This window comes from Miscanthus floridulus, chromosome 9 (genome assembly GCF_019320115.1).
Source record: "Miscanthus floridulus cultivar M001 chromosome 9, ASM1932011v1, whole genome shotgun sequence".
Taxonomy (NCBI): domain Eukaryota; kingdom Viridiplantae; phylum Streptophyta; class Magnoliopsida; order Poales; family Poaceae; genus Miscanthus; species Miscanthus floridulus.
The window spans coordinates 40,427,003-40,499,091 of record NC_089588.1 but is presented as its reverse complement, the minus strand read 5'-3'; the positions used below and the strand labels follow the sequence as shown (position 1 = coordinate 40,499,091).

Sequence of the window (72,089 nt, the reverse complement as noted above, 5' to 3'; positions counted from 1 at the left end):
CAAGCATCTCATTAAGCGAAACAAAACTTCCTTTAATAGATCTATCAACTCTGACTTGCACTTAGGATTCAACTTAGCGCTCACATACGTCGGCCTAAGCCTAAGACCAATGCTTATTTTCTTTAATCCAACGGCCGACGCGAAGCCATGACTATTCACTAAAATAAACTCTTAGAGCCGATTGTTTGGATCGACTGTTGGCCTTCATTACTGATCTTAATGAAGCCTCCTTCCCACAGCTTGCTAGAAAAACACTCGATTTCTTCTAGTTCCCAATACACGGGATCAGCTGTTGCAATACTCACGGACTCATCAGCGTGAACCAGCTCGACATCATCTCCATGCCATTGAATCAAACACTGATGCATGGTTGATGGCAAACAATAGTTTGTATGAATCCAGTCATGACCAAGGAGTAAACTATATGACCCTTTTCCATCGATGACGAAGAACGTGGTGAGCAGAGTCTTACTCCCGATTGTTAGTTCGACGTTTATTGCCCCCAGGTCTTAGATGCATTACCCCAAAGTCCTTAAGCATCATGTCAGTCTCAATCAGATCTCCTGGTCCCTTGCTAAGTTTACGAAAAGTGGTGTAAGACATAAGATTGATAGAAGCACCTCCATCCACCAACAAATTGTTCATCGGCTTCCCATCAACAAAACCTTTTACATATAAAGCCTTTAAGTACCGATGCTTGACTGGTTTATCAAATATAGCCTGCTGTATAACTATCAACTTGGAAACTATCTCCTCATACTCCGATTCATCAAAATCTGAGTAAACTTCTTAATCTGTTGGAGCTCTGAACTGTGATGGCAACAGAAAAGCCATTTGAATATTAGCCGATGGTTGCCTTCTATCGGTTGTTTGCTTAGCACACCACACTAGAGGTCTACCAGATGCTTGAGCCTGTTCCAACTCTCTGTTCCTTAGGTGTTGCACCCTTCTTTTCTAGCTTCTTGTATGACCTCCTGGACACCATTGGCCTTCCTGCTAAACATATTCTTCCTCATTACTTTCTTCTTCATAATCAGCCCAGTTTTGATCAACAACTTATTTTCCAAACCAGTCATGAACACTTCTATTTTTAAGCACCGATCCATGTTATTATGATGATACGCATCTTGAGTATGGATAGATCGGCGGTTGGCTTGAGATTGCCTAAACTCTAAATATTGTTCGCTGCACTCTGGGTAGTTATTTCTGATAGGCAATTTCAAACCTTCATTCCAGCAATGTTTGAAGAAAGGACAATTCTAATGTGATTCAACTTGCTTTCTTTCATACCTCTCTTTTTCCAATTGACGCTGGTATTCTTGCTCTTCTAACCAACACTGATAATCCTTTTCCTTCTGCCACTGCCATTTATTCAACAAAATTTGAGATGTAACACGCGACGTTGTCACCCCCATCTTTTGATGTTTCTCCCTGCTCATATCAGCTTTTTTGGTTGTTGCGATGTCTTCTAATTTCTCTATATTCATCAGCCGATATTTGTATCTCGGGATCAACCATTTCAGTTTTTCTTGATCTGGTTGATGTCAGGACCTTAGTCTTTCCTTTGAGTAGCCTAGCATCGACCGTGTTTTGATCTCCTAGGAAAGGATTATCATCAACTTTTATTTTTCGAGGTGTATCGAATTTGAGCCTTCCTTGTTGAATAACCCTTTATATATGCTGCCAGGAAACTCTACACTCATTAGTAGAATGAGATGTAGCTAAACTTGTAGAACTTCTTATTCTTCAACTGATCTGGAGGCAACATAACATAATTATTGGGCAACTTGATCTGGCCCTTCTCAAGCAAGAAATCGAAGAGCTTATCCGATTTCATGATGTCAAAGGCATATCTCTCCTCGACTCCTCTTCCCCAAGGATTTGGCACCATTACTGTCTTCTTACCCTAATTCCATTTAGCCATAGCAACCTCTTCTTCTTCATCGTCTTTATAGCTGTCATCGACTGAATATGGATTATAGGCTTTGGCCATTGTGGTGCTTTTCTAGAATCGGGTATCTCTGCGCATACTCAGGAATTGGCTATTGAGCGCTACCACTCATTGAGCCAATTGACCTAAGTTATCAAACTCTTGTCCCAACTGCTTCTCTCTCTATGTTGGCAACATTCCTTGAATGGCCAAAGCAGTGAGCTGATCATCAGCCAAGTTTAATGAAAAGCACAAATTTCTAGTCTCTTAAAACCTCTTAAGAAACTCGGTGCCCGATTCATTAGTTCTCTGCCTTATAGTTGTTAAATCGGTAATCTTGTTTTCTCTTGTCCTAGTGTAAAAATATGTATGAAACTTCTTCTCTAGGTCAGCCCAATTGGCAATGGAGTTAACTGGTAGTGATGAGAACCAGGTGAAGGCTTGCCCTGACAGGGATAAGAAGAAGAAACAAACTCGATGGGCTTCTTCAATGGATGCTTCACCCAACTGTGTAAGATACCGACTGACATGTTCTATTGTGCTTGTGCTATCTTGGCCAGTGAACTTAGCAAACTCTAGGAGCATGTAATTTATAGGAAGAGTGACAAAATCATACCATTCTGGATATGGGCATTTGTATGAGAAAGTCTACCCTTTTGGCTTCAAACCCAACTGATTCTTCATTATCTCAGTCACTCTCAGCAACAACTCATCAGCATTTGAATTTGGATTTCTCCACATCTGCTGACCCATCTATGGATTGAAATCCCGTGTACCTTGATACCCTAGATTTAGAATAATATGAAGGGTGTTGTAATCTGTGCCATAATGATATTCCTGTGGAATCTCTATCTGCTGGGTCCTTTACTGGTTTGCTGCTTGAAGTCTCTGGTTTTAGGCTTTAGGATCTATATCTCTACGGATCCTTTGAATTGATGGTGCTATTGTTTGAGCCGATGATGGTATGTGGCCTGATGTGCCAAAATTAATCATCTATTTCTGACTTTGCCCCACTGGCTATTGCACATGCTGCACTAACGATCTAGGATTATATTGTATCTAATTCAAAGTAGCACCTTGAACTTGCTCAGATGAACTCTGAACTACCTAGACATCATCATTACTGGCTAGTGCTGCTTCTTGATGGCTAGTACCAGCTTGATTAGTTCCCTGAATCGATGGATGCAGAATGTTGTAATAAGCTGGTCCAACCTGATCAACTGGAAACGCATGAAACACCTCTTTCATGGTGTTATGGAATGTGTTCAAGAAAACTTCATTATGGTTCGATATGGCATCATGAACAGATTTGTTTACAGCTTCCACAAAGAAACATCTGTCTTCAGCTTTATCTGCATTTGTCTGCCCATGCAATATAACTCTTGGTAGTGGATATTTCTGAACAATTGTATTGTCACGTGTCTTGGTGTAGGACAACAAACACTTGTTCTGAAATTCTTCTATAGCTTTGCTGATGACATCTTTATCTCCATCAGGTAGGATGTCGTTGTTGTTGTAAGCCGCCATGACGATTGTGGTGTCCCACCGTGCATGCAAGAACGTGTGTCGGCATGAAAAAGTGTCGGGCACATGAGCAAGCCGGAAGGGTCTGCTCGATGGAGCTAGAGATCCACCTGGCTTCAACATAGGGATGATTGATCCTGCGTACTCCTCCCGAGACGTGCCAGTCAATTTGACCCTACAATTGACAAGGAGAGAAAGTTTATCAGTAATTTAAGGTGGAACATGCCGGTCTGTGCCCAAACAATTCCAAGTGTGCCGCTTTAGAAGCAGCCATACGGGAAGAGCGACTGAATAGCCGATCCACACATAAATCGGCTATTACGGACTATAAAGCTCGTGGGTAGCAATTAATTTCATATCGACAGGTACAATACTTGTAGATGTAAATAAGATCATTAGCTAGATAGATATTGCTAGTGTAAAGCATTGAGCCGATGAATCTAATCAGGAAAATATATAGCACATGAACAAATTGACTATCTGATATGAACGGATTTACAAACGCTCTGAATCTAATCTGTTACCACCAACAGTGAGGTTCGACTGGATCAATGGCAGCTATGATGACGGTAACAAACTAAAACCGAAGAATCCATAAAAACATTCGTACTTCGACAGGCTTTCCGAAAGACATGCTATACATGAAGGCTCGGTTGAATCGGCTAAAATAGCCGATTCAGGTAAAAAGGACTACAGCGTGTGAACAATCGACTATTTCACATGAATAAACCTATGGACTCCTCAGACTCAACCTGCTATCTCTAACAGTGGGGTTCGACCAGATCGATGTAGCCATGAAGAAGACAACGAATCAAACCCTTAAAGTATATAGATCTATTTATGATTAACAAAATCATGGACGCACACCATAGGCGTTAACACACAGGCGACCGACTATTTAGCCGATGCAAGCATAGCAAACAGCTATGGTCATGGCTAACGAGGAGCAAATCTACTAACTAGCATTCTTCAATATACAGTGTCATCAGTGGGGATCGACCAGATCGTTACAGCCATAATGGTGAACTATAAACCAGATTCAACTAGCCAGCAAACCTCTTCAAGATTATTTATGCCTTAACCACGTACTATGCACGATCAAGATCGAAGTAAAAATAGCTGATGAAGCATAATCCGTCACTTAGAGTAAGAAACATCGTGTTATAGTAAAGCGAACGATGGACTAAAATGATATAAGGCCGATCTAATTCGATCTCGATTAGGCAGATTGATGTTGCAGTACACTAATAATAATGAAAAAACATCAGCAAGATCGGTAACTTAATGAATCTACCCGAAGGACACCACCCTTAGATAGAGCTGATAACTCGACCTTAATCTAGTTCGAGCAATGGAGGTCGATCGGATCGATGCAGCCATACTTGAACTAGACAAGAGTCAATAACTAGCTTATACTAGAGTCACAGTGGAGGTCGACTGGATCGGTGCAGCCATACGAATAGAAGTATAAGCCATGACGGTACTTACAGACAAGCTGGAGGTCGGCCAGACTGATGCAAACCTGCTCATTGAGGAACTCACCGAGATCTACTCTACTCCTACTCCTAAGGGTTGGCCGGAGCTGGAAAAGTAAATGACTTGTATTTGATTGATTGTGTGTCCTTTACAATGCCGGGGTCAAATATTTATACCCGGAGCCTAAACATGAATCCTATTTAAGTATGACTCATTACCATCTTTGGTATAAAAGAAAATATTCCTATCTTAAGATAACTTAGACCCTATTCTTTCCTCTTTTGTAGAGTCTGATATGTAGTTTCCCGACGCCAACTGTAGCTCACCATCGTTATCTGCTGATGTCATTCAAAAGAGAGCTGATTCTAGTGTCACATCTGAATCAGCTGATATCGATCCTCAAGCAATCGATTCCTCAATTGACATAATCTTGGAAGCCTTCGAGTTCCCGCGTTCTTCTCCCAAATTTTGGTGTAAACACCACTTAACCGAAGTACGAAAAGCGACAACGGAACACGCTAGTAGAAAAGCCCTGTGGTTCCATGGAATGAACTACACAAATTGGATGATTCACATGTCCACTTTCCTTCAAAGTCTTGGTTCTCATGTTTTGGATATTTGCTTAAACGAGGACTATGTTGTTCTTGCTGCTCGAGTTGGTCAAGACCAGATTGACCAACACGAGACTAACATCAAGGCTCATAATAGTTGTTTGCTTCTCTTTGCATGATTGAGTTTGATTGTGTTTTCAGTCTTGACACTTCTCATGGGGTTTGGTCTACTCTTGATAGTACCATGAGGGGTTTTCTCATGTCAAGTCCTGACTCTTTGAGACCCATCGGCATAAATATAAAACTTCTTGCACTGGTGAGAGTGTTGATTTGATGTTCACAGGCTTTGAGTCGATTGTGAATAAAATAAGAGCCAATAAGCCCTAGCTATCCTATGATGACCATGAGAGAGATCTAAAACTCCTCCATGTTTTAGATTGTAGGGTGTGTGAGGTCAAGGTAGCGGCTATAACCGAGTCACCCACTATGAGACCCTTACTTTCGATGAGCTTTTCAACAAGCTTAAGTCCACCAAGATCAACATCCAATCCAAAGCCTCAACTTGAGCGATGATAACTCCACCTCCTTTAGCGATGACAAGGGTGAGAGAAGATTGATGACATGTTCAATGGGCTTTGTTTCCTTGCTAGCATCGCCAAGTCTAAGGATGGCTACTACATGATGGCTAATGATGGCGAGAAGATGGACGACAACAATGATGAGGACGTCTCTGACTCTGAGGTACACCGCTCTGCCTATGAACTTGCAGTAGAGCTAGATACCCTAAATGACACTTTACTTATTTAGGACCACTTATTGAAATGTGTTGTACGTGAGTGTAATAATTTTAATGCGAGACTTGAGGTTGCCAGTAAAGAACTTGAGATTGCTAGGGATACTCCTGTTGTGCCTGATGAGACCAAGGTTTTAAATCACGAGCCATGATGTTTATCCGTAGCCTCCTCCAAAAGCTATAAAATGCTATAGTGGGACATAACAGGAAGCTATTTCATTTAGCAGTTTTATAGAAAAACATAAAAATTCTTAATTAACTATGTAGGAGAACATGATGCTTTGGAAAATTGTTGACACAGATACTCAAATAGATACACCATGTTTTGGGGAATATGTCTCCAAGTCAATTAGTTAACACTCATTAAAACAATCAACATAATGATGACTATAATCAACATACATATTCATTCAACTTTGAAATTCAATAGTTCATTACATCATTTATAAACTAAAGAACACAACAAAGATGCAAAGATTATAGTCTTCTAGAGTAAGAAATGAATATTTGCTTTGTTCAATATCAGCGGTAATAAACATATTTGGCGGCTAAGGCAAATGGTTGGGTTTAGTGGAGCTATAGCGTCAATAGAGACAATAGCGAAACAATTGGCAATAATGGTAATATCGCATATGAACTCCGATTTTGACGATCTACAAGTCCACGGAAAGCTAAGAAGATAAGCTTTCCACGGCCAACATTCCCACATCAAAATTCCTTCAGGATCAATGGTAATCATCAAAACAAGTGAGCGTCCAAAATTTGTATGGGTGCAATGTCACCATATTTTGGTCCGTTAGGCCATGTATCATGTTGGAGTCCCTTAGGGACACGACCGGGAATCCTTGGCCATCCTTTAGACCATATATTCAATATATGTCTCCTAAGTTAGGGTTTAGTTTTACTTAAGATTAATGTGTCTTTGAACTATCGCCATTCATCAGTTTGTGAGACCCCAACTCATGAACTTAATCATACATCAACAATTATTTTTAGATTGCATTCTTTCTTTGTTCTTGCTCGTGTTCTTTGATGTGCAACCAAGGATTAGCCTTTGTGGAATGCTCAACCAGACAATGCAGTTGATAACCAGAGGATACATGGTGCTAATGGTGTAGGGTTCAAGTTTTTGCTTGATTGATAGCTAGATCGGTGGGTCAAGCCTCCACCAAATCCATATTTATCTCAATATGACAGAAGATCGAGCACTCCCATTCCATCAAGGTTTGACCTGGTTTTCTATGTGGATACAGTTGTACTCCTCTATAGAGCTTTTCGAATTTCATGATCATTCTTAGGATGACCACTTGTTCCTACCGATTCAGTGTAGTGAGAGAAACATGCTTATGATCACTTTGGTTGTTTAACTCTCGTATGCTTACTTAGATGTTCATCACTAATTAATTAGCGACTTAAGCATAGCATGTAATGTTTAACCTACACCATGCTTTTGTACACTGTAACAAAATACCTATTAAGTTCTTTTGCATCCACCAAATATTTGTGTTAGATTAAGTCCTCTGAGTACCTTTGTACTGATGGTACTGCCATTAAACTGTATTCAGGTAGTCAAAAACCATGGTGGCCACTTCAACAAAGTCAAAATACGATCAGATGCATAGAAAGTGGATAAGGTAGGCACCCTTCTATGCTGCATGTAAACATTAGAACAGCAGGCATCAACTCAAGCTACCCATCGAGTTTAGATGTGTAGTTTGAGTAGGGTTGGGGGAACGTAGTTAGTAATCTACCTATTATGTAATTTGCGAATTAACCATGATGTAGACCTCATGTATGTTGATTCACTGGCGCGGTTACCATGAGTACTCTTGCAACGAGATCCTACGATTTTTGTGCTAGTGGAGTTCTCGGATGGCAACTCCAGGGGCTCCAACGGCTGGTAGGCTTAAACCATGCTGGTTGAGAGGACGATACATGGTCCAGGGGCTCCAACGAGATCCTTGCAGCGTGCTTCTTCATCTCATTCATTTTACTTTGTTTGGACACTTTCCTAACATCGTTCCTAGGGTTAGTGCATTCATTCTGACTATGTGATCTTGACGATAGCTAAAAGAGATCCTCATTGGCAAATACAGGATATAAAAGCCACATGGAAGTTTAACAACCATAGTAATATGTTAACCATGGTCAATCAGACATGTTCATTAGATGACTCCACATTTTGTTCGGTTGATATGCTTTGTGTCTATGATCGTTGAATGGAATCATCAATCAATAATTATGTTAACCATATACAATCAATAATTATGTTATCCATATACGGTCCTACAAAATGATCCAAGATTATACGTAATGTAGAGTCATTGCATAAACAATGAGCTCACGTGTCACGTGTAAGTCACATAATAGTTGCTTTTTTCTTCACCAATAAAGCGACACATAGAACGGACAGGAAGGAGTACTAGCTGCCAAAAAAACATATGACACTAGTCAAACAACATATTCTTCATAAGTACATAAATTACTAAGTGGTACAATTATTATATCCATGATTGCATCTAGAGCATATCACCATGGATGAACTAACTCTGCACCACAGTTTTCCATTGTACAGCTTGCACTATTCACCATTCAGTGAACACGCCTTCTGTTGAGCTTGTCAACAATTTCAACAATAGAAGGCCCCTTCTTCTGATCGATGTCCATGTAACACCCTAGGTGTTGAGCTTGCATAATTTGACTTGCATTGCATGAGCATGAGCATCAAGCATTCATATTTAAGCTCTTACATTTGAAACATGTGATTGAAACATATGAAACATGCTTGATATTGTATGTTTCTTTGTATATATGCATGTGATCATGAGTGAATACATGTAGATGGTGGATGCGAGTCACTAAAACATCATAGCTATACTTAGGATGACTAGTGGAACAATGTTCATGAAGATCACTTTGCATGATTCAACTCTTAAGTAATGCTATATATGTTGGCCTGGAAAGCTTTATGTGTAACCAATGTATGAAATGTTTGTGTGACCTTATAAATAGCTTAAACATGTTTAGAGTGTCATTATGAACAACTTTGGTATTCATGGTTAGGGCTAAATGGGTCAATAAGTCATAGTTCAAGTACAAGTCATCATTTGAATATAATAGGTTTGACCAAGTTTGAACTATGTCATAGAGACCTTGCATGGATGTGGTCACTATAGCAAAGTTGTAGTATTTGATAAGGGGAACAACTTTTATTTTTGGGTCATAGACTACTTTAGCTCCTAACATGCTTGAAATAGGCTCACAAGATTCAATGATTCACTGTTTTCAACACTTAGCAAATTTTTTTCTAAGTCAGTAAACTGACAGTGCCGACGCAGCCAGCTTTGAGATGATTTTACTCACTAACCATTTCGAATTGGGTCTTGATCGCTTAAGAAGAATTGTAGCTGGTACTTAGAGCTACAACTTTGATTTAGCTTGTGCGCGCTAATGCTCCACGGATTAGGAGATCGAGCTCCATCAAATCCCATTGTCAGGCTCGGGTTCAGACCCTGATGGAAGTCGTGCCGCGCTCTGTCATGGCCGACCATGGACAGAGCATGGCTGCTGCGTGGCCATTGTCGGCCGACGCCTCGCCTCGACACCGCGCACTGGCAGCCGCTATCTGCACTGCACCGCGCTCCATTTCCACTCACTCCCGCCTGCTCTCTCCCTCTCCAGCGCACTTCCTTGCTCTCGCCACGGAACCAAGCAACGCCGCCGAGCACAGCACCACCTCCGCCGTCGCCTCGCGTGCGCTCCACCACACCGCCATCGCCTCCATCTCGCCCATAGCTACGCCACATCCACCTCCACCGCCTCGACGTGTTTGCAGCGTCAGAAGAGCTTAGGTGAGGGCGTATTCGCCATATCCCTCTCGCCGGAGATCTCAGCCGCCATGGCCGCCTCCACGGCGAACTTGCCACCGCTTGGCTCACGCGCGCGTTGCTTCCGGTTAATTGCGTTAGGGATTGGTTAGGATGGGAGTTAGCTCGTGTTATGGTTTTACCGCTGTTAGTGGTCTCACCAGCGTGGAACACGGCGACCCGCACCGCCGCGCTCTCACCTCCGCGCCACCGCGCCATGGTCGGAGCTCGTCGGAGCCTTTTTGTCGGGCTTAGGAAGTAGAAATAGTGTCACTAGGTCACCACGGATCTCATGCGCTCCTTGGCTAGCTTCGCCATGGTCGGTGATGGCCGGCGCCCCACAGAGCAGCGCCGCCGTGCCACCATGGCCGGCGACGAGCACGCTCCGCCACACCTGCACTGCCACCACCTAGGTCATTAGACGCGCGTTGCTCTGTAGAACACGTCGGTCCACTTGTCTTCGCCGGAGGACTCACCGACGATGAACTCTGGCCACGCAGCGTCGAGCAGCACCGCCTGCCCTGTTTTGTCTCGCTGACACGTAGGGTCAACAGACCAGTGGGTCCCGTCTGTCAGTGACTGTAGAGTTGTAGGATAGCTCATTTATTTCCTGATTTCATGCTGTTTTGTAAAATTTATATCTGGAGTTTAGTAGATCCAAATTTGGTGATTCAAATTTTGTTAGGATCTTGGTGAAGTGTCGTATTTAGAAAAAATATAATATCAGCACTTGTAGTAGAGTTTCTGGAAGAATTAAAATGAAACTTAAAATATGTTTTTAAATGTATGCAAAATTGTTTAATTTATATCAAGAGTTCCTTTGCTCCAAAAATTATGAAATTTAAATGGTGAGATTTTCTTGATAAGTATAAGCTCTGGTAAAAATTTCAGGCTTAGTGCATGAATAGTTTTTGAGTTATAGATTTTCCTTTTATAACTAGGTAATCCTTGTGTGAATTTTTATAAATTATTTATGAATCCAATACTCATGAAATTTATTGGAGGTTGTCCTAGTACCATATGGATGATAAGAAAAATATAAAATCTGTTGCTTGACACTTTTCACTAGGGTTTCCTATTTATGTTATTTTAAGCCTTTATGCCTTTGTCATTTTTGCATAGAATGTTTTACTTGGTAGAATGGCATGAAACTTTTACAGTAGTCTACTGGTAGCACTAGTAAGCCACTGTAAATTTCTGAGAATTTATGATGCACATTTGGTATATGTTTATTATTTAACCTAAGTATCTTAGTAAATTGATAAAGGCATTTAAATAAATAGTTTGGCAAGGTCATTATGTTTTCTTGAGTGTATTTGATGTCCTTGTACTGTTTTTATGATTGGTGAGGTCAAATTTGGAATGGCTATATGCAATAGAAATATCGTTGCTTTATTATTCGGGTGAGAAGAGTTTTCGGACAGATTCTGTGGTTTGGTATGTTGCATAGTAAGAATGATGTTTGCTGTGAAAATGGTTAATAACAAAGTTGTAGGTAACTTCTTCATATATCGTGTGTCAAAATTTTAGGACAATAGGCCAAAGGGTTTAGAAGTTATAGCTGTTTAAAGTTAGCATTCCGAAATGCACGCTCTCTGGAAATTCTGGACAGCACTAGATTGATTGTATGTTTTGGTTAAGATAGATTGTGAATTAGCTTTTGGTGATTAAATAAGAGTTTTAGACAATTTTATAATCTTTCTAGAAAGTCCAAGATCACAGCATTTGGATAAGTAGAACTTCAGTTATGAGTAAAACAATTAGCTGCTATTTTGTGGTATAGTAAATGAATTGTTGAAGCGTTTGATTAAGTAATCAAGAAGAAATATGCACATACTCAGTAAAACGTGATGCACTTGTTATTACTTTAACACCATGCTGTTAAGAGCACTTACAAGAATGCATTTCTCATGTATCATCATACTATACTTGTCAGCATGTATGCATTCGCAATCTCTTATGCCATACTCATGCATCTAGGATCGACAGAGGAGATAACGTTGCTGGAGTTCAACGAAAGAGAGAAAGGGGACCAGCAGAAGATTCCTCAAGCCATAGTTCCTGAAGGTGAGGAGCAGACCCCAGAAGAGCTTCTGGAGTGCCCTGACCACCGCCCCCACTTCCTTTCTGAAAGGCAAGCCCTGGAGCATTCTAAGTCTCCTAGTATTTACAAAATGTTACTCGAGTCCTTTATGATTGATGCATTAGGTTATAAAAGTTGGTTGGAACCACTTGATGCATATGATTTCCTTATCTAGAAATACTACCTTTAATCGTATGTAGGTCCAGGATCAAATATATGCTTAGCCATGCTTAGGCCGGTAGAAGTCGGGTGATTTCCTGTCACCTACGAGATATTGGTGGATACCGAAGCATGGTTGGATATATTTGCTATCATGGAAAAGAACTATGAGGTTATGTAAATCAAGGCCAGATGGAGTCTATATGTAGGTTGATTCATGTGATTTCGTCTGTGCCGATTAAGGTCCGTACCGTTGTTGGCACTTCTGACAAGATTGAACGCATGCCTATCACTTAGCTGGCCGGATAACTCGTTCTGACCACGAAGCCGAGTAGCTCAACTCAGGCCAGGCCCCGCTCTGTAAGAGTGCGCACTCTAGATGGTAGTAAGGATGTGCGGGGAGCAAGACTGAGCCCAAGGGCAGGCTAGGCCTGAATGTCCTGGCATTTGGTGTCCCTGATTGTGCGGCGCTAGGTGAACCCACGAAATGTGTACTTGAGTTATACCAAAGGTGACCTATGGCTACCGTGGCTGGTAGACCTGGGTTTGTGTTAGGAATAAATTCCTAGCTGGTTGAAATCGATTCAAATCGCCGTCTCTCCCGGATAGTGAGAAACTTGGCTAGCCCCAACATCGTAGTAACTGTATTATGGAATATGATGGTTCGGATAAACATGGAATTGCAATACCTACTATGGTTACTATTGTATGCTCTTAAAATGATATACCACATGTTTGGCACAGGATAGTTGCTAATTTAGAGATGGATAGTCATAATTAACTTGATACAGAATTATAATTGTATAACTGAGTAATCGCTTTTTATGCAAAATGTTGTCAAGCTATCTCCATTTATACAGCCTTGCATGATCCTTGGAGTCATTTTATTTCTGGTTTATGATGGGTAAGTCTAGCTGAGTACCTTCTCATACTTAGGGTTTTATTTCCCATTATTGCAGATGGCACAGTATATCATGGTTATTGCAAGAGTTGCTTCTATCCCGCTGTGGATGAGGAGTAAACCTTGGGTTGGCTTCTTTATTAATCCCTCTACATGCTTTTGTGGACTGTGATCGTATGTTGGCACTATATTAAACTATGTTGGCAAATGCTACTTTTAAACTTAATTTTCTTCCGCTATTATCTCTCAAACTTGGTTTGTAATAACTTTGTTTCATACTCTAATGATGGAGATGTATCTGTGAATTTTATGTAATACGTGACATGTATGTTGAATCATGTACGATCTTGGTTGTTGTGAATCGTTTATCGAGACCCATCGTGGTACTCGGTAGACTATCGGGTTTATATGGGCTCAAGTATGACTATGCGACCGCTTGGCGGCTACCATTGTACTTGTGCTCTTATAAATTGGTCGGTTCTACGACAGCTAGCATCAGAGCAAGATTCAACATTAGTTGTCACATGTGTATTTAAAACAAAAGTTTTTGTTTTTCAAAACCTTTTTCTAGCAACTAATAGCTATATAAATAGGTAATTGAAATCTAAAGTGTGCTAATGATCACTTTCCTTATGTCCAAATTAAGGACTATTAGGTGGCTATTTAAGTACTAACATGGGGGTTTTAATTTTGTCATCCATATGGTGTGCTATTGTATGGATGCCATTCATTTGAATGGTAATGTATGGATCAAATGCCTCTACGCTAAGGTAAGTTGATGAGTGGCATGACTGCAAGATGTGAGCATGCGGTCGGGGAGAGTTGGCTTTGGTACGACTATGCATGCATGCTTGCATGTGTATGTGGTGCGTATTTAATTATGGGTATAAACTATTACCAGGTAGCTTTGATACAGAAGTATATGTATGGGTATACATATATGGAAGTATTTAGATTTATATTCTGCATATTTAATTATGGGATTGGACTGAAATGAAACTCTTATGCAGGTACACTAACAATAAAATGTGTAGCTCGACTAGTTATGGTATATGAGAGAACGTATGTATGCCACTATATATGTCGTTAGAAATAATTTTTCCTAAGTTTGTGAGGACATATGGAACATGCATGCATCATGATAATTAACATTCAAATAATTACATTGTTCCTCCCCTTATAAATTTCTTACTCGGTTATGTAACTCTTATCCATTATGGCCTTATCTCACAAAAAGTTGTACATGTTGATGGTACAGATGGCAGCACCGGTTGGATGTGAGAATTTCCTAATGGTTTTTGGGATGCCTACTCTACTGTGGAGAGTTTTGCACTTTGCGGGGTACCATGAACCGCCCTTTTATCATTGGAATGAAGAGTACTTGGAGGGACAGCCATGGTACGAAGTGCGGCTAACTATACCAGCCCTCACACAGGCACCCTTCTAGCAGGAGTAGAAGGCGGAATCAGAAGGGAAAACTCCTTGGGAGGCTGCCCAAGTAGTGGCCTTTGAGGTTTTGAGTCAAATTTGTCAGCGGCATGGGGATGCACTTACCGGTAGTGCCGCGGGTACGTTTCCTTGGGTGGATCCATCCACAACAATATGGGAACAACGCAACCACAATGCATTGATCCAAGATCAGGATGAGTGGGCAAATAGCTCTAGTCCCGCTATGAGTGCCATGTTTGTGGTGATGAAGATGTTTTGTACACGCCAGGACACCAGGGATTTTTGGCAGGAATCATACACCACTTGCATGGACAAGCTCATGAGAGCTGAAGCCGCACAACATAAACTCAAGAAGTGTGTGCGCAAGCATAAGAAAGCAGCAAGTAAATCCCGATGGGAATCTGACCAGGACTATGCAGCTTTGGGCAATCTCCATACCTAGATGGAGCAAGTGGATCAACATAGAGCAGCAGCCCAAGAAGCAAGGGCTGATGATCAAGCATTGCTTGTAGGACTACGGGAGCAGTTGGAGGCCGCCCGTGCCGAGGCATCCACAGCTATACGCTAGCAAGACACAACAAACAACTGTGCTGCAGCAGTAAGGATAGAATGAGATAGGCACCGCGACATGAGTAACACGCAGGACCATGCTGAAAGGGGCTTACGTCAGTAGCTTGCACAAGCTCAGCTTCGAGTAATGGACCTTCAGCATGAGGTGCATTATTTGAACAATCAGCTGAACCCAATCCTTGATGGGGAAGAAGATGGCCCAAATATGGAGGAAGATGAAGACGAGGATGAGGAAGAAGTGGAGCCAGAGGAGGGAGATGATCCTATCTCTGACCTCGATAGTGATCACGATGAGGATTAGATCGCTTAGTACTTAGTAGAAATGCTTGATGTATCATCGCTAGTATGTAATGGACCTGTAGTTTGAAATTGGTGTTGGTGATTGGACTATCATGTAATATTGGTAATTGCATGTTATCGCACATTTGGTCAAACGCTAATGCAAATTCCAGTTCATTTATCAGTGATCATGATTTGAATGTTAACGTGCTACGAGTTCGATAAGGGATCAAATTGGTGGTGCCATGTTGCGAGAATGAATTGTTATGCCTCTGTTTTTATTGTATGAATTTGAGATTGTCTCCAGTAATTTTAGTTTAGCTTGATTATAAATTCATCTACAATCTCTTGACATCAACCAATAATCGCTTATTGTTGCAACTTCACAGAAGACTCGCACCCGTGTAGGAGCTAGTAGCAGCCATGATGGAAACGACGGTGACTTACACCACCGCCACCGCTGTCTGCTCAGGAGTTCTTTGCCTAATTCTTAGGGAGCCAAATAATAATGGAGGAAGCTCTGCGCCTCATTGCATAAAACACAGCTTGTGCCCACCCACAACAATAAGGGCCTGAGCCTAATCAGCACAGTACCTTGGAATTTCTGGATACAAAGCCTTCTATCTTCAAGGTGGCAGAGGAACCACTATAGGCGGACGAGTGGCTCAACACCATTGAGTAGAAGTTTCGTCTGCTAAGGGTCACCGAGCACCTAAAGGCTGAGTATGCGTCCCATCAGTTGTAGGGACCGACAGGGATTTGGTGGACACATTTCTTGTCCTCTCTACCTGCTAATGCCCGAGTAACTTGGGAGTAGTTCAAGTTGGCCTTTCAAGGATATCACATTCCCCCAGGCCTAATGCACATGAAGGCGGCTAAATTTATGAGGCTCACACAAGGGACAAAGACCCTTATAGAATATATGCATGCGTTCAACAACCTGTCCAGGTATGCTCCAAGTTTTGTTGATACCGAAGAGAAGAAGATAGAGAGTTTCAAGTGGGGTCTGAGCACAAAACTAATGAAGACCATGGCCAATTCCAAGTGCACCACCTATAATGAGTTTATTAGTGATGCTTTAACCTAGGAAAACCATAATAACATGCATGCGACAGCTAAGGGTCGCAAGAGGGCAATTGAGGCAGGTGCCTCTGGATCTTCACAGTCCAGAGCTCCTATCATAGCTAGGCCACAGTTCCGCCCAATTGCACCTAAGTTCAGGCCTCCACCACCAAAAGCTCAGAACGGCAGGCCTCAAAAAGTGTTCCGTAAGACATTCACTATTGCCTTACCTAAAGGGAATGGTGGTCAAGGAATCTCCACAGGACCTAGGAGCAATCAACCTTGTTACAACTACAATCAAGTGGGTCATTGGGCCAAGGAATGCCCCCACCCTAAGAAGAATAGCAATCAAAATCAGAACAATCAGAGACAGGCGAACTCAAGGGCATGTCTGGGATACATGCACTATACCGCTGTTGAGGAAGTGCCCACAGGAGAAGTTGTTACGGCTAGTATGTTTCTTGTCAACAAGCATCCCGCTATTGTTTTTTTTATTCGGGAGCTTTTCATTCATTTATGAGTCAAGCATTTGCATCTAGACATGATCAAAAAATCATTGAAGTAAGCAAGGGTGGTTATAATATAAGTTCAGCTGGGGCTACTATTTCTACAAATAAGATAGTCAGAAACGTACTCATCTCTATATTAGAGAGGGAGTATACAACGGATTTGATAATATTGCCCGGGTTATCCATAAGTGTAATCTTAGGTATGAATTAGATGAAGGATCATGGTGTTCTCATTAACACTAGCACTCGTACTATTATGTTGAGAGAACTCAAGGGAGGAAATGTTTTTCTAGTACCACTCTCCCAAAATTTTGAACTCCAACACTTAGCTTGTGCTATCCAAACCACTACCCTTTGCAATATCCCAGTGGTTTGTGAGTTTCCTGATGTATTCCTAGAGGAGTTACCAGGTTTACCACCTGATAGGGATGTGGAATTTAAGATTGAGTTGGTGCCAGGTACGACACATATCTCAAGAAGGCCTTATAGGATGCCACCAAATGAGTTAGCAGAACTTATGATTCAGTTACAGGATCAGTTGGACAAAGGTCTCATTCAACCTAGTTCATCTCCATGGGGATGAACAGCATTGTTTGTGAAGAAGAAGGACAAGTCCTTGAGAATGTGTGTGGATTATAGGCCACTTAATGTTGTGACCATTAAAAACAAGTACCCGTTGCCTCGCATCGACATCTTGTTCGATCAGTTGGCGAAGGCAAAGGTATTCTCCAAGATTGACTTGAGATCAGGCTATCATCAAATAAAGATCAGACTGGAGGACATACCTAAAACTGCTTTCTCCACTAGGTATGACTTATATGAGTATTTGGTTATGTCTTTTGGACTAACGAATGCTCCTGCCTACTTCATGTACTTGATGAATTCGGTATTCATGCTCGAGCTCGACAAGTTCATGGTCGTGTTTATCGATGATATATTGATTTATTTGGAGAATAAGGTAGATCATATAGAGCATCTGAGGATTGTTCTATCCAGGTTGAGGGAGCATAAGCTATATGCAAAGTTTAGCAAGTGTGAATTTTGGTTGAGCAAGGTACCTTTCTTAGGTCATATCTTATCAAGAGATGGAATCTCTGTAGACCCATCGAAGGTACAAGAGGTCATGGATTAGAAGGCCCTAACTTTGGTTTATGAAGTTTATAGTTTTTTGGGGTTAGCAGGATATTATCGTCGTTTCATTCCAGATTTCTCCAAAATAGATAATCCCATGACTAGGCTACTTTAGAAAGATGAGAAGTACAATTGGACACTAGAATGTGAAGCAGCTTTTCACACCCTCAGGACTCTGTTAACTATAGCTCCTGTTTTAGCACAACCCAACATTGAGAAACCTTTCGATGTATTTTGTGATGCATCGGGTATAGGTTTGGGGTGTGTGCTCATGCAAGAAGGAAGAGTTATTGCATATGCTTCTTGGCAGTTGAGAAAACATGAAGTCAACTACCCTACGTATGATTTAGAACTTGCAGCAGTTATTCATGCACTAAAGATATGGAGACATTATTTGTTGGGTAATGTATGTCATATATATACTGACCACAAAAGTCTCAAGTACATCTTTACCCAACCAGAGCTGAACATGAGACAACGAAGATGGCTAGAGCTGATTAAAGACTACAATTTGGAAGTGCACTACCATCCAGGGAAAGCCAATGTTGTAGCCGATGCACTTAGTCAGAAGTCTCATTGCAACACTATGGAAGTATTGTTGGAAGATGGATTTAATTTGTTACATCCTGTTGTACTGCACAATATCACTATCAGTTGTTCACTTGAGAGCAAAATAATAGAGCTACAGAAGACATATGTAGGCATAGTTCACATCAAGAGAAAGATGCAAGAGAAAGAAACCAAGCATTTCAGGTTAGATGAAAGGGGTGTGCTATGGTTTGAGGACCGACTTGTGGTACCAAAAGACCGTGAGCTTAGAAATCAAATTTTAGAGGAAGCTCATTCATCCAAATTGTCTATCCATCCGGGTAGTAGCAAAATGTATCAAGATTTGAAAACCCATTTTTGGTGGACTAAGATGAAGAAGGAGACCATAGCCTATGTCGCTAGGTGCGATAACTGCAGTAGAGTGAAAGCTGTTCATTTGAAATCTGCCGGATTACTTCAGCCATTGCCTATTCCAGGTTGGAAATGGGAAGAAATCAGTATGGACTTTATCACAGGCCTTCTAATGACACAGCAAGGTCACAATTCAATATGGGTCATTGTAGATCGTCTCACCAAGTCAGCACATTTTATACCTGTAAACATAAGGTATCACATGGGGAAGTACGTTGAGTTGTATATTTCTTAGATCGTGAGACTACATGGAGTACCTAGGACCATAATCTTAGATCGAGGACCATAGTTCATAGCTCATTTCTGGGAGCACTTGCACTAGGCTTTGGGAACTAAGCTAATTAGAAGTTCGGCATACCATCCACAAACTTTAGGACAGACAGAGCGAGTGAACTAAATCTTAGAAGATTTGCTAAGAGCTTGTGTTATATCTTCCAAAGGTTTATGAGAGAAATGGTTATCTTTAGCTGAGTTCTCCTACAACAACAGTTATCAAGCAAGCATCAAGATGGCTCCATTTGAAGCCTTGTACGGTAGAAAATGTAGAACTCCATTGAATTGGATTGAGCCCGGTGAAAGGAGATACTTTGGATAGAGCAAGTGCATATTATCCAACAGCATATGAAGGCATCTCAATCAAGACAAAAGAGTTATGCTAATAGAAGAAGAAGACCACTGACTTTTGAAGTGGGTGACTATGTATACTTGAAAGTATCACCCATGAAAGGGGTGTAGAGATTTGGAGTGAAAAAGAAGCTTGCGCCTAGATATATAGGGCCATACAAGATTATGGAATGGAAAGGGAATGTCGCTTATAAGTTACAACTTCCACCAGAGATGAGTGCAATATTTGATGTCTTCCATATTTCTCAGTTGATGAAATGTCTTTGGGTACCTGAAGAAGCTATTGCACCCACCAACATAAAGCTTCAATTGGATTTGACCTATGAAGAAAAGCCAATCTGAGTGTTAGAAGAAATGGAAAGAGTAACACGGAGTAAGATCATTAAGTTCTATAAGGTGGTGTGGAATAATCACAGTGAACAAGATGCAACGTGGGAACAAGAGGATTATTTACGAGAGGTTTATCCTGCCTTTTTCCAAGAATGGTAGGTCTTGCAAATCTCGGGAAGATTTTTATAAGGGGGAGGGGCTGTAACACCCTAGGTGTCAAGCTTACATAATTTGACTTGCATTGCATGAGCATGAGCATCAAGCATTCATATTTAAGCTCTTATATTTGAAACATGCTTGATATTGTATGTTTCTTTGTATATATGCATGTGATCATGAGTGAATACAAGTAGATGGTGGATGTGAGTCACTAAAACATCATAGCTATACTTAGGATGACTAGTGGAACAATATTCATGAAGATCACTTAGCATGACTCAACTCTTAAGTAATGCTATATATGTTGGCCTAGAAAGCTTTGTGTAACCAATGTATGAAATGTTTGTGTGACCTTATAAATAGCTTAAACATGTTTAGAGTGTCATTATGAACAACTTTGGTATTCATGGTTAGGGCTAAATGGGTCACTAAGTCATAGTTCAAGTACAAGTCATCATTTGAATGTAATAGGTTTGACCAAGTTTGAACTATGTCATAGAGACCTTGCATGGATGTGGTCACTATAGCAAAGTTGTAGTATTTGATAAGGGGAACAACTTTTATTTTTGGGTCATAGACTACTTTAGCTCCTAACAAGCTTGAAATAGGCTCACAAGATTCAATGATTCACTGTTTTCAACACTTAGCAAATTTTTTTCTAAGTCAGTTAACTGACAGTGCCGATGCAGCTAGCTTTGAGATGAATTTACTCACTAACCATTTCGAATTGGGTCTTGATCGCTTAAGAAGAATTGTAGCTGGTACTTAGAGCTACAACTTTGATTTAGCTTGTGTGCACTAATGCTCCACGGATTAGGAGATCGAGCTCCATCAAATCCCACTGTCACGCTCGGGTTCAGACTTTAATGGACGCCGCGCCGCGCTCTGTCATGGCCGACCATGGACAGAGCATGGCTACCGCGTGGCCACCGTTGACCGACGCCTGGCCTCGACGCCGCGCGCTGGCAGCCGCTATTTGCACCGCACCGCGCTCCATTTCCACTCTCTCCCGCCTGCTCTCTCGCTCTCCAGCGCACTCCCTTGCTCTCGCCGTGGAACCAAGCAATGCCGCCGAGCACAGTACCACCTCCGCCGTCATCTCGCGTGCGCTCCACCGCACAGCCATCACCTCCATCTCGCCCATAGCTGCGCCACGTCCACCTCCACTGCCTTGACATGTTTGCAGCGTTAGAAGAGCTTCGGTGAGGGCATATTCGCCATATCCCTCTCGCCGAAGATCTCAGCCGCCATGGCCGGCTCCACGGCGAACTCGCCACCGCTTGGCTCACGCGCACGTTGCTTCCGGTTAATTGCGTTAGGGATTGGTAAGGATGGGAGTTAGCTCATGTTATGGTGTTACCGCTGTTAGTGGTCTCACCAGCGCAGAACATGGTGACCCGCGTCGCCACGCTCTCACCTCCGCGCCACCGCGCCGTGGCCAAAGCTCGTCGGAGCCTTTCGTTGGGCTTAGGAAGTAGAAATAGCGTCACTAGGTCACCATGGATCTCGTGCGCTCCTCGGCTAGCTTCACCATGGCCGGTGATGGCCGGCGCACCACAGAGCAGCACCGCCATGCCACCATGGCCGACGACGAGCATGCTCTGCCACACCTGCACTGCCACCACCTAGGTCATTAGATGCGCGTTGCTCTGTAGAACACGTCGGTCCACTTGTCTTCACCGGAGGACTCGCCGGCGATGAACTCTAGCCGCGCAGCGTCGAGCAGCGCCGCCTGCCCTGTTTTGTCTCGCTGACATGTAGGGTCAACTGACCAGTGGGTCCCGTCTATCAGTGACTGTAGAGTTGTAGGATAGCTCATTTATTTCCAGATTTCATGCTGTTTTGTAAAATTCATATATGGAGTTTGGTACATCCAAATTTGGTGATTCAAATTTTGTTAGGATCTTGGTGAAGTGTAGTATTTAGAAAAAATATAATATTAGCACTTGTAGTAGAGTTTCTGGAAGAATTAAAATGAAACTTGAAATGTATGTTTAAATGTATGCAAACTTGTTTAATTTATATCTAGAGTTCCTTAGCTCAAAAAATTATGAAATTTATATGGTGAGATTTTCTTGATAAGTATAAGCTCTGGTAAAAATTTGAGGGTCAGTGCATGAATAGTTTTGGAGTTATAGATTTTCCTTTTATAATTAGGTAATCCTTGTGTGAATTTTTATAAATTATTTATGAATCCAATACTCATGAAATTTATTGGAGGTTGTCCTAGTACCATATGGATGATAAGAAAAATATAAAATCTGTTACTTGACACTTTTCACTAGGGTTTCCTATTTATGTTATTTTAAGCCTTTATGCCTTTGTCATTTTTGCATAGAATGTTTTACTTGGTAGAATGGCATAAAACTTTTACAGTAGTCTACTGGTAGCACTAGTAAGCCACTGTAAATTTCTGAGAATTTATGATGCACATTTGGTATATGTTTATTATTTAACCTAAGTATCTTAGTAATTTGATAAAGGCATTTAAATAAATAGTTTGGGCAAGGCCATTATGTTTTCTTGAGTGTATTTGATGTCCTTGTACTATTTTTATGATTGGTGAGGTCAAATTTAGAATGGCTATATGCAATAGAAATAATGTTGCTTTATTATTCGGGTGAGAAGAGTTTTTCGGACAGATTCTGTGGTTTTGTATGTTGCATAGTAAGAATGATGTTTGCTGTAAAAATGGTTAATAACAAAGTTATAGATAACTTCTTCATATATCTTGTGTCAAAATTTCAGGACAATAGGCCAAAGGGTTTAGAAGTTATAGCTGTTTAAAGTTAATATTCCGAAATGCTCGCTCTCTAGAAATTCTGGACAGCACTGGATTGATTGTATGTTTTGGTTAAGATAGATTGTGAATTAGCTTTTGGTGATTAAATAAGAGTTTTAGACAATTTATAATCTTTCTTGAAAGTCCAAGATCACAGCATTTGGATAAGTAGAACTTCAGTTATGAGTAAAACAAGTAGCTGCTATTTTATGGTATAGTAAATGAATTGTTGAAGCGTTTGATTAAATAATCAAGAAGAGATATTGCACATACTCAGTAAAACATGATGCACTTGTTATTACTTTAACACCATACTGTTAAGAGCACTTACAAGAATGCATTTCTCATGTATCATCATACTATACTTGTCAGCATGTATGCATTCGCAATCTCTTATGCCATACTCATGCATCTAGGATCGATAGAGGAGATAATGTTGCTGGAGTTCAACGAAAGAGAGGAAGGGGACCAGTAGGAGATTCCTCAAGCCGCAGCTCCCAAAGGCGAAGAGCAGACCCCAGAAGTGCTTCCAGAGTGCCCTGACCGCCGCCCCACTTCCTTTCTGAAAGGCAAGCCTCGGAGCATTCTAAGTCTTCCAGTATTTACAAAATGTTACTCGAGTCCTTTATGATTGATGCATTAGGTTATAAGAGTTGGTTGGAACCACTTGATGTATATGATTTCCTTGTCCAGAAATACTATCTTTAACCCTATGTAGGTCCAGGATCGAATATATGCTTAGCCATGCTTGGACCGGTAGAAGTTGGGTGATTTTCTGTCACCTGCGAGATATAGGTGGATACCAAAGCACGGTTGGCTATATTTGCTATCGTGGAAAAGAACCATGGGTGATATAAATCGAGGCCGGACGGAGTCTATGTGTAGGTTGATTCATGTGATTTTGTTTGTGCCGATTAAGGATCATACCGTTGTTGGCACTTCTGACAAGATTGAACGCATGCCTATCACTTAGCTGGCTGGATAACTCGTTCTGACCGCGAAGCCGAGTAGCTCAACTCAGGTCGGGCCCCGCTCTGTAAGAGTGCGCACTCTGGATGGTAGTAAGGATGTACGGAGAGCCAGACTGAGCCCAAGGGCAGGCTGGGCCTGAACGTCCTGGCATTTGGTGTCCCTGATTGTGCAGCGCTGGACGAACCCGCGAAATGTCTACTTGAGTTGTACCAAAGGTGACCTAAGGCTACCATGGCTGGTAGACCCGGGTTTGTGTTAGGAATAAATTCCCAGCTGGTTGAAATCGATTCGAATCGCCGTCTCTCCCGGATAGTGAGAAACTTGGCTAGCCCCAACATCGTAGTAACTGTATTATGGAATATGATGGTTCGGATAAACATGGAATTGCAATACCTGCTATGGTTACTATTATATGCTCTTAAAATGATATACCACATGTTTGGCACAGGATAGTTGCTAATTTAGAGATGGATAGTCATAATTAACTTGATACAAAATTATAATTGTATAACTGAGTAATTGTTTTTTATGCAAAATGTTGTCAAGCTATCTTCACTTATACAGCCTTGCATGATCCTTGGAGTCATTTTATTTCTGGTTTATGACGGGTAAGTCTAGCTGAGTACCTTCTCGTACTTAGGGTTTTATTTCCCATTGTTCTAGTTGGCACAGTATATTATGGTTATTGCAAGAGTTGCTTCTATCCCGCTGTGGATGAGGAGTAAGCCTTGTGCAGGCTTCTTTATTAATCCCTCTACATGCTTTTGTAGACTGTGATCGTATGTTGGCAAATGCTACTTTCAAACTTAATTTGCTTCCGCTATTATCTCTCAAACTTGGTTTGTAATAACTTTGTTTCATACTCTGATGATGGAGATGTATCTAGTGAACTTTATGTAATACGTGACATATATGTTGAATCATGTACGATCTTGGTTGTTGTGAATCGTTTATCGAGACCCGTCGTGGTACTCGATAGACTACCGGTTTATATGGGCTCAAGTATGACTGTGCGACCGCTTGCGGGCTGCCATTGTACTTGTGCTCTTATAAATTGGTCGGTTCTGCAACAGCCCACACATTTTAGCCCAGTTTCAATGCACGTTTTTACTTGCTGGAGGCTATCTGCATCTAGTGATGAGTACCTAGATGCTATGTGCTCATTTGTCCATGTTTGACGAACCTACAGGATTGAAATTATGAGCCTTAGTGATAGTATACAAACTAAATCAGAATAAGCATCTAAAATATATATTTCAATCTTCAAATTCACTAGTGATATATGTAGCCTTGCCTGATCTATGAAGCTCCTTGCAGAGATGTGTTTGTCATTCATAGAGTTCTTCTGCCCTGTTGTGATTTCGATGATAAGTATGCCTAACCTGTATATATCAGACCGTGTTGAGATTTCTCCTCTCTACAGATATTCTGGAGCATATACCCTCTGGAAAACATGAACGTCAATGTTATTACAAAGATCATGGGAGACACAAATGCAATTTACTCAGTAATTAGGAAACCAAACAATGGTATGCCAACATTATTACTGAACCTACTTTGCTCCCACAACATTTATTGTGTTTATTCGGGTTTGTTCTTCACCAAAGAGTCGAGACAGGCCGAAATCCGCAATTTTTGGCACCATGTTATCATCCAACAATATGTTGGCAGGCTGAAGATCCAGATGAATGATAGGCCTATCTCTTCCCTCATGTAGGAAATGTAAACCCTGGCAAATGCCCTCGATTATTTTGAAGCATGTCGCCCAATTAGGCCTAGAAGATATATCTGAAGAATGAAAACAAGGTTATTTAACAATATCCAAAAGAATGCATGTCTTCATAATATGTGGTGACAGAACAAGTGTGTTGAATACTTCATTCATTCCCATACCAAAAATGCACTTGTCGAGGTTTCCATTCAGCGCATACTCGTAGCACAGCAAGCTCTCAATGACGTCGACAAGAATGTATCTTCCATTGTGGTCGATCACTTTCTTCTGCACTTCATGGCAGTAGCCAACCAACTTCACTATATTGTCATGCCGGATGGCCATCAGATTCCCAACCTCATTCTGAAACTGTTTCTCAGGTGGCACTAGGGAATTATATGACAGCTGCTTCACAGCAATCGCTTGCCCATCTTGCAGAAACCCCTGTCAATTTGACCTCTCAGATAAGAGAATTCCCATCTAGGAGCATTATCAAGCTTTATTTATTATGCTGAAACTGGGGGAATATTTGAGCATAGCCGTACCTTATAAACAGTTCCAAATGCACCTTGACCAAGTTTTCTGTCAGGAGAGAACCCATTTGTGATATCTTTCAGAAACTCTGCTGGGAGTTCATTCGGTAAAGTACTCAGAAGAGTCGGCTGGTCACCTCCGCTAGCGTCCCTGGCCATTTTTGACGGTTCAAGTAGCTGCAGAGGACAGCTTCTTCAAGTATTATTACAACTTATATATACTTCCAAGTTCTAACAAAATAAGCAGCTTCTTACTTGTTAGAAGCACAGACCTGGAGAAGAAGACTTGAGGGATCCAAGTGAACAAGCTGCAGAGAGATCGAAGGACAAGAGCTGCTGAGATTGCTGGTCGGACGAAGCTTGAGCAGCTGCGCGACAAGATTATATATGACTGAGGCAACCCGATGGGATCTGGATCAGGACGACCACAGTTGACTTGACTCGCACAATAGAAGATATGAGTGCTGTTTCAGCGTAGGTGAGCATGGTGTGTTGCCATGAAGCTCCCAGTAGATCAGACAAGAATGTTTAGGTGATGTCGGATCCGAAAACAGGCGAGCAAAGTCGGTCAACAGGTGCGTTGTCTACGCCGCGTCCAGGAAGGGAGATTGCTATGGCCATTTCTCATGATTTTTTTTTAACAACAGGGTAATCTATGTCTTACTGTGGTACCGTACATGTCCCAATTAATAGTCGTCTTTTCAGCAAACCATGCCTTTTTTTTTGTTTTTGCGAAAGCTCAAAATGGGGTTAGAATAAATCACGCATGGTACATGTCCCAATAGTCCAAATATATATATATATATATATATATATATATATATATATATATATATAGAGGGAGGGTATATTCAGTAGCCAGCTACAAAATAAGATATTTTGTAGCCACCTCTATTTACGATAATTTTATATACTAATTTACGATAATGTCAATACATATTTACGATAGTTGGGTTACTATAACACATGAGGATATTTACCGTAACGTTATAGTAAAATACTTAGTAAGGAGTTACTATAATCTCGTAAATTAACATAGTAATTATCGTAACTCAAAGTGGCTATATAATAAGTTATTTTTGTAGCCAGCTACGGGGTAGTAGTTCTATATCGTAAATATGTATTGACATTATCGTAAATTAGTATATAAAATTATCGTAAATGGAGGTGACTACAGAATAACTTATTTTGTAGCTGGCTACTGAATATTCTCTCTCTATATATATATAATAACCTATATAGATGAAAACCACTAGCAATCGTTAATCGCTATAAAACTACAACTACAACGAGCCATGTCATTAGGATTCTCATCTGTTGGATTGTCAACATTTACTAAAATCTATCGATAATGGTATGACGAGGGCATCCATCCGTCCTGACGCACTTCCCGAGCCTATGGATCAGCCTGGCCTGCTCCCCCCCCCCCCCCCCCCACACATCCCATTAAAAAATGAACAAATGGATCTCTCTTCTTCCTCGTCCAATCGTTCTCGTTGCCGGAACCACGATGCCCGCACTGACAGCAAAGCCGGCGCTCCCGGCGGCCTTCCTCTACTCCCCGGCGCCGCACTCTCTGCCTTCCCTGCGCCCTCCTCCCACCATGTCTCCTTCCTCCCACGTCTGCATGGCAGGCCCTAAGTGCTCTCCGAGCTACCCGGGACTCCGAGCCCTTTGGCGGCACCGTCATGTGAAGCCACCGCATCCACGACCTTCAATTTCCAAAACCACCATGCACCACTAATACTTCTTTCTCCGATCATATGATTTGTACATCCACTATCAAGCACCCAACTTGATCCACCGGAGGAATATGCCTGCAAAACAAGTTTAGTTCCTTGATTTAGGTCCCCAACTAGACTTGAGGCCTTGCATGTTAGTCACAAGAATTTTAGGAACCCAAATAGAAGTATTTCTATAAACATTAGTTTCCTTGCCAACATATTTAGCAACTACTTTTTCACTGTTGTTGTTCTTAAACACAAAGCATGATGTCAAGCTTTTGTCGAGGTGCATGGGTCTTCGGTTGATATGCATACTTGTTGATAGTTCCCCACATTGATTCCTTTGACTTCTGTGAAACATGTTTCTACGGAGACACTTTCTTCATGGGCTTGGTCTGATCAGGAACAGAATGGTTAGCCTTCCCATTTTTGCGAGGCGCGGCACTGCCACAGACTGTGCAGGCTGCTCTACACCTATTCTACCCTTCCTCTCAAACTGCACACACTCATAGCCATTCACTATCTTTCTTCTATTTGTTTTGGCTCCTGTTGTGTGGCCTAGCCCATGCTTGATTGAGGGATGCCTTCCTTTCTTGTATTGTGGTCCTTTTGGTTCATTCTTCTTCTTGTCATTAATTTGAGCCTTACCATCCATGCACTCTTTTCCAATGATCCCGTTGAACCTAGCAATCTCCTTTCTCATAGCCTCTATATTTGCAAGGTTAGTGGAATAGGCATTCAAATCAAGATTATAACATTTTCCACAACCTTGGCTAGTGGAGGGAGTAGAGGTTTTCTTTGCCTTAGAGGGATGTGAGTTGCTATCCCAAAGAATGCCATATTGTAGCTCAAGTTCTTTGTGCTTTTCATCCAAGTCACAATACTTTTTCTTGAGGGCATTATGTGCTTTCTTTGTGATAGCATGGTCCTCTTGCTCTTTGGCTAAGGACTTGTGCAAGGATTCCACCTCACTTCTCTCTAATGCAAGAGCTTCCTTGCTAGCAATGTAGAGATCCTCTTGTTGGATAAGAGTTTTCTCTCTAGATTCTAGCTTGACTTGGACACTCTCTAAATCCTCCATTAACTTAGTAATGAATAATTTGGTCTTTCCATCCAAATTTTTAGTTATCAAGTTAATTTCTTCATCACTAGATCCATCATCACTAGAGCTATCACTAATAACACTACTAGAGATATCACTAGGAGGTGGTGTAGGTTTGGCTTTTGATTTTACCTTCTCACCCTTTGCCATGAGACAAATGTGAGGGGAGTAGTAGTCATCATCGGACATGTTGTTGAAGAGCCTTGGTGTAGAGGATGACTTGTGGATAGCAATGGTTGCAATATTCTAATCTTCTTCATGTGTGCTCTCTCTAGTTGAATCCCACCCATGCCCAATGTGTGCCTCTCCCATGTACTTCTTGCCCTTTCTATATTCAGCCTTGTCTTCTTTCTTATCCTTCTTGTACTTGTTATCTTTGATCTCAAATGGACACTTGGCAATGAAATGGGCGGTGCTACCACAATTGTAGCATGTCCTCTTCTTCTTGTTTGAAAACTTTCTCTTCACTACTTTGTAGCCTTGCTTCTTTAGTCCCTTTTGAAATCTCTTCATAAAGATATCTTCATCATCAACCTTCTCATATTGTTCATCATCATTATCATCTTCACTTGATGATGTTGTAATCTTTACTAGCTCTTGGACTTGCTTGATTGCTTTAGGCTTGCTTGTTGAAGCTTGCTTGATTTGTTGGCCTTGAGAGCTACATTCTTGATCTTCATGCCATCTAGCTTTGCTTGTAATTCACCAAGCTTCTTTCTTTCATTTGCTTCTTCTCTTTGCATGTCAAAGGTCAAGATCCTCCCAAGTACATCATTTGGTGTGAAGTACTCAAACTTCTTCTTGTCTCTAATTAGAGTCACCACGGTCTTATTTCTAGGTGAATAAGCTTCCAACATAATCTTGACTACCTTGTGATCATCTAGCTCATCACCACCATAGCCTCTAATCTTGCTAACAATCACCATCAACCTATCAAACATCTCTTGTGGCCCTTCTCCATCCAATATCACAAGCCGGTTGAGCTTGGCCATCAACAACTCAATTCTTGCCTTTTTCACTTTGTCAACCCCTTCATGTGCAAGGTGTAAAGTGTCCCATATTTACTTTGCAACATCAACACCCATCACTCTATTGTACTCATCTCCATCTAGTGAACTAAGTAACACACTTGTAGCTTCACCATTGAGATGGATGACTTGCATTTCGGCTAGTGTTGGATTCTTAGGATCAACCAGTGGCTCAAATCCATTGCACACAACCTCCCAAATGCTAGGGTGAAGACCTATAAGATAGGCTCTTATCAAGTGCTTCCACTTAGCAAAGTTAGTCCCATCAAAATGAAGTAACTTGCTCATGGGTACATTGATGAAAGACCTCCGATCATGGTTAGTCATAGGCATAGAAGAATAGTTAAAGGATACGGGTGCATATTTGTTGTTGGAGTTGGCTCCGCCCTTTCCTTTCTTCTCTTCCTTGCCCCTATTGGTCACTTGGTAGGACTCATCATCATCTCCATCTTCGAAACCACTTGATGATGCATTGGTTGCCATTGCTTCTTCTTCCTTGTTCCTAACTTCTCTTCTTTTTCTTCTTGCTTCTCTCTTGAGCTTTCTTTCTTCTTTTCTTTGTTTCTTGTCTTCTAGCCTTTGCTACTCCTTCTTTTCTCTTGCTTCTCTTTTTGCTTTTCTTACTGCCTTTCTTTTCTTTCTTTCTTCTTCATTTTGAGCTTTCTCTACATCGGTCACCTCTAGCTATGGAAGAGTGGTGTTGCTTGCTGTAGATGCACTGAGCTCACTGTTGCCGGTCTTGTACAAGCCCACATCCTTTGGATCGACATCTACAGGCTTCATACCATTGGATCCTCCTTTGGGCTCCATACCTCACGCGGTGAAGCGTACATAAGGTAACCTGGCTCTGATATCACTTGTAGGATCTCTGGTAAGCCTAGAGGGGGGTGAATAGGCCTGTTTAAATCAAACTCAACTAAATGTCAAATTCACCCGTGGCACCGTGGCACTCCCGCGATGCGGCACTGCTGGGCAGTAACAGTGACCCTGCAGACAACTTCGAACCACAGTTCAAAATCTATAAATCGAAACTTAGATCAGAGAAATTACTAATCTTCCTGCAGGGTAGTAGGCCATAGATCGATAGTAGAAAGTGGAGGCACTAGTGTATACATGTAACACCTCTGATGTTACGAGCTCGCTTAGCACCAAGGTTAAGGCCTAAGATAAATCAGTCAACTAAATTTTTGGGTTTTGAAAACCTAATACGCACATGAAGTAATAAGTGAATCCTATGTGACTCACTTTTGTGGACTCAAATAAACATCCAAGGTAACTCACTCAGTGCATGAAGTATTTAAAACGTCCGATAACGATTCTAGCAAATAAATAGCGAATGGCTTGTTCTATTAGATAAAGCATGAAAAATATTTTTTATAAAAAATTTTAAAGTATAACTCGTATTTATTACTTGAATAAAAATTGGAGTGCAAGTTTAGTAGAGGAAAATGCAACTTTTGTTTTGGTGAGTAGAAATTGTTCAATAGTATATTTGATAGCTCAAAAATTGAATCTGAAATTAAACTAGAACTTTCAATGAATCAGCAGGAAGTTGAAATTATAGTTAGAATACTATTTTGACGAATTATATTGAGCAAAATAGTTAAACTGTGCTTAAGTATTTCGCTCCTATGGGTTAATATGCAGTATGGGCTATGTCATGATATGCTTGTAAGTTGAAATCGACAGGGTTTAGTCCTTTTAAAAATTAAGGCAAATGCGCTAGTGGATGTTAGTTCAAAACTGAAATATATGATTTTCTAAGTATGGAAAGGTGGTAGACAATGCAATCTTGACATTTGATTTCTAATAGAAATGTTTAGTCACTAGCCGCATGTTTTGGTATTGTTGATTGCATCTAAGTGAGCATTTGAGAATGGTATAGGTCGTAGTGGTGTTGGGTGTTACGTTGCTCTCTTTAAAATTGCTCGAACTTCGTAAGAACGCGCTGTGAACTATGTGGTTGGTGCTCTGTTCGCGAACTGACGTTTCTGCGATGAACTAATCTTGGCACTCGTTGATCTTCCTCCTCAGCGGCTCGTTGATCATAACCATGGTTTCGCTAGGAACTGGGTAGCATGAACTATGGATGGGGTGAGCAGTTGAGCCTTAGGTGGGGTAATTAGTTGTTTTTGTTTAGCTTTAAAATTCGTGCGTGTTGCCATTTCGGCCATTGGGCTTCCGTGGTCGCGGTCACCACGCGAGCATGGCGCCGCGGCTGCCCGGCCGCTCCTAGCCGTGGCCGCTGCTCCACTGGCCAACTTCACTAGCAGCTAGCTGCACATCGGGTCGACTGATTGGACCGGCCATTGCATTGGATTTTAGTCAGGTCACAGACTTATTATCCTGAGCACATACTTGTTTATGAGAGCAGGGAAGGCTCATTGCTCTCTTGTCGTGGGTTCTGGCTCTTTCTGGACCGACTGATTGGAGGCAGGGATGGTGGAGGTCTAAGCACCACACTGAGTCCGAGACTTAGGTGTGGGGGCTTGGAGTCCAAGTTTGGATGGGGACCTGGACCCCTTGATAGGAGAGTGGTGGGTTGGTCCTACTTGTTCTTGGGGTACAAGCAGGGCGTGTGTTTCGGGGTACCCAGCTGGGCACATTGATTCATGAATCATCGGGTAATCCGGTACGACTTGTCTACGATCTAGCACCGTAGTAAGAACTGGAAGATGAAAGATGGTAAAATGGTCCTGATTGCTTACCACCTACTTGAAAGTAGCACAGGTGCTCACATAGAATGATTAGTTAATAAACTAATGATGACTGCTAATAAAATTGAATATAAGGACGCATGTTTAGTAATACTCCTACAGATGCAATAAACTCACAAGCCAGACAGCCTTACATATCCTTGGAGTCTTTTCTTTTCTCCTAACGGTAAGTCTTGCGGAGTACAATCGAGTACTCAAGGTTTGTTCTACTCTGTTGTAGGTGACAGGAACATGTGGAGCTGACACTTATGTGTGGAAACCTCCTGGTGGGCTCAGCGAGGATTTCCTTAACGTTACGGACATAGAGTTTATTTGAAACTTTCACCTAAAATGTTTTACAATGGAAAACTTATAACCTGTTATGATATATATAACGAATCATCATATTAATGTTTAACTTGTCATTAAATGATTTTGTTTCCGCTGAAACTCTGATAATATGGTTATTTTCCGCTGTTATAAACAATGAATATAATACTCTGATGTTGCATGGAAAGTGATGTAAGAAATGACATAAGAATGTTGTAAGCTTTATTCTCTCATTTGTGATCCTGATGGAAAAATATGGGTTTTCGGGTTCTCCCTTAGGGTGTCATCAGTGAAACCGCATAATTTAGTGTCCTCCCTTGAGTAATTAGTGTCTAATGGAGGACAAGTACTCCCAGGAGACATTAGATTAGGCGGTTCTACCATAATACAAGTAGATCGACCTCAAACCCTATAAATCACCTCAACAACAATGTGAATGACAAGTATGTAAAACAAGCACACGATGACACAAAGATTTATCCTGTAGTTCAGCTCACCACTAAGGCTTACCTAAGTCCACGTTATTGAGGTTAGCCACTAAGGCTTGGAGCTTTGCAACCCTTCCTTGTTCTGAATTTAAGAGAGTTAACTCTTAAGATGAGGGGTGAGTTTACTAGCTTCAAGAGATGGTTACAAACCTCCTAGGGCTACCACATAAGTTGACAAGCTCCACGGGCGACGCTCTAGTTGGCTAGGAGCAAGCTCCAAGAGTAACAAACACAATCCACCGGCTAAAACATAAATCAAATGCTCTTAGAGTTTGGAAATCAGTGGATCTGCTCTCTAATCGAGTTTTAGAGCCTTTTCTCTCAAGGATTGATGGGAAAATCACAAAGGAATGCTTGGAAGCTCAAGGTCACCAATGGAGAAGAGAGAGAACAAGAAATGAGCAGCTGGGCATCGGTCTGCAGGGTAGAGGTGGAAGAAAAGCCATTGGATAGGAGTGTGAGAGGTATAAATACCCCTCATCCTAATGGTCAGTTAAGTCATGGCAGTGCCTCTCTTCAGGTGCGGCACTGTCGCACCAGGCCAGACAACAAAGGTGAAAATAGTGAATAGATGGCTGTCTTGGCTGAGCAAGTAAGGATGTATGTGTATAAGATTTAGCACTTGGTTGCACACTTTAGCAACTTTATTATGTCCCCCTTTATAGTACAATATTCCTATACTCAAATTCGAAATATAAAAAGAATTTAAACCTCCTTTGAGTTTGATGACATCATTATTTGTAATTGGAGGCTCCTCCATTTCGTATAAAATCCTCGATTGTAAATTCCCTGCTTGTCATCTCGATAAATCTCATTAGTCCTCTAATTACGTGGTCATTATCACCAAAACCCACAATTAGGGCTTGATTACACTTTCACAGTACATGCTTTCTTCTGATGTTGTTTTGTTTCTCATGAACCATTGGTTAAATACTCATGATGTCCAAAAGTGTCTTTATCTGGTGAAAAGCTTGCAAGTAGCGGTGGCTAGATAAGGATGAGGTGGAGGATATATCTAAAAAGCTTTAAAGATTTATAAGTTATTGTGTATGCCACGCACATAAATGCACTATGGCGTTTAAGACACTCCAAGGTTGTTAGGATGATGACAGACCATTAACAAACCCAAAAGAAATCCATTAGGGACCATCAAACTTTTCTCTGATTCGTTCTGAAACATGTACATTTGTCCGTTACCTTAAAGTCCCCTTGAAATCCTCTATATAAACCACCAAGGCCACTATTCCTCTTGTATTAATCATCAGTTGTTTGATCAACAATTTCAAGTAGAAGTTCATAGAAGCTTGAGTAAGGTAATAAGTCTATCTTGTTATTCCGTAAGTTAATTCACTAATGGAGAGGGTGATGGCATGATTTGTTTTTGAGGATTGTTTTCTTTATTTAGGAAGTAATAACCCCTTCGTTGTGCTCATCTAATTTTGTATAGTTTTTACAAAAGGTCATGCATGCTATTGATTATGCCAATTTTTAGCATTATATTACGAATTAGATAGTACCTAATTCACTATATGTGCATGGAATCAATTTGAACATATAGATCTTTAGCAATGCCAAATGGATCAGAAGAAAGAAGTGAGCATGCATAGGAGTTGCATGGATCACCATCAACACCTTTGATGACACCACAAGAACAAGCAATTGATGAGTTTTGGAGAAGACAAGAGGACATTGACAATTTAATGAACTTCAACTATCACAATTTACCCATGGCCAATATTGAAGAAATCATTAGAGCTAATCTTGGTAGTGTCATGACATCATCTGACACTCCACCATTCATGACAAAGCTATGTGAGCTATTTATCCAAGAACTGGCAATCCATGCTTGGATGTGTGCCTCATCCTATGGCCGCTTCACCATACTTGAATCAGATATCACAGAGGCCATTAATTCTACCAAGCCTTATATTTTCCTCAATGGTGTTCTCCAAAGGCATGGGACAAATCATGATCAGGAATCTGCATCCAGCAATGCGTCCCCAACTACTACAGGTTCATAAGATAACTTAAGAAACTCCATTTTTCTCCATTACCATAACTCATTTAACACAGAATGTTCAACATCCTTTTTTTCAGGAAACACAATTTCTTACAGCAAGCTATGAAAGTACTAAAACTGCCACACCAACCACAGTGACTCCTCTAGTGGGCCAAGGAAAAGTTGTTGATGATGATCAACAAAATATTATTGTGCAGAAATGCCCTGAGAATTATGATTGTACAAGTGGTAGCAACATCCATTCTACTAAGGATATGGTGGTTTCTGAGTCTACATTGCACAAATTAGTGGAAGGACTCACAGTTTCCTGAAGACAACCATGTTTTTGCAATTAGCCCTGCACTGGAGATACAGAATGATGAAGATCTTAATAACATATCTACCACCTCAAGTGGTAGCACTAAAGAAACCAAATAAAATACAAGCTGATCGTTTATCAATTGTATCATCAAGTGCTCTAATGAATGATATGGTGGGAGCATGAACTATGTATGCATGTCCTACATAGAGAAATAAATTATGGGAAACATTGTCTTGAGTTTTGTGTAAGTGGACTTTACTTGTATTTCCATCCACATTTATTAACTTTAACCTATAAAGGTTGCCTCTTCTATTTAATCCAATAGTCATACATATTCCACTTGATGTATCAAAATATCAATCGAAGCATCCAAACATCGCCAGTTAGCTAACAAAAAGTTATTAGGTCGCTTCCTCTAGCTAGTAGCAAATAATTATCTATATAGATCTATAGTTGTTTAAACGGATGGCATGGCATGGACCAACACGCACCCGGTGAGGCGCAGTAGGGCTTGGTTGAGCCCACATGACACAGTTGAGTTATCAGGCCATCTCATTCCTACCATCCTAGGCATGGCAAGGTAGAGCCTTTACATGTGTCATGTGTGTCAGCCTAGCAAGCCTATGAAGCCCGATGGCATGACAAAGCCTCAGAGTTGGAGACCATGGCTGGCCGGCCATAGCCCATAGATGAAGATATGTCGAAGGTGAGGCAATGACAGTCGACAGCCAAGGACATCTGGGCTACCATGCCCTCGAGGGAGAGATGGATTTCAAGGAGCTAAGGAAGTTGGGTTTGGTGCGGAGGCGTCAAATCCAGCTATGGAGGACCTAGATCCACCACCGTTGATGGTGGTCACGGTTGTTCCACCGTTTGTTGCCAATTTAATCCTCCGTGCACACGTATTGTTGTTTATGCACATATTGACCTTGTTTTCCAAATATGCTTTGTACTATTTCTATGCATATTCATGTTTATATAAGAAATAAATATGACATAAATTGGACACTTGCGTAACACAAGTTGTGTTTATATGGAATTCTTTTTTTGGTCGGGTATAATTTGGACGCACACAACCCATACACTCCACACTCACACTACACATGCGTGCGCGTCCGTACACACATAAAGAAGAGATTGGGAGGCGATGTCGCCTGAGAACATGGGCTTAACTGCACACATGATAGAAGAGGCTCGTTAGTACAATGATGAGCTAATCATGGGCCTGGATATGAGGTCTTTGTGTATCCTCTAGCCCGAGGACGATCCACTAAGCCCACATGACATAAACACTTCGTTTGCTTGGATTTGTTTGGCTTATAAGCTGTATTTTTTTAGTCAATAGTACTTTCAGTCATAACTTATCAGCCAAACAAGCCTCAGCGAACATGCCGAAAGATGGTTATTCATAGGCCTGCTGCCACGTCCATGACAAGACAAAGACCATTTTCGATCGTCATCGTGATCTCACACTAGTGCAACTGTGACGCGTCCCCACGGGTTGCATGATGAGAACCACGTCACACTAGACACCACCATCCCAGTCCACATCACACTCAACACAATACCATATGCATCCACCTACCTAATCCTCTGCTCGCAGAAGCATCTCAGCGACAGATGCCATCACTTGCTGCTGCCGGCGACGATCTCCTTGATCCGTAGCATGAGGTCCCTGGACTCGGCGAACTCCGGGAACACGTAGAAGGCGTGGATGGCGTCGGGGTACTCGAGCACCCTGACCTCCTTCCCCTTGCCGTGCAGCGCGTCGCAGTATCGCCGCTGCCAGTCCTGCAGCGGGTCGTACCCGCCGATGACGACCGTGGCGGGCGGGAAGAAACCGGCGGCGGCGGCGGCGTCGATGCCCGCGGTGGCGCCCTCGGGCGACGACGCCTCGTGGTCGCGGTCGGCGCTGTGGGGCAGGAACGCGCGCCACATCCAGTCGGTGCGCGGCACGGAGACGATGGGCGCGCCCACGAGCCGCAGCTCCGCGGGCGTGCGCTCCTCGCCGCCGAAGAAGGGCTGGATGGCGATGAGGCCCGCGAGGCGGAGGCTCGCGAAGGCGGACGGGTCCAACGCGTAGCGGCGGGCCACGTGGTGCGCGATGTTGCCGCCCGCGCTGTCCCCCGCGAGGAAGCACCGCGCGGCGTCGATCGGCGGGGCGCCGGGGCCGGGTACGTCGGGCCCGCCGTCGTCGAGGAAGCGGAGCGCCGCGAAGCCGTCGTCGTAGGCGGCGGGGAAGCGGTGCTCGGGCGAGCGGCGGTAGTCGACGGACAGCACGGCCGCGCCGGCGTGCCTGGCGATGCGGCGGCACGCGGCGTCGTAGGCCGGGGACGCCGCGGAGAGGTACGCGAAGCCGCCGCCGTGGAAGAACACGACGACGGGCACCGCCGCCGGGCGCTCCACCTCCGCGTCGTCGTCCCCGGCGGCGGTTGGAGCGGCGCAGGGGTAGAAGAGGCGCGCGCGGAGGGGGACGGCCGGGTCGATGGTGACGTCCCGCGAGGCGACGCCGTTGCGCTGGGCCGCGCACGCCGCGACGCCCATGTCGAGCACGCCCAGCAGGCGGCGGTTTACGGTGCCGTCGGCGCGGCGCGTGGCGTCGGTGACGTACCCCGCGGCGAGCACGGAGAGCCGCGTCCGCCACGACATCGGCGGCGCCACCCTCCCCTTCGCCGGCGCCGGATCCGCCGCGGCTTCCCCCATGGCCGCCGCCTCGCCGTCCGCGCGGAGGAGTTCGTGTGGCGTTGGACTCCTCACTCCTCGAATCGAGCGGGACTGACAAGGCTGTTTGTCCACCCGTCGTCGTCCTCTTCCCTTCCCGTGTGTTTAAAACAAGCGAGACGGAGACACGATCTTGGTGTTGGGGTCCTGAAGGTGATGGGATTGCGGGACAGGGTCGTCACGCACCCGGTCCCTGACGTGTGGAGCCCACCGGGTGCGCGACGACCTGTCAGTCGCGTGGCCACGCACACACATCTGTCGTGATATTTACGAGGGACAGAAGGACTCGTGGCGGGGCCGAGGTGTCAGCGGGGAGACGCGCGCCTTCGCCGCCGGCAGCCCGGCAGCTAGCGGCGGATGCGGGTGGGTTCTGGTCGGCGGTGGGACGACGGGGACCGCGCGAGAGACGTGCTGGTGGCCGGTGGGGGAGAGCTTGTGTTTGCAGGAGAGAGTCCTGTGGCGGGAAGTAAAGGCACTGCAACTGCAACCACCACGGCGGCCCAGCATCGAATGCGCCGTCGTGGCCGCGCACGGCGCGACGAGAACGGCCCGGCAGGAGGGGCGCGGAGTCCGTCGCCGGCAAGTTAATTGTACCTGCATGCAACTGCAACCGCACGGCATGGATGAGTGTTGGAGGCTTGCGTTTGCCGTCCTCTCGCCCGGTGTACTTCCAGAAGGTGCCGACGTCGACGCCTAGAGGAAAAGGAAACTCTTCGGCCAACTTACCTGTCTCATGGATCGATTTGGTACGGGGCGTACAGCGTGCTTAGCTCAGCTCGGGCAGGTTTTTGCTGCCTGAGTGAGCCCCAACGTTGGCCGACAATGAGTTTTGTTTTCGGCCCAGGCTCTTCACTACACATGGGCCGAAAAAGAAATATCAAAAAGAAAAAAGGTCAATTCTATATCTCTGTAATATTACAGATTTATAACTGCCTGATTTTAGTTCTCACTCTAAAACTATCTTACGCCCTTCAACTCTTAGAACCATTCAAATTACCTTCATATCCTAGTTTAGAGTGGGTTTAATTGTTTAAAGGTGGTTTTAAACCTTTTTAGTTAAAAAAAGGTAAATACTTGATAATGTTTTTAAATTACATAAAAACCCCTCTCCAAGTTTTTAAATTTTATTTTTTTCCTAGAGATAGATTGGGATACAGAAAAACATAATAAAAATACTTAAAGCTCGTGAAAGCATCTTTAGAAGTTTTTAAAAAATAGAGTTAGCTCTAGACAATGGAGAATAATATTTGGAAATACGTAAAATTCACAAAAAATTTGTAATCAATGTATAAACATGTTCTGAATTTTGCATAAAAATATGAGATGCCAATATGAATGCAACATGCATTAATTTTGAAGGCATTCATAAAGACATCACATATTTTTTTATGAATGCATTCTAACTATGGGAGATACACCACATTCCAACTACTTTTGTGTATGTTGTGTTGGATGCCACACCCACAAGATGACAATCTTAAAGTCGTGACAATTTCCTACTTTTGATAGATTCAATTTACTTTTGATAAAAAAAAACTAAACAAGGTGGCATCCATATCACACATGCCACCTGTCATTTTTTCATAAAAAATACAAAAAAAGACAAATATTACGAAACCAAAACGAGTGCCTTGTGGGTTTCAAACTTAGGAGATATGAGTGAGTGCTTTAAAACAACTTAGAAACAAAGTGCTCGAATGCTATTTTTTCTTCACCCACCCTAGGCCTCCAATAAGCATCAACCTATATTTCACAAATAAATGTCTTAACAAGATGTGATACATGGTTACAAATAAGATTAGAGAGATCATCTTCAAAATGGAAAAATATTTGATTAAATTGGATTGTTTAAAGCTATCGGCTATTTAAAAGATGAGCAAAACTAATAAACATACACTCAATGAAAGATAGATCGTTGGATAAAGCAAAATCAACCTTTTAATCGTTTTCCTCCTCTAGGTAACTAGATGGATACCTTATGATTTTAATAAAATTAGACAATTTATATTTACTTATCTGAATAGATAAACTATCATAAATGAATGTTAGTGAATAGATTGTGAAGAATTTATGATGAAATTAAGTAGAGATAGTGTGAATAACTTGCAATTAAGGGGTTGAAAGTTAGTAGGACGACATGACTATTAGTGGAAGATGATGCGAATAGTTAGTGGGGATGATGTGGATGGTTTGTATGTTAAGATAGACTTTATGGTGGAGATTAGCTTTATATAACTTAGAAATAAGAAATATAGAATAGAGAATGTAAAATATGAATATAGATATAGATACAGATACAAATACAAATATAGAGATAGATATAGATATAGATAGACTAGCGTTTTTTGTCTTCACCTTTAGTCTCCAACCCTTGCTTTCATCTCTAGAAGTGATCACTAACTTCTCACATGCATGATTCCTTGCTATACTCATGTATCTCTCCTTGTACTAGTTTTTTCCTGTTTGATTATACATAGGAAAACTTTTACAAATTCAATTGATGATGTTGATTTTTTTCATGTTGTGGTGAGGATTAGCTTTATAAGAAATATAGAATATGAATATACACATAGAAATAAATACAGATGCAGATATAGATATAGATATAGATATAGATATAGATATAGATATAAATATAGATATGTTATTGGCAACTTAGGGCTTCCAATAACTATGGGAAGCCCCAACCCAAACCTATGTTTTCTGGTTCCACCAAACCAGATTCCCACCCAACCAGCCACCGCTAGCACACCAGATTCCCACCCAACCAGCCACCGCTAGCCCATCAGCCCATCCACCGGCCCACCTTCCCATGTCCTATATATTCTCCAAAACCCTAAGTGTCGATGGAATATCGTCGGTAGTCCTCCGAGGGGTACCCCACGAAGGTAGATTAATCAGTAGAGGTGCACGTAATCAAGAACAAGAAGGCAACAGAGACACAAGAGTTAGATAGGTTCGGGCCGTCTACACGACGTAATAACCTACTTCTATGGTCTGTTGGTTTGTATTGGCTATCGTATGATATTGCGTGTGTATTTTAAATATGAGTAACTTTCTACCAGTTGGTTCTGTATCGCATCACTAGCCCTGACTAGCCCATACTCCATAACATAGAGTGTTTAGCACTCGTTTATGCGTAAGAGCACAGGCGTCGCTGAGGAGCCACTACCGACCACCCATAACGTAGAGGGCTGGCGCTCGTGCACGTGTAGGAGTGAGATCGAGAACAGGGCTGTTTCTGGTAACACAAGTGAGAATGTGGTTGGTCGGCGAGTTGATGAAGAATATCTTAAATATATTGTAAACATTAAGTTTTCTTAAGGAGATGTGTTTATATTTAATATAAACCATCTGACCAGTTAGTGTATAGCTGAGTCTCCAGCCCTAACTAGCCTGTTAACCATAACGCGGAGCGCGGAGCCCGTGTGCATGTAGAAAGAGCAGGGCGTCGCTAAGGAGCCGCGCCAACCACCCCTAACGTAGAGAGTAGGTGCTCATGCATGTGCAGTGGCGAAGCTAGAGTAAACTAGAGGGTGGTGCACTTGTCTTGTGGGTGCATAGACTTTTGCTATTGGGGGTGCATATATGGTGAAAATCTAGACAAAACCACTATTTTTACAAATTTTGGGGGGTGCATTTGCAACCCCTATCAATAACCTAGCTTCGCCCCTGTGCACGTGTAGGGAGAAGCCAGAGACAGGGCCGTCTCTAGAAACATCCAATCATCAACATGACTATTTGGGGATTTGCCTTAGACTTAGTTGTATGTCATCTTTAAGATGGTATACATAAAAGGAACTCGTTTGGAGAGCAAACATGGAGAAAACAGCTCGGAGAAACATCATAGAGATATATGAAGGTTGAGGAATATTTAGAAAAATGTTAAAGAGTGACTTAGCTTTAGATAGAACATCTGGTCGGTGGTGTATGGTGTTATCTGGTCGACGTTGATGAAATTGCCTGGCCCTCGAGCTTCTTGGCCTGTTGTCACGGCGACGGTTGCGGTCATCTCACCAATCCCCTTTGGTGGCTTACAATTGAATTTGGAGCGAAGGTTGCGGTGATGGAGTCCTCTAACGAAGGCAGTGATGACTTTTGCTTCCATGATGTTGGGAATAGAATTCCTCATCTCGAAAAAACGTTTGATGTAGCTACGGAGAAGCTCGTAGGGTTTCTAATAAATACGAGTCAAATCGTGCTTGGTGCCCGGTCGAGTACACGTAGCCATGTAATTGTCGGTGAAGACCTTCTTCAACTGTCCCCAAGATTTGATGGAATCTAGGGTGAGGCTCATGAGCCAGTTCATTGCGGTCGACATGAGCATGATGGGAAGATAGTTCGCCATGACACTGGTATCTCCTCCAGCGGCACGCACAGCGATGGCATAAGCTTGTAGCCACTATGTGGGATTCATCCACCCCTCGTAGGTCTTGACCCTAGTGATTTTAAAACCACGGGGCTACTGGAGTGTTTGAAGTGCTCTCGTGAATGCTCGGGGCCCTTTGGGATCATCACCGTTGGGATCGGGAGCATTGTCGAAGTTAAGTGGCTGGAGGGCTGCATTCGGATTACCGAATTCTTGCTCATATTCTTGACGATGATGTACTTCCTCCTCATACCGAGAGAAATGATGCCCATCGATGTGACATCATGCATCCCGGAGGTTGTTGATGTGTTCTCGAACATCTTGATCGACTTCTTGGTCATGTTGGCGAGGGTTGTTGATATGGTTCCCCCTAGCTTCCCTTTGGAGGGGTTGTCTATCATCACGATGTTGGTTGGTGAAATGGCTTCTGCTGGGGTGGCGATTGGATCTTGGCTTGTTGGATCAGTGATTCGAGCTTGTCGAGTAGGAAGGTCCTTGATCCCGGTGGATCTCGTTGACCTGGCTGTGTGCAACTTTAAGCATTGTGGCGACCTTGGTGACTTCTAGCATTTGCTCAAGCTGAGCGAGCTCATTAGCGACCACGGCCAAGTTGGCGCTTGGGGTGTTGTAGACATCATGGCCGTCGACATGGACGAATTCGTCATTGAGGTTGCGGCGGAGTGGGCGTTGCCTTCCTTGCAAGTTGAGTTGTTCTCCGTTGCGAGTAGCCTCGGCTAGCACAATGGTGGCCTCATTCGCTCGGTGCTGCGCACGGTTGGCGTTCTGTTGACTCGAGCTACGCAGTCCTCATCAGTTTCTCCATCCTACGGAGGGCTATTGATGCTGACATTAAAAATCCCACCTCCATAGAAGGGTGAAAAAGGAGGTTGGACGGTAGCAGTTTCGGCGACAATCTCTGTAGAGCCCTGGGACTCAGAGTCTAGATTTTCCTCTAGGATGGTGTGGAGGGATTCTCTAGGACATTGGCTGATTTGCAGCATATTGACAGTTGGCGAGAGCTGGTCAGCGATCGGGTCGGTGAGAAGATATATGTCTCCAATCTAGTTGACGAATTTGTCCCTTAGGGCATCCTAATGGATGGTGGCCGTATACCTCAGAGTTTGCCAATCGGCTTCCGATAGATTGGAACTGGAAGGTGGTCGACGTCGAACTAGAGTGGTCAGAGCCGATTCCGTGAGGGAAAGACAGTTGGCGAGCTTTTGGCCAACCTGATTGATGGATGTGATCAGATCATCGTTGCCGACCTGCTTCCTTGAGTAGCAGGGCAGTAGGTGGTGAGTTGTTGGTGAAGACAACCTTGGAGGTGGTTCTGAGATTGGATCTGTTGTTGCAGGCATTGGTGTGGTCGACGTAGAATCAATCTGCACCGGCTTGAAGATCTCTTCGTCTCCATCAGCATTGATGACCCAAGAGATCGATCCGACCGTAAAGATCTGGCCGGGCTCTGGAGAGGACAAAGAGCTTGAAGAGTGTACCATCTTGTTCGTTATAGAAATAGCACGCACACCCCTACCTGATGTGGTAGAACCGCCTAATCTAATGCCTCCCAGGAGTACTTATCTTCCATTAGACACTAAGTACTCAAGGGATGACACTAAAATACGTAGTTTCGTCGAGCACACCCCAAGAAAGAACCCAAAAATCCACATTTTTCCATCAGGATCACAAATGAGAGAATAAAGCTTACATTCTTCTTAAGTTATTTCTTACATCACTTTCTATGCAACATCAGAGTATAATATTTATTGTTTATAACAGTAGAATATAAATATGTGATTAGAGGTTTAGCAGAAATAAAATCATTTAATGACAAGTTAAACATTAAAATGATGAAGCATTGATATATAAGCTATGACAATAGATTATAAAACTTTTATTTATAAAAACATTCAGTGAGAGTTATAAAAAAACTATGATCGTAGCATAAAGGAATCCTCTCTGAGCCCACCAGGAGAAATCATCACAAGAGTCAGCTCTAGCATCCACCTATCACCTGCAACAGGGTAGAACAAACCCTGAGTACTCAATTATACTCCATAAGACTTACCCGTCAGGAGGAAAGAAAAGACTCCAAGGATATGCAAGCCTATCTAGCTTGTGGGTTATTGTATCTGCGGGAGCATTACTAAACATGCGTTCTTATATTCAATTTTATTAGCAGTTAGCATTAGTTCATTAACTAACCGTTCTATGTAAGCACATGTGCTACTATCAAGCAGGTGGTAAGCAATCAAAATTATTTTATCATCTTTCATCTTTCAGTTCTTACTATGGTGCTAGACTGTAGACAAAGTCGTGTCGGATCACCCGGCGATTCGCGAACCAATATATCCTAGCTGGGTACCCTAAAAGACACGCCCCATTTGTACCCTAGGCACAAGCAAGACCAACCCACTACCCTCCTGTCATGGGGTCTAGGTCCTCGTCCAAACTTGGACTCCAAGCCCCCGCTCCTGAGTCCCGGACTCAATGCGGTGCTTAGACCTCCACCATCCCCATCTCCAATCAGTTGGTCCAGAAAGAGCCGGAACCTATGACAAGAGAGCAATGAGCCTTCCCACGTCCATACACAAGTATGTGTTTAGGATAATAAGCATGTGACCTAACTACCATCCATTGCAACGGCCGATCCTTAATTGACACAGGCGAAACAAAGTGCAACCCGAGCCTCGCTCGAATGCCAAACCAAGTCCTGATCCAAAGTACCATTCCACCCAATCTCTAATTATCATTCATATATATTTTCCCAGGTGATAATAATATAATAGCAATAACAATATCTTTCCTATCTCTCACGGGTGATAGACAATCACTCAACTTCTACCGGAGTCTTGTAGCATAGCAATATACATGATCCTGTTATACTAGTAAGACTCATAGGATATATATATATATATATATATATATATATATATATATATATATATATATGCAAGTGGGTTTCATTCAACTTCTTAAAACTTAATGCACAAACATAATATAAAGTGTAGAAAAGTAGGGGTTATGCACCGGGGCTTGCCTGAGTAAGATATAACCAAAAGTTAGCATTCTATCATGGTGGCATGATCATCAAGGCACCATCTTTTCCGCTACTCCGACCATCTCCACGATCCATCGTTGTTCCTATTATGATATACGTGGATGCAACGCATAGATATAAATAATCAACGACAACCGAAACTCTTAGAAATTCGATTACGCCTTACAAGCTAATGAGATAGCACTAACGTGCTAGTCTATGTATCCATGTCACCAAGTAAGGCTCATTCCCAGAAAATGTTTTCGTTATTTTTGACATTAGATTGATTAACTATATATTTTCGTACTAGGGCTCATTTAGTTACCTTAACAAACTAATTCCTATAGAGCTACAAAAAATACGGTGACCACCTAATATTGCTAGTAATGTACTATAAAAATTTCAGAGCCAACACTACCACCAATTTATCACAACAATTCCTACAATTTTATATTTTCACAATATTAAGTATCTCAATTTAATTATATAACTCCTAAGAATATTATAAAACTATATGAACAAAATATACTAGCATATAGATCATGATTTTAGGAGTCCAACAAAATTAGTCTCACTATTTTTGGACATCAACACAAATTTATCTTGAATTTACAAGTTTACCTTAGAAACTAATTTTAAAAATGCTTTTGAAAAAGAAAAGGCCGGTGGCCAACTATTTGGGCCAGCAACTAAAACAGCCCACGACGGGGAGCCCACACGTGTAGCAGGTCGGCCTGACAGGCCTGCAGTGCGAGCGCTCCAGCGCATCTTGCGAAAGAGCCTCTGACCTAGCGAGTTATTACGTGGAGCACTTGCGCACTATTTAGCAAGAGACGCGCTTTGCAGCTAAGCTCCTGAACTATCTCGTCCTCACCACGGATGGTCCCTGGTGTCCTATGCATGACAGCGTGACTCCGGCCAGCGCAGCGCACATACACCGACCACCGGAATGAAACACTAGCCCCACAATCGAGCCGACAAGCGCCACAGAGCTAAGACGCAATCCTAGGCGGTGATTAGGAGTTAAATGGTGACTTCTATAGCGCTACCCATGGTGGTGGCCCAACCACCATGGCAGCGTGAGTGGTCTGGTGAGCTAACACAATCAATGGACTAAAAGGGGGCGATTGAGAATCAGCAGCTTACAACGAACATGGTTGAGGTGGTGGTGAAGTCAGAGATGACCCCCGTAGCACTGGCCATGTGCGAGTTGACAGGGCAGCGGTGTTCAGGGCGGACACTGATGAGTCAGCTCACCACCGGCGGCATCCCAGGCAGCGCTAAGGCGAGCACCGACACAAGGGTATCAAGATGAGCCTATATTCGGATTGAATCAAACTAAAACCAAGCGTAACGCCTTACCCCCAAACATGCCATCCCACGGTGGCGGGATGACCGGTGGCGAGGAAAACCCGAAATTGACCACCAAAAGACCATGGCTGAGCTTGATGAGAATGGGACGCCCAGCTAACTTCCTATTCTACTCGCAGACACGAGGAATTGGACTGGAAAGCTTTGAGCTAAGAGAATCAAGGGACGAAGAGGCAGCGATCAAGCGCATGGGCGGCCATGGAGCGTGCGCACGAGCGACCCGAGCAAGTTAAGGCAGGGCAGCTCCAACTAGTGGGGACAGTGCGAGTACTTACGCCTCGGTAATGCGACGTGGGTGCTTGGCGCGACACGTTAGTGTTAGAGCAGCCAAGCTCGATCGATCACGTCGATGTCGGCTAGTGGGGACAGGCGAGGTAGAGGCCATCACCCTCGCCACAGCGGCCGAGGCCATCGACTCAGATACGATGAACAGAAGGCATGTGGGGCCACGACGTGGTAGCTAGATTGAGCAACAAGGCGGGCGCCACATCGACCACACGGCTGCCATCGTGGCACTGACCAGGCTCGCGCTCATCGTGGCTGGCCACGCGCTAACTATGGCCACACAATAGCAGCCTAGTGGCTATCCTGACCCAGCAGAACGCGATCACGACCAACCTAGCTCAACGCGCGGTAGGCAACCGACAAGATCGGTCCACGCCGTGGCCATGGCCATGAATGGCCAGGCAACAACAGTGCACGGTGACCGTGAACACAATCCGAAAGACAAAAAACAGGTGTCATGCATGCTATTTAAAGCATACCAAAAACCGTTTAAAAGCTCGACTAAGGTCAACCGACTACACGAACCTAAAGTCCACACCACTAACTATCCAGCGAAGCAATCGTCGAGACCAAAGAGTGACTAGAGAGGGAGAGAGGAGGATGCCAAGGTGATCGGTTCATGAGCAGAGCACCGGTGATAAGGTTCTAGTGCATTCTAATCGAAGTTTGGGCAATTTTTAAGAGTTCAAGTTGACATCCAACTCAACTATGACCTACACCTTGCCCAAGTGCTAAGTTGGAAGCAACCAATGGCGCAAGAACATGGATGTAGTGCTTAACCATTTTTGTTGGAATCTAGGTGCCAAAACGGCATTGTCTATCATCGTTTCAGACTTAGAAAAGGACGAGAGTCCCATTAGAACTAAACAACCATTAACACTTTTGATTGAATTTTTAAAAGGTCAGAACTTCATCAATTTCAACTAGACAACATGTCATGACCAAGTCCATACTTCATACTAACTCGTGGGAACAAAATATTAAAGCACTATATAAGTATTTTGTACATTATAATTCTTCAAAAATGGCATTTTCTAATTATAAGCTATGTCACATTTTCATTTACAGAAAGCGTTTTTCATGCCGAACATCTAAGACAACTTATCATATTTTTCTTATTAGAATCTCGTACACATGTTTACACATTAATTGAACTAACTCGCAATATCCTGTTCGCTTCTCTCCTTGTAAAAAAATGAGACCTATAATTTAATCATCCTTTCTTGTGAGTTTAAAATTTTAACACCCGAAAACTTATTTTGTTAATTTCTTTTAGGCCTTAATCTAAACACTAAGCAAGATCGTAACACCAGAGGTGTTACACCTGGCGCATTAACTATTGACGGAATATCGTTAGCAGTCCTTCGAATGGTACCTCACAAAGGTAGATTGATCAGTAGAGGTGCGTGTAATCAAGAACAAGAAGGCAATAGAGACACAAGAGTTAGACAAGTTCGGGCCGTCTGCACGACGTAATACCCTACTCCTATGGTCTGTTGGTTTGTATTCGCTATCGTATGATATTACGTGTGTTTTGAGGCGTGTGTTTTGAGGGGTCCCCTACTGTAGGGTCGAGATGGCGACTAGAGGGGGGGTGAATAGTCATTTATAAATTTAATCGCGTCGGCTCACCGAAACAAGTGCGGAATTAAAACTATCGGTCTAGCCAAGACTATACCCCTCTATCTATGTTCTCTAGCACCTTACAAAGATCCTAATTAGGCAACAAAGGTGCCGGGTTAGCTAGAGCTCACCTAACCAATTCTAGGAGCAAGGTCACACAAACCTATGCCACTAGTATTTCAAGCAATAAAAGAGCTCCTACACATGCTAGTAAGCAAAAGCACAAAGCCAACTAAGCTCACTAGCAATGCTCAATAACAAGGCAACCAATGCCAAATTAGAGAGCGCAAATGCTTAGCTACACAAACTAAGCAATGTGACTAACAAGGTTACACAAACCAAATTAGCCACGTAAGAGAGCTACTTCTATGCTATACAAGCAAGAAGGTAACTAGTGAGCTACACAAGCTAACTAAATACAAGAGCAACTACACAAGCACAATGTATATGAAAGTAATTATAAGCTTGTATAATGAGGATACAAACCAATGGGAAGAATAAAGTTGACACAGTGATTTTTCTCCTAAGGTTCACATCCTTGCCAACACGCTAGTCCCCGTTGTGTCGACCGCTCACTTGGTGGTTCGACGGCTAATTGGCATCACCCACCAAGCCCGCACGTCGGGTACCACAAGAACCTACCCTGAAAGTGAGGGTAGGTCAATGACACGCTTTACTAGAGTTGCTCTTCACGGCTCTTGCGGGGCGAGCACAATGCCCCTCACAAATCTCTTCTCTAGAGCACCGCACAAGCTTCTTGCGGGCTTCGACGGAGACCACCACCAAGCTGTCTAGGAGGTGGCAACCTCTAAGAGTAACAAGTACCAACGGCTTGCAACTTGATCACCTAGTGCTACTTGATGCAACCTCACGATGTAATCTCACTAGAATCGCTCTCTCACATAATCGAATGATCACAATCAAGCATATTTGAGATGGAGGACTCCCAAGCACTCACAAGCATAGACACAAAGCCCCCCGAGGTGCTCAGCATCGGCCATGGCTGAGACCACCTTCTATTTATAGCTCCATGGGCTAAACTAGCCGTTACACCTTCACTGGGCAAATTTTGGGATGACCGAACGCTCCGGTCAGATTGACCGGACATACCCTGCCAGCGTCCGATCAATGGATGGCTGCCACATCATCCCTGGCTTCAAATACTGAGTGCCCGATCTCAACGGTTAAGTTGCGACCGGACGCAGCAAAGTGTATGACCGGACGCAGGACCCCAGCGTCCGGTCACTTCCAGTAAGGTTCCACTCGTGACCGGACACGTCCGGTCACCCTCGATCGGACTCGCCCAGCGTTCGGTCACTCACTGTCTCCTCTATGCACCACCACACCAGCGTGACCGGATGCACCTAGCCAGTGTCTAGTCACTTTCAACGCCAGCGTCCGGTCGAAGACCGACGCCTGCGCGTTCTCTGCTGCCACTGACGGACGTAGGACCCCAGCGTCCGGTCACTCCGTGACCAGCATCCGGTGCACTCTGTGAAACCTTGCCTTTTCTGTATAGGGCACCAGTGGCACCATAGGACTGTCTACACTCTACGGGACAGACACTCCACCGATAAAGTTTTGAACCCTTCTCGCCTCCGTTTCATCGCCGAGTTGATCAACATCAACTCCAACTTCATCTCCTTTGTAAATGTGCCAATACCACCAAGTGCACACCACCATGTGTATGTGTGTTAGCATTTTCATAATCATTTTCCAGAGGATTTAGCCACTCAACTTGCCACGCCACTCCATCCTAGGGACGATGCAAAGTTAGATCACACGAGTGGCACTAGATGACCGATATGCAAACAAGTTTGCCCCTCTTGATAGTACGACCATCTATCCTAAACCTGGTCATCAACTTCTCTACACACCTATGACTAGTGAAATAAAATGTCCTAGGTTATACCTTTGCCTTGCGCATTCCATTCCATCGCCTCCAATGTCGATGCAACACATGCACCAACACGATCAACAATGATATGATCCACTTCATATCATCACGTGATCATATTGGTTCATCGATCTTGACTTTACTTGTTTTTCATCGTTACCTTCGTCCATCGGCGCCAAGTCTTGCTCAAGCTTCACTGCCACGTGGTCCGTCGCTCCAAAGCCTCTGACTTGCCCTTCACGCTTACAATCGGTCCATGAAGCCAAGTCTTGTCTTGATCTTCTCCACCTTGATCACATGACTCAATGTCATGTCTCATGTGTAATGAGCTCCTTCATCATCACATGTATGAGCTTTGCAACATCTCTAAGCCATTTCAACCTTCATGGCATATGTTGCTCATACACATGTACCTATGGACTAATCACCTGTGTATCTCATATAAACACAATTAGTCCACCTAGGGTTGTCACTCAATTACCAAAACAACACAAGGACCTTTCACCTACCCACCTTATATAGCTGGGGGGTAGGGTTACAAGTTGGTTAGATCTAGGAGATAACCAGTAAGTAATAACAGATTACAGGAATCACGGGATCGAGCATATCCTAATAGATCTCATAGCATCTTCACGATATCACCCTTGATGTCTTGCGGTACACGCCGAGTAGTACCATGCACCGTAAGTCTTCATCTTGTGGGCTGGACCACCCCTAGCGCCACAGCCCATATAGTCTACCGTGGGTATCCGGGGTCGTACCCCCCACACTAATCCCCACCCATCCACCGTGGACGACACCTCTGCCACCCGCCCCTAAATCAGCCACCCCCTAGTGCCTCCCCGTCCTCGCAATGAGTAGCCCATCCCCACACCCGATGGCGACCGAGCTCCCCACTAGCCCCCGCGCCCGCGATAATCCATGGAGGCGGTGGTGGTGGCCCATCCCCACCCCGGTGGCTCCCTCCCACCCGGCGAGGCACGAGCGCGCGACGGCACGGGCCAAGGGCATGCGGTGGCGCGAGAGCGGGCGCGGGACAGCTACAACGAATGGCGACGACGACGCATGGTGGACGGGGATAGTGACGTCAGGTGCACGGGCCATAGGGAAGCGGGGCATGCGGCGGCGCGGGCACGCATGCCACAGCACGGTGCGGGACGGCCACGGCGAACGACGACGACGGCGCGCGGCGGATGGTGATGGTGATGACAACAGTAGGCAAGGAGGCTGGTCCAGCGGCAGGGAGGAGGCTGAGCCCCCTTAGATCCAATCGGCAGTAGGCAAAGACTGAGCTCATAGGCCGGAGGCAGCAACGGGCTCATGAGCCCCGGGACGACTCGCAGTGGACGTGTGGCCGGCTACGTGCTCAGACGACGGTGTCGTGGCGGGCACAGACGGCTACTGCATTGCGATGGCTGCCCGGACGACGTCTGCGTTGCGCTAGCTCGCTACTTGGTAGCCTGGGCAACTTCGAGACGGGGCTGGACACCCTCGCCGACGACATAGAGGCACTCAGCATCCTCACCAATGCACTCATCGTTAGCTAGGACCACACGATGGTGGGATGCTGATCGAAAGGAAAATTAATAGTTTTTATGCTTGCAAGCATAGGTTTAGATACATGGTGAAACTGTGATTATGCTTAGTTGCATAGGTTTCCACCCAATTGAATTCAAATTTCAAATTCCAAAGAAGTCTGTAAACATTGTGGAACACAATTATATATATTGCTGGAGCACTCTTCTATACATTATTAGAACACCCGTTCACGTGCCCTTAAACCCGGCTTGATCTGCTTGTTTTTTCATCCAGAACAGTGTTTTCCTCTCACAAATTCCTCCAAACCATCCAAATTCCTCCAGAACCATACCATCCGAATGGGGCCACATTGTTGGAATAATTATTTATACGCTTCTACATAATTCTATACATTGTTAATAAACAATTCTGTACATTGTTGGTACACAAGTCTATACAGTGTTGGAGCATTTCTACACAATTGTGTACATTGCTGAGACACAATTCTATACACTGTTGGAGCATATTTATATTTAATGTTGAAACACATTTCTATACATTGTAAGAATAGTTATCCATACACCGTTGGAAGACTTTTATACATTGTAGGAACAGTTATCCATGCACTCGTGGAGATGTTTTATGCGGTAATAAAATTAATTTTTATTCACCCAACCACTAATTTCTATGCAACATTGACGCCAAAAACTTTTCCGCGCATCTTTGACCATTGATTCTATGCATCCAATCAGCCGTCACGTGCCATGATTCAAATATAAAATTTTTGAGAAGACGGTATCGTCTCCATGTTTCTATGCTTTGGCTCACAAGATTTTATGCTTATTCAGCCGCATAAAACTTTGTATTCATAAAATTTATGAATTTTAAAAATTTCTTAAAAACATATTCACAATGGATCTTGAATTGTGCATAAAAATGTCAGGAGTTCAATGGTGAAAACCGTTTTTGAATCGGATGCTTCGTTGAAAAATTAGAATGAAAAAATAGAAGAGATTGGATTGGGTTACATGCATGCAGGCATGCGTCAGGTGTATCAGTTTTTGTTGGGTGAAACTTTCAATTGGCGTAAGGTTTCTATGTAGTAAGGAATTAATTTTAATTGATGCAACCATTAGATTTTATGCATCGTCGTGATAAAAACCTTTCTACACACCTTGACCTAGGATTTTATACGTCCGATCAGTGGCTGGTTCCCCACTTGCGCTCACGTTAGCTCCGTGGGGTGCTGGTGGGGGTGGCTGGCTAGGGCTCTGCATTAATATTGGAAGCCTCAAGCTCTCAATAATAGGACTCTATAGATATAGATATGGATATAGATATACATACAGATACAGAAATATATATAGATATAGGTATAGATATAGATACAGATACATATATAGATATAGACTAGCGGATTTAGCGTTTCATATCTTCACTCTTTAGTCTCTAACCCTTGTTTTAATCTAGGGAGAATTATCTATTTGGCACTGAAACAAACCGGTCTTTCATATTTGGCACTTAAAATTTTAAACTTTTTTTATCTGGCATCAAGTTAAAATTTTCTTTCGTAAATATCACTACCGTCTATTTTCACCGGTAACGATGCTAAGTGGCTTGCAAAATGACGTAAGTGCCCTTGTTTATAGTAGGCATTTGGAGCACGCACGCACGCTGCTGCTACTTCTGCACGCATGCTGCTGCTGCTGCACAAGGCTGCTTGCTGCGTTCATCATGACCTTGGACTCGTCGAAGCTGAGCACGCCGTCACCGTCGAAGTAGTAGGCCAACTCACTCTCGCTGCTGACGGTCGACTCCGGGGAGGAGACGTCGCTGGTGGGCGAGTTGCTACTCCACGGCGGGGTGGTGTCGCTGTCATCGTCGCTGCAGGCACTGCCATTATTCTTAGCCTAGGTCGCTGGTGCCACAGTAGATGCTGGCCAAGCACGGCCGCGGCGGCCACGCGCTAGATGGCCTTGGGCGACATGGCTACGGGGGGCAGGTCGAACGGGAGGCGGAGCAGGAAGTTGAGATCCACCGCGGCCGCTGATTCCTTGAGGCAGAGCAACGCGGCGTCGTAGGCGTGCACTGCGGCCTCGGTGGGGGAGTGGGAGCCGAGCCATATCTGCTGCCAACAGCGAGCCCGGGGCGTGCGGAGAAGCTGTAGCTGGCGGCGTCGGATCCGAGGAACGGCCGCTAGGCGAGGTCCTGTCCTTGCCGGCGAGCTTGGCGCTCTAGTAGTAGAGCCCGCCGGCCTCCGCGTGCAGGCGCGTCACGAGCGGCGTGAACTCAGCGGCGTCAAGGAGCTCGTCGCCGTCCGCGGCCGCCGACGCCACCAGCACATTTGACGCCACCAGCACACGTCAAGTAGCAGCAGCGTGCGTGCGTGCCCTTGTCCAATCCCTCTTTCCCCTCTACGGCACCGTCAACCACGACGGCCACCACCTCCCGCTGTTCATCGTCTAGGTCACCGAACTCACCGACGACGTCTTCCTCGGCTTCGCGTACAACCACGCGCTCTCCGACGGCACCGCCTTATGGAGATTCATCAACGTATGGGCAGGCATCATGCGCGACAGCCTCTCTGCCTCCCCCTCGGCCTCGGGGCCGAAGGAGCACAAGCACGCTCCAGCTCCGCCGCCCTTGCTGGAGCGCTGGTCTCCCGACGGCCTGACGACACCGACGCCGCCGATCATGCTCCCGTTCCCCGACCTCACGGGGCGCATCGAGAGGCTGCCCCCGCCGCCACTGTGCGAGCGCATGCTGCAGTTCTCGGCCCACACGCTGGAGGCGCTCAAGGACCGGGCGTGGGAGGAGCTCCGAGCGGTCGGGGACGCGGCTGGCGCGGCGGCCGTCACCAAGTTCTAGGCGCTCAGCTCGCTGGTGTGGCGCTGCGTCACCCGCGCGCGCCGCCTGTCGCCCGACCAAACAACCTTTTGCCACGCCACCATCAACAACCGCACGCGCCTCCACCCGGAAGGAGCCGCCGCCGCCTGCTAGCGAGGCTGCCGCGCCACCTCCGCCACATCGCGTGTTGGCCGAAGGGCCGCGCTGCCTCCACCATTGCGCGGGCTGGCTGGAGCTCCGGCCCGCGAACCCGCCCACCACCACGACTGCGCTGCGGGCTGGCTCCGCACGGGGAAGAAGCTCGCGGGATCCTGGGCCTGACCAAATTACACGCGTGAGTAACGAAGGGGTATATTGGACATACGGAAACCAAACTGGTGAGGTCGAACCAGTCAACTAACAGATGGACCGTGAAAATAAACGGAAGTGCCATTTACAGAAGGAAATTTCAACTTGGTGTCAGATAAGAAAGTTCAAAAATTTTAGTGCAAAATATGAAAGACTGGTTTGTTTCAGTGCCAAATAGATAATTCTATAGAGGTGATCACTAACTTCTCACGTGCATGAGTCCTTGCTATACTCATGTATCACTCCTATACTTATGTAGTCTTTTCCTATTTGATTATACATCACCCATCAACCATCTCTGAAAACCAAAAAAGTTTCCAAACTTTTAAAAAATCTTACGTCATCTGGAAAACTAAATCTGTCTATGACATATACTGAACATATTTTAAAAAATATAACCAATGTATTATATAGTATATAAAATTTTACAAATTTAATTGATGGTGTAGAATAAATATGCAAACAACAACAACAACAACAACAACAACAACAACAACAACAACAACAACAACAACAACAACAACAACAACAACAACAACAACAACAACAACAACAACAATAATAATAATAATAATAATAATAATAATAATAATAATAATAATAATAATAATAATATATTTTAACCCACGGCACCTATTTGCCCACGCGGTGTGAATCCTCACCTAAACAGCAAAAAACATCCAAATCCAAATAAACAAAAACTCAGGCGCCCGTCGGAGCCCAATAAACCCACTCAGACGTCTCGTAACCCCTCCCACCCCCGCCCCAATGTCTGACAAGGACGACGAGGCCGGCACCGGCACCTCGCCGCCGGCGCCGCCGAGGGTTCTGGCGGCGGCGGCAGCTCCGAAGCCATCCACCTACGCGCCCATGGGCGCGCTACGGGGCGAGGAGTGCGCTGACCTCCTGGCGCTGGTCTCCGCCGTCTCGCGCCCGCTCGAGGACGCCGTCGCGGATTTCCTCGCACGCGTACCCCCCGAGCGCTGCCCCCGGTTCGGCAATGCTGTCAGCTTCGTCCTCGAGGTGCGTGGCTCCTCGTGAGCAGAGACCCTCCCCGCCGCTCATGTCTAGTTTCAGGTGCCGCTCTTGTTGGAGCCGCGTGTCGTTGGATTGTTCGGTTCTCAGGTTTGGGGTGCTTGTGCCAAGCTGGTAGGCGACTGGGCGTGGTGGTTGTTGGAGGTCCGGGGACCGGGTTGATTGTGGGAACAGTTAGGTTCGGCAATGGCAGGGCCTGGCTTATTCACTTCTTGGTTTGATTGTTGAATTGGATTTGTGGTTTTTGGATGGTGGGTTCTAGCGGCAATTGAGTGAAAGTTTACTCTTTTCAGTCTAGGCAGTCATGTCTGTGGTTTGGATTTGTGGTTTTTGGATGGTGGGTTCTAGCGGCAATTGAGTGAAAGTTTACTCTTTTCAGTTTCGGCAGTCATGTCTGTGGTTCTAGCTGCTCTGTTTGAACTAAATCTTAAGTTGAAAAATCAGTGGAGGTTTTGGCTTTGGTCGATCTTAGAATTGTGGCTCGTGGTGAGCACACTACTAATGGAAATTAAAATTCGCTGCAGCCTACTTATATCTCACTTAGTTGTCTGCTTGCGCTGCGGAGGCTTCAGTGGATGTGGATTTGAGAATTGTGGTTAGTTGCGTACACAAAGAATGGCAATATAATTAGCTGCTTTGGTTACTTCTGAGTTTTTGTTGGAGTACTGGTATGGAGCGTAGCAGTGCTGCAGGGAATTGTCTGTGGGTCAAGTTACTTCGCACAAATGAAAAAAGATATCTGGTAACTTTCCAAAAAAAGAAGTACAAGGTACTGAAGAGGTTGTTTGGTGTCAGTGTAGTTGTGTAGTTTGAATCTTTTACTATTTTAGCTTATGTCTAATGCTCTTACCATGATCCTTATCCTAATGTTACCTGTGCAACCATCTGGCATCAACACAGCAAGGGGCAGTGCCTCAGCATTTCTATGCCTGTGGAGAGTAACCAAACCCTCCAACAGCCAATGCACGAGATATCCAGACTTCTGTCCTGGGAACAAGAAATAAAAATCATCTAGTCAGCTAGGCATGAAAATCTGTACACATCATGATGTCTTCTTACCTGTTAGTTGGCATAATCAATAGGCTAAGCTGAGATTTTCTACATTCTTTCGATCATTTTTGCTGTAAACTGTAGCTTTTGGTTCTTTTATCCCACCAAAGGCTGTGGGAAGTATGCATATTGTTCCACATGTCTTGTAGTTTCAATACAAAGGGAAGTATGCATATTGTTCCATGTGTCTTGTAGTTTCAATATAATAATAAAGGGTAGTAAAATGCAAGTTTTCTAACTCCTAAAAATAATGCAAGGTTCTGATTTAAGTAGAGTAATAACAATAATGTGTTTCATAAGGTTTTGTTACCTTTGTTTCATTTATACAGTTTTATGAGTTCTCCATGGCAAATTTTTAATTTATCTCATCTGTTTATAATTGAATTATTATTTTTTCTGTTTTAGAGAATTACAAATAAGAAGACACAGACACAAGTGGCTTCCAGAGCCATCTCATGCACCATTCCCAAAGCTTAGTATCATAAATTTGTTTGAATTATATATAATAGTCCACAGTTCAGGCTTAACTAGTGTGTTGATAAAAAAAAATAGACCGGTGGGAGGGAGAAACCTCCTGGACATATTTTAATTTTTTTAACACAGAGCCTAGACTCTTACTGGTCCAGTTAAGTCCCCGAAGGTTGTTTTTTCACACACGAGTATTACATCCCATTGGCCGCACCGCTCTTTGGGGCCAGCAGCTTTCCGCAGTTCCCCTGGCTTACCGGCTTTATTGGATAAAGAGTATGAACCAACGAGGGGCCTTTTTTTTTTTCTAACCCAGCCTGAAATTCGTTGCCACAGGGTACTTGAGCTCTGTTAACCAGTCACATTGCAGTCTTCTTTGCATAATGTGTGGATTCTAAAGGAAATGCTGTTCTAAGGCCTTTTCACCTGAAGGACCTTTGTGCTCTTCTATCACTGAAATGAATAGAAAATATGCAGGCCAGAAGTTCACAGTCTAATTGATGCTCTATTCTTCCTTGGATTTATTCTCTTACCATAGCAGTATTAAAGCGAGGCTTTAATTATGTTACTTTTTCTCTAATCAGGACAAGATGATGCTTCAACCTGCTGAGCGTTTAGTTGCATTTGCAATTCTACATCAAGGTTATTCCTCACAGTTGGCAAATCCATTTCTTCCTCTTTTAATAAATGTAAGCTGTAAAACTTGTCTATTCCTTTGTTATTTCAGTTTCAAGTAGTAAATCTGTTGCCATATGCATTAACTAAAGCAATAACTGAATGGGAAAACAAAAGTTTGTAGACCCACTTTATATGTCACCCACTTTTTACTTTCCCATGGTATTAACCTGAGGTCTAATATCTGGTTTAACCGAGGGATTACTTAATACATGCTGACCTGTCCATTTTGTTATTTCAATGAAAATTGCCAAAGAGTAACTACATTCAGTTATTTTTCTTTTGAGTAAATTATATTTTGCCAATTGCCATTGGTAATTGAGCTACAGCTTCAGCAGATCCCAGGTCTAAGTTGTAGTCTCACTTAATCCTATACAAAAGTGACATGGCTGCAAGCGAATACCATCCAGTTCTGCTGTTAGCAAAATAAATTATGCCTAAAAATTTATACTTGATATATACATTTTTCTTGCTATGTTTTGTTGATTGTTATGACTATTCAAAGGGTTGATGTGTACACAGCTAGTAAATGGTTAGCGCTACATGAATATTGACCTGCGATTTACTTATCGTGGCTTCCTTGAGTCCTTCGTATAGAGCCATGTATGAACTTGTTACCTTGAGCAAGGTGAACCTGTTGCAAAGTGTCTAAGTTTAGAGGTGTGATGTAATGTTATACCAATCTGCATAAAATGTTACCCCAATTCAGAAATTGGCTACGTTACCTTTTGTTTATCATCGTGCTTAGCTGTGATTCTTTTTGCCCATATAAGAAGACAAGTTACTGTTGATATTGTTCTTATGTACCACACCAATAGCATGAATCCAATATTCCAATGTTTTGAAGATCTTTGTGCCTTATGAAGTACAACAAATCATGTAAATGTTTGGACTTTGGAGTCTTTCATGACTTTTTTTGTTTCTTGCAGGCTGCATGTGATGAAACTTCTGAGAAAGCAGAACAGGCATTTCTCCAAGTTTTGTTAAGTTCGACTAATGGGGACAATAGTGAGGTTGTGTAGTTGTCCAATTACGTATGATGATTATTTTGGAAACATTACATGAATTCAGGCTGCATGAGTGCTGACATATTGTGCAGGACAGTGATGAAACATGGCTATAGAGTGTATACTTTCCTTCCCTAAAATATAATTGTGTCACACCTTATATCTGAAAATATAAGGCATGACTTAAGTTGAACTTTGATCATTTATTCTTGCTATAAGTTGGTGCAAATTAAAAATTATGACCTTACAATTCCAGTTATACCACTTCTGTATCACAAATCTAGTTGAAACCTACAAAGTTTAATTATTGAAATACACATGCACCATACAATGTTGGATGGAGTAGTGTAGATGATCTGGAAATAACAAGGAATAAAAGCATTTGTTTGCCGTTAGATGGCAATGCAAACATTCTGTATTGGATGACTTGCAGTTGCAGCTGGCCAATTGGTGACTGGTTCCCGCACTGGAAGTTGTTTTTTTTTCTACTACTCTGCTAGCTTATCCTCTAATTCTCCACATTTTATCGCCTGTATCAAAAAACCAGATAACATCATATAACAGTCCAAGGTGGCGAGATTATCTCGAAATATGTGTTTGGGATTTAGGTGTCCTAGCATGAGAAGATTAGGGAGTAGGATATTTGGTTTCTATGTTTAGGGGATTGTAATTGGATATAAGTTACTAAAGTTCAGCATTAGTTTCTTGTCACCTTGCTTACATGCATAAAAAAATGGTAGATCTGCTGAGGCAGTTCTCAGTTTGTATGTTTACTAAAAGATATACTTCGCAAGTTTGTGAGGTAGATCTTAGTTTGTACATTTCCACGAAAAGATATATTTGGCATTGTATACTAACTTTGCTTTTCATTAATGTTCAGGTTCTGAAGCAGTCTGCTGTCGATTACTTGAATGGATCTGATTATGCATCTCAGGTAGATGATTGTACCTTCATACAATTATGAAACTCAGTTGATACACTTGGTAGGCAAACTATGTCCAGTATATGTAGGATTAGTGTTAAGATGGGCATCTATTTTTTAGGTCTTTTTGCCAAGAGAACAGCTCGAGATACAATGTTCCTATGATGCTGCACGACCTCTGCCCTTCTCTAGTATTTCAGAGATGCCACTGTCAGAAGTGCTATTCCTGACCCAGATGTTTTTCAAAGCTTCGGTAATTCATCGGAGTATGTATACACAACTATCTGCTTGCAATGACTGTTTGGGCATCCGTAACTTGGAATTCATTTTACTTCTACTGGTTTGATTATGAACCAAGTTCTTCATTCATTAGTCACAGGGTGTCCTCAATAATACCAAATAGAGATGACATGGTTGCTACATTACTTCAACAAACATCACTTAAAGGATTGCCTCCTCAATGGATACGACCCTCTCCACCAAGACTTGAAATTCTTGAAGGGGAGGTAAGGTTGCAATTTAAGAGTCCATTTTTTTTCTTGAATACGCAGGAGACCTGCACATCATTGCATTAAGAAGAATTGTTTATTCATACACTAATTTTATTTCTGAACATATGCATTTATCTATGAATGTACTTATGTACAGTTACAGTGGCTGAACATAGACAACAACCATGAGCTACTATGGGATGGTACCATGTGTGCGGACACTAGCCGAGGCGCTGTGATTCAAGATCTGGTCGACCAAGCTTGTAAAGGTCCACTTGCAGTGGCCCAGCAAGAGGTTCTTTCTGCAACCTTATTCTCAAATGGATATGCTGATAGTTCAGTCTACTAAAATAGTACCTGATCCATAGGATTTTGCATCATTTAAAGAAATGCGGGTTTGTTAGCGCTTGATTATTTTAGAATTTGTTTTTTACTTGATTTCTTTAAATATTTTCTATAAAATAATAGAACTAAGCGTCTAAGCCCTTCATGCTACTTATTTAGTTGGTGTACCTGTTGCTTCCTTGCTTCCTTGTGGGTAGAGCCCATACCCACAATATGTGGGTGAGGCTGCATCCATCTGTGGTCTATTACTATCTTGTTCTCTTCAATTAGTATCTTGTTCTCTTCAAAGTTAGCTTCACTGGTTCTAATCCTGAATTCCTCGCTGATAAGCATTGAATATTAAGGTGTTACTGAGTGTAGGTTGTGTAATTGGTGGCCAGCTGGCAGTGAAAGCATTGAGTATTGATGTGTTGCTGAGTGTTAGTTGTGATTGTGGATGGTCCAAGGGAGCACCTTGTGGAATATGTTAGCGTGTGATGGCTAAGATGACAAATGATGGTGTGCAAAGGCATAGTGTCGGCTAGGCAACTTTGGTCCCCAACGCTTAATGCAACAAAGGGCTGACCAGTGCAAGTAGTCTCAATCTGAGGTGACTTGTGATGATGTGAAGGGCAACTAGAGAAGTCCATGGGGCAAGATTTAAGTCGGGAATGTCAATTTTTCATTGCATGCAAGAGGATAGAGCTGTAGTATTAATAACTTACTTTTCTCTATAAGACTAGAGAAGATGGCGTGGAGATTGTCCATTCCAACTCAATCAAATTGGCTAGTTTATGGAAACTATAATTTGTTGGATTGATCCTATTAACTATTGCTTTAGTTTAAAAAGGAGTAACTAAATCACTAATATAAAAAGCATGAAAGGGTGTTTGGTTATTTTAAGTAGATTTTGTCGCATTTAGTTTATATGGGTTTTCATGTATTTATTTTACTATACATTTTTTAATATGCTAATTAACTAGAAACTGTTATACATTTTTTAATATGCTAATTAACTAGAAACTGAGTTCTATTTGAAATTAGTCTGAAAAGTGAGTATGTATAGTTCATATAGAAATAAGGGGCCTAGTAGAGATATATAAATAAAAGAAAATAAGGGACTCGCACAAAGCAACTAGAAGGGAGTTTGATGGACCCTCAAAAGGATGGTCTTCGATGAAAAGGCTAAACAATAGTTTTTATTTTTCCTTGTGGTATGGACTATAAAGGGTAGAACACCCTGTTTTTTTCTCATTCAATATCATACAATACAACAATGCATTTTTTTACAGTGAAATACTACACGTACATTACATCCATAGTTTTCAACCAGCTGGTGAGCAAATGTGGTAATGAAGTTTTGTGATAGCAGATAGTGATAGGAGTGACATTTGGGTGAAAAAAAATGCTCTGCTATGTTAAAAACTTAATCACATTATTCAAAATCAACAACTCCAGGATGTGTTTGCGCTTGTTGCACTTTATTTTACTTAACTTTTAAAAGTTTATTATTGCATTGCAAATGTTGGATTCACATTTTTCTGGATGGTACTATGTATTGTTCTAATGCTCATCTTATGGTTTAATGCTAATATTTAGTATATATGCTATAACAGAAATGCATAGTTATGCCTCCTAAGCCTATGGATGCATTCCGCAATGTCTACAGCAGGCGCAACCGGAAACATGGTAGTGGGCCAACCCAATCATTGGGTTTCAAACAGCGTTAAAATTGGAAAGATAAATATTATAGGCATATTTGTTTGTTGAATCGTTACTATGTTCCAAGATTTAATACACTATTTGATTTTCTTAGCATAATTGTTAGGTACTTGTAGATAGGACAATGTGGGATTGGTCCACAGAAGAGAGCTTATTATAAGTATTGTGAGAATGTCAATACTGTGGATATTGGATTATCTGTATTGAGCCATGTGAGTTGGTTAAACAATCCTAGAAATAGAGATGGAAACTAATCCTATCCTACCATAACAACCTGGATTCTTATGGATCCTTGCCATAATCATAGCATGAGCAATGTGAATGCTTAGACTAGAGTCGGAAGCGACAAGGTTGTTCAACTAGATGATAGCCTCTTTTTGTTGCCAATGTTACCGAGACCGGTGTGTTGTTGACATGCCTTGGAAAATGAAGTTGCAGGCCTAAGGCACCAACACGAGCATGCACATGCACTTAATCAACTTGATCTTCATTGTACGCCCCACTAGCAGCTTTGAGGGCGGTAGATGGTGTTTATTTGGATAGTGGATGTATTGCATTGAGCCCTTGGGTAGTTTATATATAGTACAAGACTTGGGAGGCAAGACAACCCACAAATACATATGGCAATCTACGATATCTGAACTACCAAATATAACACCCCCCCACAGTCGTAGCGGGAGCATTGCATTGGAGAAGAGAAGCCAAAGGCTAACATCCGTCCCCGCAGAGTAGAAACCAACAAGGAGCTCATGCGATTATAGCCCTTTGTGCCGATGTCGAGGTAGCCAAGCGTGAGGGCGCAAAAGTTGTGGTCCAAGAAGCCGTGCTGGAGATAGCCGAGGTCAACGTAGTTGTAGTCGGGTCGCCGATGTCGAGACGGTCGCGCATATGAAGCCGTAGGCGCACAAGAGGCACCATGGTGGTGATAGAGATGCGTCGAGGCAATCGTCATGGAAGGGGGTGATGCCGAGATCGTCGCATTTTGGGCCGTTGTGGACGTATAAGAAAGGTGACGATGCAACTGAGGCAAACATGGTGGGAACGGGAGGGTCAATGCCGAAGTTGATGTAGTTAAGCTGCTTGAATCGAGATGTATGCCGGGTTTGCCAGACCTAGCAACGTGTTGGGGACGCAAGCACACACCAGTGTTGCCAATACCGGACGTTCAAGGGAGAGGGCTCCAACCAGGAGTGGTTGTGTTGGATGAAGAAGAACCAGTGCGGTAATGGATGCTTCCAACCCGAAGGTGGTGTAGTTGGATGGATGTATTGCATTGAGCCATTGTGCAGTTTATATGGATTACAAGGCTTGGGAGGCAATGCAACCCACAGATACATATGACCATCTACGATACACTATATCTAAACTACCAAATATACTCTAACAAGATAGCCCATGCCACGACAATAGTGAGTAACATGAGGCAGACCCATTGCCTGGCTGGGCAGTGATCTCAACGATGATGGTATTGACTCAAACGTTGGTTCTCGGAAGTGCGACACCTCATGATTGTGGATGGTAAGCTAGCGATGATCTAGTGTTGGATGACAACCGGGTAGATATGCACTTGGATTGGCGCGAATAGGCCTTGGCCTAGGCGGGAGGGGCGACCGCCTTTGGCCTAGGCTTGAGAGGGGCCCATCAGCCTATATGTGCACTATGCGGGATAGCAGATGCAAAACCTGCAGAAGGTTCTCAGCCCAGTAGAAAAAAAAGAAATGTCGCATGTATAGTCGCCTGTTAGCCTTTAGAATGTTCTCAGTGCTCTTCGCCTCGACTTGATGGTGCCTTAGGCTCCTCGGTCCTCCTTGTTCGCTCATCACCACCATGGAGAATAGAATTGGCAGCAAAACCAGCAGTAAGCTAGTTTTCTTCAAGGTTGTACGGATTGTCGCCGGCTTTTTTGCCATTGCGTGATTTGATTCCGGTTGCGCCCTTGCGTGCAATTTTGGGTGCTTTTGCATTTCTAGAATTGGGAATACTGATCTGTTGCTACTATTTTAGTTTTAGGTATACACATTGTTTTTCAAGAATTAAGCATACTATTATTATTACCTGCAAATCATGTTATAAATGATAGTGCCTGTTCACCCTAGGGCCCTCGAACTATAGAGCCGGCCCTAGGCGCAAAGGACGCAGACCGGTCTATGATCAGGAAAAAACAGAGAAAACCCGATCTGAAGTGTTTGGAAAAATCTTTAGATGTTAGCATCGCACTGTGTTGGCAACATACCAATAGTGTGCAAACCCCGTGGAGATCATCTCTTTAGGGGTGGTGCAATGTTGAAGCATGGAGGCGATAATTCAGGAGCTGTGGAGTGGTGGGCGCTTGCTTTGATACCATGTGAGAATATGAATACTATGGATATTGGATGATTTCTATTGGGCCTTGTGAGCTGTTTGTATAGTACATGATGGCTTGGATGTTAAGATATCCTAGAGATATAGATGGAAACTAATCTTACCTACCATGATGACCCAGATCCTTGCCTTATATTCAAACAAGTATTCCTATTTTACCGGCATGGCCCCAAAGAAAGATCTAATAAAGGCTACCAAATTTCTTGTACTACCTCTGGATGTTAATACTTGACACTCCGGCTAGTAGCCGACCTAGGATTTTGTAGTTGGGTGCTCCCAATAGAAGCTTTTATTTCACGTGTATAACTACCGAGCTGGGTGTAGTAGAGAGCTAGCTCAGGTAGACATTGGGTTCTAGGCCTTTACTTCTAAATTTGGGTTTAGGTAACTAGCCAACTAAACTTTTTTTTTTAGCTTTCATTGAAATTAATATGTTATCATTATAGTCTCTTGTGTTGTTTGATACCCAACTTCAAACTGAGCTTACCGAGCCAACCCAAAAGTTGAAAGTCATTCAAAATCACCTAATTTGATTTTAAAGAAAAATGAGTTCAATCACAGCATTTTTTAAACCAGCCACCAAGCTGGCCTGCTGGGTGTATAACCATTCCTAGGTGCTGCCTATGGGCATGCCTACAAATCTTTGTTCGTCTATCTTGAGTGATTGGTTAACCACCTTGTTGAATAAAGAAATGAAAAAATAGGGAAAACTGAAAATGAAACATCTAGATAGGGAAGTCAGTTATAGGACTAGGAATACAAAATATTAGTGCCATCTTTAGAAACATGGAGTACAAACGTAATAAATCATAAATAAACTTGCACGTATTTGAAGTATAGTGGTAGTAGCCGCAACATGCAATGTGCAGGTGGTTCTAGGTCAATGAAGTGTTCATCTGGCATAATGTTACAGGATAACAGCAGATGCTCTATAGTGTTATATTTTGAAATTTTGATCATTTTACATGTCTAATGAATTTATTACTTGCAGAAAATTATTGAAGATCTGGGGAAGGACTGGAAGCTAGTGTATCATTGTGGGATGACACCACAGAAGCTCCCTGTATGTGCTTGCTCCTGACAAAATGCTGAATACTTTGCCTGCTTTGCTATTGGTCTGACGGTCTGACCAGTTTCTGCTTTCAGGACCTTATTGAACATAATCCACTTATAGCTGTCGAAGTTCTTTCAAAGCTAATCAACTCTCTGGACATGGATGCGTATAAATACTAGCTTTTTCATTTGTTTTATCTTTATCCTTGTAATTATTGTGTTTTTTCTGCATGTCAGGTTTCACACTTGCCTTATTGTTTGACAGATACTTCGATGTTATTGTCCATATGAATATGAGCTTGCATTCAATGGAAGTAGTAAACAGGCTCACTACTGCAGTAGTTTTGCCACCAGGATTTGTTCACGACTATATCTCAAACTGTATTCGATCATGTGAAGACATTAAGGTCTGTTTTTTAATCATGCATTCCATCTTTTCTGGTAGATCAGCAACAACATACGATGAAGTGTTAATATTTTCCTATTTACTGCTTCCTTCCTGCACATGCTAAAATGATGGTCCACTTTTGTTTCTGCTGACTATTTGAATGAAAACTGAACATTCCTATAAGTGTGTTAAATGATACACATGGCACTTTGTTAAGTGTTGATAAACCTTCTTAACTAACATTGTTTGCAGGACAAGTATCTGCAAAATAGACTAGTGAGACTAGTATGTGTTTTTCTTCAGAGCCTCATTCGGAACAAAATAATAGATGGTGAGTGTATCAATGTGCAATTCACATATTGCACTTCTAATGCAGTTCTCTATCTACTTTCTCTATTATACTGAGGAAAATCATTAGAGATGTCTCTAGTTGTACAGTGTTTAGAACTTGCATGTTCTCTGTAAGCTACTCAGTTTTATACTTTTATTGATCTAAAGTAGTATAATTAACACTCAATAAATCATCATATTTGATCTCCTAGAATAAATAATAACAAGCTTTCATGCAGATCTTTAACTTCTCTACTTTGATGAAACTAATTTTCATTCGTTCCTTTTTCATGTGTATCTGTTGTAAACTCAATGGTTGCTGAAAATCTGTGTTCCGATTCAACATGTTTAATTGTTTATCTATCTGTTTATGTGGTTTAGTCATTAGTAGGGAGGTGCCTCATCGTAGTTGCCACTTACTGAGATTTTTTAAGTTTTCATCCTTTTATAGGAAGGTTTCAAATGGAATGTAAACTGGTGACTGGTGTACTTATTATATGTGAAAATATTAAATTGTGCGAATAGTATGCACAGCGAATTAAGTTACCTTCTGGAACTCAGTTGGAACAATCATAGAAGCATGGTTAGAAATCCGTCTCCCCAAAATTGACTGAAATTTTAAGTGATTATTTTTTCCTTCACCTTTTGATGTTTGGATGTAGTAAAATCTGTTGCACAAAAAAGATGGGCAGAGCTGTGTCCTTTGGGCCCCTCACATAATATACCAGTTGCCATCTTTAATCTGGACTCGTTTTCAGGGAGAACAATTGGTTTCTTTCACTGTTCATAGAAGAATGCTATTTCACGCACATTGATTTTCCTTCTTCAATTATGGGCCTGTTGATTTAGAGTTTTAGACTTGCGATCATTTGTGTATTACTTATTCTGTTATTGATTAAGACTGAAACCCCATACTGCGCAAAGGATGACATTTTTCTAGATGCTTGGTTGTGTGCAGTGCAAGATCTCTTCGTCGAGGTGCAAGCATTTTGCATCGCCTTCTCGCGAATAAGGGAGGCGGTGGGGTTGTTCAGGCTCCTCAAATCTCTAGAATGAAGAGCGCCGCACCATCTGTTGGCTGTTGGATTCTCTAAACAGAAATTTCCATGTGTACATCCATGGCTCTCTGCTTTTGTTGCCTAACTGGTGATCCTGGCATAGTTCTGGACTCTGTAGGGCATGGCTTTTGTTCGTGTATTAGTTATCATCAAGCTGTGTTCCCTTCATCATCTTAGAAAGACATTGAGGAAAAACAAGTTCGTAGCTCTGACAGGTTGGGTTGGAGGTAGAATTAGTTCTACTGGGATTGTCGCCTTGTCATGTAATGTGCAGTGCGGATCCCCATGGGGCTTGGCGTTCTTGTGCATTAGGCAACATAGGCAAGCCCCCCCTTAGGTCATAGTTGGATCGAAATGAGGCAATGGTACGATGAACTCTGAAACAACCGGGGTAGAGTAGCCCATACTTGCTCTACGGCACTGTACATCTTTTGAGCCTCAGAAACGGGTGCTTGCTTTATTGCACCCTTGTCATAGCGGCGAAGCCACAATGCATGTGTCGGGGTCATGCGACCCCGATAACTTTGTACGAATCAGTGGAACCCCGCGTATTTCGGCCAGCTACGACCCCATCAAATTGAGTTCATGAATCTGTGCGACCCTGGCAGCAGTTTAGTCTAGATTCGCTGCTGCCTTGTCATGAAGTTTGTCATACCTCTATTTCGAAGCTCACTGTTACATCATACAGATGCATTTGTTTTCCCTGCGTCCAAGAGTTGAAAAAGATGGGTTGGCCTGGGTCTGTGGTCGTCGTCCATCAACGTAGACACTGGAGGAACGCAGCAGGGGCACATGACATGAAGCAATCAGGAGCCTATTTCGCCATGCTTGGCGGCACGCACGCCGCAGTTGCCGGCACCGCCGTCCACCAGCTGCGTCACATCGAAGGCACAGGGTCCACGCGGCTGACGGAGTTGCCGTCCAATTCGTGGACATGCGTCGTGACGGCTCGCCGGCGCCGGGAGGCAAGCAGGGCAGCATCTCATTCCCCTGTGCTCTGCTTCGCAGCATGGTAATATTCTAGCCAATCTGGGAGACGAAAATGCGCTAAAAAATCAGTTTGTGAAAATTTTGCGAAAAAGAAAAATGCAGTTCAAGAGGAAATAAAACTGAGAGCAGTAGTAGTAGAATGTAAAAGAATTTGACGTTTCACTGCAGTTTTTTTCTTTTTTTTTTATAGAAGAAGGAAAATATCACTGGAACTGATTTTCTGCCCTGGAGCAACATAGTATGATCTAGTGCTTCGCCTTGTCGACATGGATGCCCTTCTGCATTGTTCAGTTCAAACATGGCCGAGCTGGGGTTAGAAGAACCTGCACACAAAGACAAGCATCACTGGCTTCACGTTTCAGGTTAGTTGAAACGTGAAGCCAGCGACAGCAACAAAATTCGTCAGAACAAAAGTGCTTTGTGTTCCCTGCAAAATTCATCAGAAAAAAAGTGCTTTGTGTTCCCTGCAAAATGCCAAAGCACGCATAACCGCTCATCAGTGCCCCTCTACATGGCTAGATTAGTTGTACAACATTATAGAGCAGCACATGTGCACAACAGAACATGACCTAATTAAACTAATTGCTGCCATGTTTAATCTGTCAATATACTTAAGGCCTCGTACAATGCATCAGTTTGCAAGTTGACGGCATAAAATACTTTCAGTAGCTTGATTTGATCGATCTTGGCACTTTATTCGGTGGCTTAATCAACTATATGCATGTCTACCATCCTGTACGTATGGCTGGGCTGCTTGTACTTGCTGCTTGAAGATCTGAAGTACTGGCCTTTTTACACTTTTCCAAAACTTTTTTTAAAGATACTTTATACTGGTATTTAACCTTTGGCGTTTCATATTTTGATATATGGTGAATAGTTTCCCAAAGTACTAAACCGTTTCTATTTCTTTTTCCCCTCTTATTAGCATTTCTCCATTCTATATAATTATTGCTTGTTACAGTGCATATTTTGGAATAATTGGGATTTTTTAAGAAAATAATAATATTATTGCTTAGTACCGCCAACCACCCCCAATACCCCTCCCTGTTTTTTACATGGCATATTTGTTTCATTAGGATAATTGCTTTCACCATTAATATGCTATTAATATTTTAATTATATGGTACAAAATTACAATCATAAATACTTATTTTGATTATAATATGGTAATAACATTTTTTATAAAAGTTATGTATTATTAGAATAATTATTAGTCAAAGTTTGTCCCATGAAATGAAATAAGCCTTGTAAATTTATATGACAAAGAGTATTGATTAGTGATTCCTCAAGGCACTTTGGATAGAAACAGCCTAAAAAAGTAAACAAAATAATGCCATGATTCCCTTGGGCCCAAGACTTTGGCTACTTTTTTATGGACAGTAACTTTCAGTCTTAAACAAGTAAATAAACCAAGGTGCAATAGCTAAACTAAGTTGAGCAAAATGCTACGTGTTTGCCTCCAAAAGCCAATGCATAGCAGTTGAGGCATTGCACAATTTTTTTATTCAATCATGATGAACTGTACGGTTCAGAATCATCAAATAGATCGATCATTCGATCTTGATCTACGTCGTATAATCTTTATCAAACCATCGATCCTAATGCGTGGCACATGGCCAAATTGTAGCTTCAATGGTCTTGAAAAGTCAAGAATAATATGATTCCCCTGCTTTGCATCGAAGGTTGATGAGGGAGAGACTGACAAAAGGGACCAATGTGATAGTTTAGTTGAGCAGACATGTGGGGCTACGTATGCCAGATACCATTACTGTATATGTATAGCTAAAATCCATATCTTCTAATTGAACTAGCTATACATGTCTAGAGCTTAAAATTTATCCAGTTCTGGGCAAGTTTTGTTTTATTGAGTTTTGGGCTCAAATTGGAATTGTTAGTTTCCAAACTGAAAGCTATCCAATATATAAGTAAATCTGAAAATGGCAAATTTTCTCCTTTTGGATTTATTTGCTGCAAAAAAATGGTTAGGGCAGGATTTCAATGAAAATCCTCGGTATTTTTCTCCGGAAGCCTTTCTAGTTCCTGATTGCATAGACTCAGGCCCCGTTTGGCCGGGCTCCGGCTCCGGCCTGTCGGCTGTTGGGCGGCCGACACTAGGTTACTGTTCACCGAAGCCGTTTTTCTCTCTCATCATT

The 72,089-nt window shown here is 42.9% G+C and overlaps 2 protein-coding genes and 3 pseudogenes across 2 annotated transcripts; 2 read left to right on the top strand and 3 right to left on the bottom strand.

Annotated features, from left to right (window-relative positions):
* Positions 1-21,989: 21,989 nt before the first annotated feature.
* On the bottom strand, positions 21,990-26,749 carry LOC136479701 (cysteine-rich receptor-like protein kinase 19; annotated as a pseudogene).
* Positions 26,750-35,290: 8,541 nt separating this feature from the next.
* On the top strand, positions 35,291-36,159 carry LOC136484388 (uncharacterized; annotated as a pseudogene).
* Positions 36,160-37,432: 1,273 nt separating this feature from the next.
* Positions 37,433-39,502, bottom strand: LOC136481793 (probable carboxylesterase 18). The gene has a single exon (XM_066479084.1). It carries the CDS (start codon positions 38,744-38,746, stop codon positions 37,670-37,672), a length of 1,077 nt encoding a protein of 358 aa, XP_066335181.1. The 5' UTR covers positions 38,747-39,502; the 3' UTR covers positions 37,433-37,669.
* Positions 39,503-54,510: 15,008 nt separating this feature from the next.
* LOC136479700 (ethylene-responsive transcription factor ERF014-like) lies at positions 54,511-55,416 on the bottom strand. Its single transcript, XM_066477474.1, has 3 exons — positions 55,348-55,416; positions 54,861-54,995; positions 54,511-54,777 (listed from the first exon to the last, which is right to left on the bottom strand). The coding sequence occupies exons 1-3, from the start codon at positions 55,414-55,416 to the stop codon at positions 54,511-54,513; spliced, it is 471 nt and encodes a 156-aa protein (XP_066333571.1).
* Positions 55,417-56,827: 1,411 nt separating this feature from the next.
* Positions 56,828-69,497, top strand: LOC136481792 (uncharacterized; annotated as a pseudogene).
* The last annotated feature ends 2,592 nt before the right edge of the window (positions 69,498-72,089 follow it).

Excerpts from the sequence above, each read along its gene's own strand:
- LOC136479700 (XM_066477474.1), bottom strand. The coding sequence starts at position 55,416 with ATGAATCTCCATAAGGCGGTGCCGTCGGAGAGCGCGTGGTTGTACGCG. Across the intron at positions 54,996-55,347 it reads AGCCGAGGAAGACGTCGTCG|CAGATATGGCTCGGCTCCCA; the intron begins GTGAGTTCGGTG and ends CGCTGTTGGCAG. Across the intron at positions 54,778-54,860 it reads TCCCGTTCGACCTGCCCCCC|GCTAAGAATAATGGCAGTGC; the intron begins GTAGCCATGTCG and ends CCAGCGACCTAG.
- LOC136481793 (XM_066479084.1), bottom strand. The coding sequence starts at position 38,746 with ATGGGGGAAGCCGCGGCGGATCCGGCGCCGGCGAAGGGGAGGGTGGCG.